The 72,089-nt window shown below is 35.9% G+C and overlaps 1 protein-coding gene and 1 long non-coding RNA gene across 2 annotated transcripts; both read left to right on the top strand.

The window, feature by feature from the left end:
* Positions 1 to 41,645: 41,645 nt before the first annotated feature.
* LOC133176837 (uncharacterized) lies at positions 41,646 to 42,168 on the top strand. The gene is made up of 3 exons (XR_009719561.1): positions 41,646 to 41,678; positions 41,855 to 41,908; positions 42,107 to 42,168. It is a non-coding gene; the product is annotated as an uncharacterized LOC133176837 (long non-coding RNA).
* Positions 42,169 to 46,206: 4,038 nt separating this feature from the next.
* On the top strand, positions 46,207 to 62,442 carry LOC133176836 (uncharacterized; the record flags this gene model as incomplete). Its single annotated transcript, XM_061311903.1, has 3 exons — positions 46,207 to 46,632; positions 62,224 to 62,289; positions 62,374 to 62,442. Coding segments are annotated over exons 1-3 (537 nt in total), but the record flags the coding sequence as incomplete, so codon positions are not given.
* Positions 62,443 to 72,089: the final 9,647 nt, after the last annotated feature.

Below are 72,089 nucleotides of genomic sequence, written 5' to 3'. Positions count from 1 at the left end.
ATAACTCAAACTTCAACTTTTTTTCATTTCGTAGATGACATAAATTTCTTGGGTCTCGACATGCAAAGAAAATAACGATAATTAAACCCCACGAAAATTAGTGATTTAACAGTACTGTTTCCTTTTTTTAAGTTAAGGTTGCATTTTATTTCATGACTGAATAATATAGATGAGAAAAACTGCCAAGTTTAAGAATGCGTTAATTACGCAAAAAACAACTGCTATTAAACAGAATTTTATTTAAATAAATTTTTATAATTGTAATTTGATAATTCTGTAAAACTTTAACCAATATGAGCAGGAATTTCTTGTTGTAAGCAAGTTATTTACTATAAAACATTGAAGGTTTATAAACTTTGGTTGTACATTTTTTTGGCGTCGGGAAAAAAATTGAGTAGCTATAATTGAAATGATGTATTAATTATTGTCCTTTACAACAATTGAATTTCTCTTTAACATTCGCAATTCAAAGAAATTTTCTGCTCATATTGGAAAAAATATTTCAAATTTAGTTATTATTGAATATGCGTGATGTGTGTATGTAAATAAAGATTGGGGGTGACGAAGGCGTCAATTAGCGCCTAAGTCCCGGAGAGCATGTAATAAATTAGGAGGTACCCCAGCAAATTGCGAGGTACCTCTCTGTGAGAATGAAAATGAGTGTAAAGCATGACGATAAACTTAAAATTGTTTTGCCTTATAAATGATTAGTGCAGTTTTTTTATGTTTACGGTATCATTTAGAAGATATTATCAAATAAAAATGATCTATCATAGACATTTACAAAGTTTGACTATTGTCTGATTAATTGTAATTTGACTTTACATTGAAGTCTATGGAGAGAGCAGGTTTAATTAACATATTGTAAAAAGTAATTTGAATTTTATACATATCTCTCGGTAAAATATTGTATAAGATCCCAATTTGAAATGCAAAGAAATCAGATACCGGAGATAATTTGAGAAAATTAGAATTCTCTCATTTTCATAAAGGGGCAGAGAATTTCTTCTAAATATCATAAATTTTTGCCCATATTTTGTTTCCTAATAATAAGTGATCGTATTGTTAGTACTTGCTAGCGTGAACATGAAGCAGCATAAGTCTCCACTGTCAATTTACTCTGTACTATAGTAGACGCTATCTAGGCCCCATCTCATCGGACATATAGAACTATATTTCCGAAAATTCAAGAAGGAATATAATTTCATTGACCAATTGACCTTTTTGCTTTGATTTCCTGAAGTACAGTAGCCAAGAGCTTGTTCTTTAAATATCTCTGAGAACGTACGGTCTAACAGACATTTAGGTACTCTTCTCAATGCCCTATGCCCGTAAGATAGGATTCAAATGAAATCAAGTCAACATTTCCGGCACAAGTTACCCAATCCCGCTTTTTTACCCAATCCCGCTATACCGTTACCAAATCCCGCTCTAAGTTACCAAATCACGCTTGCTCATATAATTCATACATATTTCATACTTAGGACCCTCGTTGGAACACTATTTTTAACTACCTTATTCAGATGAAGACCCTCCAGCTCCACGTAATTAACGAGTGCCCTTAAACCCAGTCAAACGGGAGATAGGTAAGGGTTAGTTACCAAATCCCGCTCTCTAAGTTACCATTTAACGCTTGCTCATATAATTCATACATAATTCATACTTAGGACCCTCGTTGGAACACTATTTTTAACTACCTGATACAGATGAAGACCCTCCAGCCCCACGTAGTTAACGAGTGCCCTTAAACCCAGTCAAACGGGAGATAGGTTAGGGTTAGTTACCAAATCCCGCTCTCTAAGATACCATTTAACGCTTGCTCATATTATTCATACATAATTCATACTAAGGACCCTCGTTGGAACACTATTTTTAACTACCTGATACAGATGAAGACCCTCCAGCCCCACGTAGTTAACGAGTGCCCTTAAACCCAGTCAAACGGGAGATAGGTTAGGGTTAGTTACCAAATCCCGCTCTCTAAGTTACCATTTAACGCTTGCTCATAAAATTCATACTTAGGACCATCGTTGGAACACCATTTTTAACTACCTTATACAGATGAAGACCCTCCAGCCCCACGTAGTTAACGATTGCCCTTAAACCCAGTTAAACGGGAGATGGGTAAGGGTTAGTTACCAAATCCCGCTCCCTAAGTTACCATTTAACGCTTGCTCATATAATTCATACATAATTCATACTAAGGGCCCTCGTTGGAACACCATTTCTATTAACTTATATAGATGAAGACCCTCCAGCCCCACGTAATTAACGATTTCCCTTAAACCCAGTCAAACGGGAGATAGGTTAGGGTTAGTTACCAAATCCCGCTCGAAGTTACCAAATAACGTTTTGTTACTAAATCCCGCTATACCGTTACCAAATCCCGCTCTAGGTTACCATTTCCCGCACAAGTTACCCAATCCCGCACACATTACCAATTATCGCTTTAGGTTACAAAATAACGCTCTAAGTTACCAAATCACTCATTTGCTTTGTTTTCAAAAACTATTGAAACCAAGGGTGTCATCTTCCTGCATTTGAAAGATTACGAACCCATTGACCAAATAATGCTCTTATTCATTTGTTATGCCCATTAGAAATGGTTTCAATGAGCTTAGGTTACCATTTCCCGCACTTCACGTTACCAATTACCGTTGGAAACTGTTTCAATAATGCAAAATACAAAATGACCAACATTTGACCCCTTTTTTTTGGATAGAAAATGACCCAAATCGTATAGAAAACACGACCCCAAAAAACATTTTTTTTCCTGTTAGACAGTCTTTTCTTTTCAGTGTTACCAAATAGCGGAAAGAAGTTTTCATTAAAACACATTTAATAAAACGCTAAAAGAAATTATAGTGCAGAAAGGATATGCTAAGGTGTATTGGGTAATGGGTGGAGGTATACTAGATCAGCTTAATGAGAAATGAGTCAGAGTATATTAGATCAGGGTTAGGGGTTATATTAACTTCTTGATATTATAAGTTCAAAATATAGACATATTAGAGTATGTAATATTGTCACTTTCTGTATGTAAACACTACGAATTATATCAAATCAATCACTGAGTTAGAACTTGATTGCTTTTATGGTCTTGTACTCCTTAAAGAAAAGAAAAAATATCAATATTCAGAAGAGTAAGCCTTTATCAGCTGTGTTTCAGACTTTTACTTTCTTCATCATTATATCGCCTGGTAGCTATCAACGTGCAGTGGTCACCCACCCAATAGTACAACACGCTAGACGTCGCTTAACTTGCGTCATGCAAAGCGTGATACATACCTCACAGCCAGAGAAGCTACCTTATTGTAAGTATTTCAAAATCCCTTATATATCTCAGCTATGTCTGTTAGGGGTAGGGTTAGGGTTACCAATTATGTCACTTTGGTTCATTTGACTTTTTACATTATTCAGCAATACATTTTAAATAATATAAAATGATTCAAAATTGTTCAATATCTTTTCTTTATGCTTCATTATACATTGGATACATTCTCTATTTAAGTTTTAAACAATGATTCAAAGAATAAAAGAAGACAGTTTAACGAAAATATTTAATGAACATCTAAAATAAAGTGAAGTTTGTTAGCAAAAATCCCTTAAACCGGAAATTTTTTCCGGAATGCAATATTCCGGAAAAAAAAATTCCGTTTTTAGTTGAACTCTTCTGTGTTTGGAACTCTTCTGTGTTTGGAACTTTTCTGAGTTTGGAGCTCTTTTGTGTTTGGAACTCTTCTGTGTTTGGAACTCTTCTGTGTTTGGAGCTCTTTTGTGTTTGGAACTCTTCTGCGCGTCCAAGATCACATCCGCTCTTTTGTGTTTGGAACTCTTCTATGTTTGGAGCTCTTTTGTGTTTGGAACTCTTCTGTGCGTCCAAGATCACACAGAGCGCGCTTTGACTTTGTGTATATGATGACGCCAGCTGCGGAGTTGTGTATCATCTTTAGGTCGTCACATAGAACAGTGTAAGCACACAGTGTCCCTAACGCTGCAGAGTGCGGACTGAAAAATTTACCAGGGAAGAGAACGCTAAAAGGTAGGCAATTTATTTTTTGGGAGAATATTTTAGAATTTATATTTTGAAACAGTTTCTTCGACGGAAAATTTCTTTTGATATGTATACTGCAAAATCACATACTTTTCGTGGTGTCAAATTGTATTTGTTCTTTGGGTTTTCATTTCATGGTTCAATGAGAAAGAATTACTCAAACTTCAACTTTTTTTTCATTTCGTAGATGACATAAATTTCTTGGGTCTCGACATGCAAAGAAAATAACGATAATTAAACCCCACGAAAATTAGTGATTTAACAGTACTGTTTCCTTTTTTTAAGTTAAGGTTGCATTTTATTTCATGACTGAATAATATAGATGAGAAAAACTGCCAAGTTTAAGAATACATTAATTACGCAAAAACAACTGCTATTAAACAGAATTTTATTTAATTAAATTTTTATTTTATTAACCAATATGAGCAGGAATTTCTTGTTGTAAGCAAGTTAGTCACTATAAAACATTGAAGATTTATAAATTTTGGTTGTTCATTTTTTTGGTGTTGGGAAAAAAATTGAGTAGCTATAATTGAAATGATGTATTAATTATTGTCCTGTACAACAATTGAATTTCTCTTTAACATTCGCAATTCAAAGAAATTTTCTGCTCATATTGGAAAAAATATTTCAAATTTAGTTATTATTGAATATGCGTGATGTGTGTATGTAAATAAAGATTGGGGGTGACGAAGGCGTCAATTAGCGCCTAAGTCCCGGAGAGCATGTAATAAATTAGGAGGTACCCCAGCAAATTGCGAGGTACCTCTCTGTGAGAATGAAAATGAGTGTAAAGCATGACGATAAACTTAAAATAGTTTTGCCTTATAAATGATTAGTGCAGTTTTTTTTATGTTTACAGTATCATTTAGAAGATATTATTAAATAAGAATGATCTATCATAGACATTTACAAAGTTTGATTATTGTCTGATAAATTGCAATTTGACTTTACATTGAAGTCTATGGAGAGAGCAGGTTTAATTAACATATTGTAAAAAGTAATTTGAATTTTATACATATCTCTCGGTAAAATATTGTATAAGATCCCAATTTGATATGCAAAGAAATCAGATACCGGAGATAATTTGAGAAAATTAGAATTCTCTCATTTTCATAAAGGGGCAGAGAATTTGAGAAACATATATAAAGCAAAATAGCCAGATTTAAAATGTTACCAATTATGTCACTTTGCTTCATTTGACTTTTTACGTTATTATCAAATCGCATATAAAGTTAATCAAGAAAGTGAAAGAGGATTAATTAAGATATCTAACATTTTGTTAGCAAAAATCCCTGAAACCGGAATTTTTTTCCGGAATGCAATATTCAGGGGAAAAAAATCCGTTTTTAGTGGAACTCTTCTGTGTTTGGAACTCTTCTGTGTTTGGAACTTTTCTGAGTTTGGAGCTCCTTTGTGTTTGGAACTCTTCTGTGTTTGGAGCTCTTTTGTGTTTAGAACTCTTCTGTGTTTGGAGCTCTTTTGTGTTTGGAACTCTTCTGTGTTTGGAGCTCTTTTGTGTTTGGAACTCTTCTGCGCGTCAAAAACCCCACTATAGGTTACCATTTCTCGCACAAGTTTTGTTACAAAATCCCGCTACACCAATTCTTAAGTCCGGTCAAGGTAAGTATTTCCCGCACAAGTTATCATTTATTCTTATTTGTTTTCTTTTTGTTCTTTATAAATGAATAGAGATAAAAAAATAGTTGTTTGCTTAATGTAGAGGAATGTGTTGCAAATTCTCCTCAATCAATAAAAGAATATCGCACTCAAACACAAATAAAACTAGATATTAAAATTTTTATTAGTAAAGAATAGTTTCTTTTTTTAAGGAATTGGTATGAGTGAGGAAAAAGGTATAGAGTCTCTCCATTCCGATGCAGGTATTACATGTAGTCATTTGAATTTTCGTACATCAAATCGCATATAAAGTTAATCAAGAAAGTGAAAGAGGGTTAATTAAGATATCTAACATTTTGTTAGCAAAAATCCCTGAAACCGGAAATTATTTTTTCCGGATTGCAATATTCCGGAAAAAAAAATCCGTTTTTAGTGGAACTCTTCTGTGTTTGGAGCTCTTTTGTGTTTGGAACTCTTCTACGCGTCCAAAACACCACTATAGGTTACCATTTCTCGCACAGGTTTTGTCTCCTTTTGATAATAGACACCAAATATATATTGATTTTTTTTAATTTTATGGTATTTAATATTTATATCATTTATTTCTCCTTCATATCATCTTATCGAGTTGCATTTTGTAAAAACTGGAGCATTTTGTGATTCCTTTTAGTAGAGATGGAAGCTGATGTGGCGGAGTCCCAGGGAAATAAAGATCCTTGTTTCTCTGGTAATGAATCTGACCTAGATATTCTATAATATCTAATAATATCGGAGATATTCTATAATTTGCAGTTGATACATCTAAGGGAAACAAGAATATAAGTTTGCTAACCGTGATCTTTTAAGGATAAAATCATGATGAAGAAAAAAATGAACTTATTTTTTAACAATGTTTTTTCCTAAATAACAGTTACAGGGCGTTACATTGTTTGCCAATTTATTTTGTGCAACAAGGCCATTGTGCGCTTTGGGGACCATCTGCGGAGGACGCACCACATCTCCAAAAGAGTGCGCATTGAGTACCTCCACTTCCAAAGTCCCAAAGTTGTGGACAACTTTACGACGTAGGTTGAATTTTGAAGCATTAATTCAATCGTATAGAAATATATTTCTTCAATTATCCATATATCTTCATTTTGTAGTGATGAATGTGTACCTTCTCTACACCTGGAGGACCTTACAGACCCAAGTGATGATAAAAGGTTTGTGAGCACAATCATACTTGTATGACTTTAAATTTGATTTTATTTGCACTACAGCTGAATAATCATTTGAACTGTTTGTAGGGAAAGTATCATGGACGCAGCTGAAAAAAGATGCATATCCTAACCCACTGCATCCTTGGAAAAATCAGCTTACTTCCATTGCATAGCTTTGATAAAAATACCGGAGATAATTTGAGAAAATTAAAAATTTAAACTTTTCCCATTAGTATTTTTTAATTCAGTGTGTATCATAAACCACATTGTAATTGTTTAAGTGTATGTCATTTGTCCAAATAAAAAATAATGAAACCCCAAAAAAATAGCTGAAATATAAAAGGAACTTATACTGATTTACAAGTAAGATAGCATTTCTGGCTATGCGACATGTCCCTCGTCTTGATGATGCAGGTTAAACAACGTCAAGCATGATCAGTACTTGGATGGGTGACAGCTGCACCTTGCAAGGTTTCACAAAGGGCTATCAAGTGATATAGTGATGATACAGCACCACCATTCTGAATCACATTTGATTAAGAATTAAGCATCTGAATATCACACAAACGTTTCTTTTGTTCTTAAAGATAAGGGTTAGACTAATTCAGTAACTGCAGGAATTCATTGATCACAGTAAAAATAAGCATTCCTTTCTTAAACATTATGGGTAAAAGTGAATAAAAGCAGGAATTCTTTGCTCATAAAATTTAGGCATTTCTCAAATAAGCAAGGATTTTGTACAGTTAAGTAAGGATTAGGGTTAAAATAATCCGTAGTTTTATTGTCATCTTAGTCACTCAGCTTCGGCAATTCCATTTAATAATCTAAGAGGCATCTGAACGAATACTGTTATTTTAGTAACCATTTAATGCACAAACTCTTGGTTACCATTTCCCACCCTTTTATCCAATCGCACAGAACATATAACAACCAAGTTGACATTCTAGTACTCTTTTTCTTTCCTTCCCCATAGAAAATATTGAAATTCAATCAGATTACCGTTTTCCGCACGTTTCCCAATACGGCTTTGTTACCAATTCCCGCTATATCGTTACCAAATCCCGCTCTAGGTTACCATTTCCCGCACAAGTTACTCAATCCCGCACAAGTTACCAATTATCGCTTTAGGTTACCAAATAACGCTCTGAGTTACCAAATCACTCATTTGCTTTGATTTGGTAAACTATTGAAGCAAAGGGTATCATCTCCCTGCATGTTAAATATAATGAACCCATTGACGCTATAATCCCTTGATCCATTTGGCATACCCATTAGAAATGCCTTCAATGAGTTTATGTTACCATTTCCCGCACTTGGAGTTACCAAATACCGTTGGAAACTATTTCAGGATTTTCGTTGATGTTTCAAATAAAATTCGTAAATTAATGCCAAATGGTAATAATCTTACTGTGAATTCTCGATGAAAAGGACCTTCTAACTGGTAGGACGAAAATCAATTGAATTTGAAAAAAAGAATAGTGAGTATGAGGAAGGGTTTAATGGGTAATGCGTAGAGGTATATTAGGTGAGACTAATGGGAAAATAGTTCGGATATATTTGGTCAGGATTAGGAGTAATGGGTGTACTATGTAAATTTAAAATTGTTCAGGGTATACTAGGAAAACAGTAGTGGTTAGGTGTCTTGGTATGCTTGGTCAGGGGTAATAGAGGATATAGTGATGATGAAAAGAACGGTCTGAAGCAGAATTGATTAAAGCTGAATATATTTTTTTAAATTTGCTGAAGTGTTTTGTGACATTTAGGTAGAGAAGATCAGGAAATCAGAAGAATGGAAACAGTTAGAGAAGCTTGTATTTATGGCTGAGTATATTCACATTTGCAATACTTTTCAGATCTTAACAATGAAAATGATTTTGACAAATGAATCACTTGTTTGTTGTTGATAGTAAATTTTTATGCTATTTATAGGAAGAGTGTGGAAACAGTGGAAGAGGTTCCTAGCAGTAGGTTGGTATCTTCATTTTTCTTGAATAAAGGGTTAGTCTAGTGACATTTTCAATGTTTTTCATGCAAGACCAATCAAATGGCAGTATTAAAGTTTCAATTTTTGTGAGATAATTAGCCAGTTCATCAAGGAAAGCTATGTATTTCCTCGTCCTGCACCTGTTCGAGTACAGAACATCCTCTCTACATTTACATTGCGTAAATTCTTCCAGCCAGAATGGTCTAGCTGGTGTATCCTTCCAGTTGAACAGCATGTACTTAACCTCTCGAAAGGAAACATAGCACATAAGACTCCTAAACGTGGCTAGAAATCCATCTTTTACTTGACCAATGTCAAATTTAAACTCAAATCTTTCAAGGCTTTCGAAGACGTTCTCTATGGAGTTTATAACGAGTTTGTTTTCGCCCACTTCTCAGTCGTCTTCCATCCATTAATCTGGTTTCACTGCAAGTAAAATACAAATATATGTATTTGTGTTAAATATATTCAAATTTTAAAGAAATTTTGTATAATGGAGTAGTAGTAGAATTCATTTCTTGGCTACAAACAGACTACAGACAGTGCAAAATGTGCAAGAGTATGGGTTCCTCAAAAAAAAAAAAAATTAAGTACATTGCACATATACTGTGTGCTCAATAACCAATCTATAAAAACTAGATTCTTTCATCCACTCCTGTAATGGCTACACAAGGATCTATTATGGGAGTGGATCAAAGGTTCCAATTTTAATTTGATAAGCTTACTTATTTAATAAACTCCAGCAAATAAAACCTTTAGTTGTTTGGAATATATTATGTTCATTTTCACAAGGAATACTATTTTTTAAAGCAAATCCCCTTTTCTCTTATCGGAATTTAAGAACTGTGCTTCAATTCTGATTTGAAAACACAATTCTTGGTCAGAATCAATGTACATTCCTGGCCTAGCAATATTGCATATGCAAATTCAGTGATGCGTTATGCAATGAAGACCTATTAGATGACACCTCCTTTCTCTCCAATACAAATCTGTTATTGGATTGACTTCGTAAATAACCTTCAAATGTCAAATATTTTTTTTAGCTCACCTGAGTTGAAAGCTCAAGTGAGCTTTTCTGATCACATGTTGTCCGGCGTCCGTCTGTCTGTCCGTCTGTCTGTCCGTCTGTTTGTCCATCTGTCTGTGTGTAAACTTTTCACATTTTCGACTTCTTCTCAATAACCACTGGGCTAATTTCAATCAAACTTACCACAAAGTATCCGAAGGGGATTCAAGTTTGTTCAAATGAAGGGCCATGCCCTCTTTCAAGGGGAGATAATTAGAAATTAGTGAAAAAATAAAAGCATCATTTAAAAATCTTCTTCTCAAGAACCAAAGGGCCAGGAAAGATGAAACTTATGTGGAAGCATCCTCAGATAGTGTACATTCAAATTTGTACAGTTAAGGATGCTCAAAAATCCTGTTTTCTTTTATTTAGGCAATAAGAACTATCAAACAGATTGCACAGACGAGCTCCATTCAAGAGATATATCTTAATGCACTTGTCTTTATTTCTTGGCATTTTCCTTCGGTGAAAATGTTTTATTTTCTTTTTAAAATGTCGGTGAAATATTTTCTTATATTCTAGATATCGCAGACAGGTACTGAGGAAGGTAGTTCAAACCCTAACCCTACCCCTGATTCTGACTCTCCAAAGGTAGATGTTATGATTGTAATTCTAAAAGCAAATGACTGTTGGAAGCAAAATTTCCGACACTTCTTCCATTATACGCTACTTCTTCCATTTTTTTAATTATATACATATCTATTATACCGAAAATCATAATTTAAAATAGATGTACTGAAGCATGTAGCTTATTCAAATAAAATCAAGTCAACATTTCCGGCAAAAGTGACACAATCCTGCTTTGTTACCAAATCCCGCTATACCGTTACCAAATCCCGCTCTAAGTTACCAAATCACGCTTCCTCATATAATTCATACATAATTCATACTTAGGACACTCGTTGGAACCCCATTTTTAACTACCTTATACAGATGAAGACCCTCCAGCCCCACGTAGTTAACGAGTGCCCTTAAACCCAGTCAAACGGGAGATAGGTTAGGGTTAGTTACCAAATCCCGCTCTCTAAGTTACCATTTAACGCTTGCTCATATAATTCGTACTTGGGACCCTCGTTGGAACACCATTTTTAACTACCTGATACAGATGAAGACCCTGCATCCCCACGTAGTTAACGATTGCCCTTAAACCCAGTCAAACGGGAGATAGGTTAGGGTTAGTTACCAAATCCCGCTCTCTAAGTTACCAAATCACGCTTTCTCATATAATTCATACATAAGTCATACTTAGGACCCTCGTTGGAACACCATTTTTAACTACCTGATACAGATGAAGACCCTCCAGCCCCACGTACTTAACGAGTGCCCTTAAACCCAGTCAAACGGGAGATAGGTTAGGGTTAGTTACCAAATCCCGCTCTAAGTTACCATTTAACGCTTGCTCATATAATTCATACATAATTCATACTTAGGACCCTCGTTCGAACACCATTTTTAAGTACCTTATACAGATGAAGACCCTCCAGCCCCACGCAGTTAACGAGTGCCCTTAAACCCAGTCAAACGGGAGATAGGTTAGGGTTAGTTACCAAATCCCGCTCTCTAAGTTACCATTTAACGCTTGCTCATATAATTCGTACTTGGGACCCTCGTTGGAACACCATTTTTAACTACCTGATACAGATGAAGACCCTGCAGCCCCACGTAGTTAACGATTGACCTTAAACCCAGTCAAACGGGAGATAGGTTAGGGTTAGTTACCAAATCCCGCTCTCTAAGTTACCAAATCACGCTTTCTCATATAATTCATACATAAGTCATACTTAGGACCCTCGTTGGAACACCATTTTTAACTACCTGATACAGATGAAGACCCTCCAGCCCCACGTACTTAACGAGTGCCCTTAAACCCAGTCAAACGGGAGATAGGTTAGGGTTAGTTACCAAATCCCGCTCTAAGTTACCATTTAACGCTTGCTCATATAATTCATACATAATTCATACTTAGGACCCTCGTTTGAACACCATTTTTAAGTACCTTATACAGATGAAGACCCTCCAGCCCCACGTAGTTAACGATTGCCCTTAAACCCAGTCAAAGGGGAGATAGGTTAGGGCAGTTACCAAATCCCGCGCAAGTTACCCAATCCCGCACAAGTTACCAATTATCGCTACACCGTTACCAAATCCCGCTCTAGGTTACCATTTCCCGCACAAGTTACCAAATCCCGCACAAGTTACCAATTATCGCTTTAGGTTACTAAATAACGCTCTAAGTTACCAAATCACTCATTTGCTTTGTTTTCAAAAACTATTGAAGCCAAGGGTGTCATCTTCCTGCATGTGAAAAATTACGAACCCATTGACCCAATAATGCTCTTATCCATTTGTTATGCCCATTAGAAATGGTTTCAATGAGCTTAGGTTACCATTTCCCGCACTTCACGTTACCAAATACCGTTGAAAACGTTCAGTAATAATACAAAATACAAAATGACCAAAATTTGACCCATTTTTTGGATAGGAAATGACCCAAATCGTATAGAAAACACGACCCCCAAAACGTTTTTTTTTCTGTTACACAGTCTTTTTTTCAGTGTTACCAAATAGCGGAAAGAACTCTTCATTAAAACACATTTAATAAAATGCTAACAGAAATTATAGTGCTATACTTTGGTTGAAACGATCAAAATACTTAAATAATATCTTGCATACTTTCCAAAACCCTTGAATGTCATGAAGACTTTGAATTCTTCATGAGAAGATCCTAATAGCTAGTAAGACGAAAAATCAAATGAATTTGAAAAAAAAAAATCAGGAATTATTAGAAAGGGTATGCTAAGTAAGGTGTATTGGGTAATGGGTGGAGGTATACTAGATCAGCTTAATGAGAAATGAGTCAGAGTATATTAGATCAGGGTTAGGGGTAATGGGTATACAAGGTAAATGAGTAATTGTTCAGGGTATACTAGGAAAGGGCAATGGGTAGGTGTACAGGTATATTAGGTTAGGTGTAATAGGTGATATAGTGATGATAAAAGGAACGGTCTGAAACACAATTGATGAAGGCTTATTCTTCTAAATATCATAAATTTTTGCCCATATTTTGTTTCCTAATAACAAGTGATCGTATTGTTAGTACTTGCTAGCGTGAACATGAAGCAGCATAAGTCTCCACTGTCAGTTTACTCTGTACTATAGTAGACGCTATCTAGGCCCCCATCTCATAGAACACATAGCACTTTATCTCCGAAAATTCAAGAAGGAATATAATTTAATTGACCAATTGACCTTTTGGCTTTGATTTCCTGAAGTACAGTAGCCAAGAGCTTCTTCTTTAAATATCTCTGAGAACGTACGGTCTAACAGACATTTAGGTACTCTTCTCAATGCCCTATGCCCGTAAAATAGGATTCAAATGAAATCAAGTCAATATTTCCGGCACAAGTTACCCAATCCCGCTTTGTTACCAAATCCGGCTATACCGTTACCAAATCCCGCTCTAAGTTTCCAAATCACGCTTGCTCATATAATTCATACATACTTCATACTTAGGACCCTCGTTGGAACACCATTTTTAACTACCTGATACAGATGAAGACCCTCCAGCCCCACGTACTTAACGAGTGCCCTTAAACCCAGTCAAACGGGAGATAGGTTAGGGTTAGTTACCAAATCCCGCTCTCTAAGTTACCATTTAACGCTTGCTCATATAATTCGTACTTGGGACCCTCGTTGGAACACCATTTTTAACTACCTGATACAGATGAAGACCCTGCAGCCCCACGTAGTTAACGATTGCCCTTAAACCCAGTCAAACGGGAGATAGGTTAGGGTTAGTTACCAAATCCCACTCTCTAAGTTACCAAATCACGCTTTCTCATATAATTCATACATAAGTCATACTTAGGACCCTCGTTGGAACACCATTTTTAACTACCTGATACAGATGAAGACCCTCCAGCCCCACGTACTTAACGAGTGCCCTTAAACCCAGTCAAACGGGAGATAGGTTAGGGTTAGTTACCAAATCCCGCTCTAAGTTACCATTTAACGCTTGCTCATATAATTCATACATAATTCATACTTAGGACCCTCGTTTGAACACCATTTTTAAGTACCTTATACAGATGAAGACCCTCCAGCCCCACGTAGTTAACGAGTGCCCTTAAACCCAGTCAAACGGGAGATAGGTTAGGGTTAGTTACCAAATCCCGCTCTCTAAGTTACCATTTAACGCTTGCTCATATAATTCGTACTTGGGACCCTCGTTGGAACACCATTTTTAACTACCTGATACAGATGAAGACCCTGCAGCCCCACGTAGTTAACGATTGCCCTTAAACCCAGTCAAAGGGGAGATAGGTTAGGGCAGTTACCAAATCCCGCGCAAGTTACCCAATCCCGCACAAGTTACCAATTATCGCTACACCGTTACCAAATCCCGCTCTAGGTTACCATTTCCCGCACAAGTTACCAAATCCCGCACAAGTTACCAATTATCGCTTTAGGTTACTAAATAACGCTCTAAGTTACCAAATCACTCATTTGCTTTGTTTTCAAAAACTATTGAAGCCAAGGGTGTCATCTTCCTGCATGTGAAAAATTACGAACCCATTGACCCAATAATGCTCTTATCCATTTGTTATGCCCATTAGAAATGGTTTCAATGAGCTTAGGTTACCATTTCCCGCACTTCACGTTACCAAATACCGTTGAAAACGTTCAGTAATAATACAAAATACAAAATGACCAAAATTTGACCCATTTTTTTGGATAGGAAATGACCCAAATCGTATAGAAAACACGACCCCCAAAACGTTTTTTTTTCTGTTACACTTAGTCTTTTTTTCAGTGTTACCAAATAGCGGAAAGAACTCTTCATTAAAACACATTTAATAAAATGCTAACAGAAATTATAGTGCTATACTTTGGTTGAAACGATCAAAATACTTAAATAATATCTTGCATACTTTCCAAAACTCTTGAATGTCATGAAGACTTTGAATTCTTCATGAGAAGATCCTAATAGCTAGTAAGACGAAAAATCAAATGAATTTGAAAAAAAAATCAGGAATTATTAGAAAGGGTATGCTAAGTAAGGTGTATTGGGTAATGGGTGGAGGTATACTAGATCAGCTTAATGAGAAATGAGTCAGAGTATATTAGATCAGGGTTAGGGGTAATGGGTATACAAGGTAAATGTGTAATTGTTCAGGGTATACTAGGAAAGGGCAATGGGTAGGTGTACAGGTATATTAGGTTAGGTGTAATAGGTGATATAGTGATGATAAAAGGAACGGTCTGAAACACAATTGATGAAGGCTTATTCTTCTAAATATCATAAATTTTTGCCCATATTTTGTTTCCTAATGATAAGTGATCGTATTGTTAGTACTTGCTAGCGTGAAACTGAAGCAGCATAAGTCTCCACTGTCAGTTTACTCTGTACTATAGTAGACGCTATCTAGGCCCCCATCTCATAGAACACATAGCACTTTATTTCCGAAAATTCAAGAAGGAATATAATTTCATTGACCAATTGACCTTTTGGCTTTGATTTCCTGAAGTACAGTAGCCAAGAGCTTCTTCTTTAAATATCTCTGAGAACGTACGGTCTAACAGACATTTAGGTACTCTTCTCAATGCCCTATGCCCGTAAAATAGGATTCAAATGAAATCAAGTCAATATATCCGGCACAAGTTACCCAATCCCGCTTTGTTACCAAATCCCGCTATACCGTTACCAAATCCCGCTCTAAGTTACCAAATCACGCTTGCTCATATAATTCATACATAAGTCATACTTAGGACCCCCGTTGGAACACCATTTTTAACTACCTGATACAGATGAAGACCCTCCAGCCCCACGTAGTTAACGAGTGCCTTTAAACCCAGTCAAACGGGAGATAGGTTAGGGTAGTTACCAAATCCCGCTCTAGGATACCATTTCCCGCACAAGATACCCAATCCCGCTTTGTTACCAAATCCCGATATACCGTTACCAAATCCCGCTCTAAGTTACCAAATCACGCTTGCTCATATAAATCGTACATAATTCATACTTAGGACCCTCGTTGGAACACCATTTTTAACTACCTGATACAGATGAAGAACCTCCAGTCCCACGTAGTTAACGATTCCCCTTAAACCCAGTCAAACGGGAGATAGGTTAGGGTTAGTTACCAAATCCCGCTCTAAGTTACCAAATCACGCTTGCTCATATAATTCATACATACTTCATACTTAGGACCCTCGTTGGAACACCATTTTTAACTACCTGATACAGATGAAGACCCTCCAGCCCCACGTACTTAACGAGTGCCCTTAAACCCAGTCAAACGGGAGATAGGTTAGGGTTAGTTACCAAATCCCGCTCTAAGTTACCAACATTTGACGTAATTTTTGGGATAGGAAATGACCCTTTAATATCATGAAGAATTTGAATTCTTCATGAAAAGACTCTAATAGCTAGTAAGGCGAAGAATCAAATGGGTTTGAAAAAAAAATCATGTGTAATGAGAAAGGGTTATTCTAAGTAAGGTGTAATGGGTAGAGGTATACTAGGTGAGGCTAGTGAGAAATGATTCAAGGTATATTAGAACAGGGTTAGGGGTAATAGGTATACAAGGTAAATGAGTAATTGTTCAGGGTATACTAGGAAAGGGGCACTGGGTAGGTTTCCCGGTATACTAGGTTAGGGGTAATTGGTGATATAGTGATGATAAAAAGGCTTATTCTGAATCTTCAATTGTACCCGTCCGTCATCAAGATTAATATACCACAAATGCAACGTAAACCTCCGTACCCAAATTGATTAAAAACTCGTAATTAAGCCAAGATATCTATCATTCTCTGTCTACAGCATAAACTGCATCCATCTCTCTGTAAACTTATTCCAAATGTATTCTCCACTACAACTATAATACGTTGACACCGAGTTGATAAGTTGATAAAAAAAACCGCAATAGTACTTTTTTTCACCTTAAAAAAAATCACAACATCCAACACTGTACCTGTCCCTATTGAAAACTGATAAATTGACTCTATGCACTACGACGCCCGTTCTATATATATACTCAAAGACAGTATCCTGCACTATACTTGTGCCGCCTCCACAGAAATCCTTATTTATTGTACCTGTCCTCCATCTGCTAAATGAGTTGTTTTTTTCTCCTGTTGATACATTGTACCTGTATTGATATACAATTTATACTTCATCTACCGTGGTAGTCATTTATCTACTAAGGAACTACAAACACCACCGTTCCTATTACATATCTTCTCTGATATAATGAGTACACCACAACCACCATTGTTTCTATACCGAAAATACATTGATATACCTTAGAAACCACATCCTTTATAATATCCCTTAATGATATACTTGATATCCCCGGTCCTTACTTCAAACACTACATTAACAATGATTGCAGTGTTCTGTACCTAAATTTGTATGCAGTCTTAAATCAACTGTATATACCATCCCACTACTCTTGTATTACCATTACATTGGTATACTACATAGACTTTATTCACAACACAAAACCTGTCCTTAATTTATCATTATCAGTAAACTCTCTTTGATCGGCGTTTCCCTGTGTCCACTGAAAATAATGCTTGTTAACAAACCAAGAAGACTTGGATGCCAGAAGATCTGATAAAAGTTCCTCCCCAAGCCTTTTAATACAAAACAGTGTGCTAATAAGGCACCCAAGCCTCCCTGACAGTCCTTAGGGCACAGATGTACAGAAGATATTCTAAAGGCACTTGACGGTATCAACAATATTAAGCATGGCTTCTACCCATGTTCAAACATTTGAAACCTATTACCGTGACCCACACTTCCCTTTGTCGACTTCAAATTATGGATGTTAACAGAGAGGCCAACAAGACTTTGATGCCAAAAGATCTGATAAAAGTACATAGCCTAGCCATTCCAAACAAAACAGAGTGTTACACAAGATGAAAAGGCCCTCCCAACAGTCTTTGTGGCACAGAAGGATAATAAATATTCATAAAATAGTCTCGCCAATCTCAAAAGCATTGTAAATGGCTTGAATATATGCTAGGGCTCTAAAAGATCCATAAACTACCATTTGTAGTCCCCAGCGGTAATTTTAAACTCCGGCGTTAATTGGTAACTTGTGGGTCTCCGGTCGGAGACAAAAACTCGATTTTTGGATTTTTGATAAATTTCAGCGGTCAAAGAGAGGTAACTCCAAGTTACCATTTCCCGCGTGTAAATACAATATCACCAAAATTTGACCCAATTTTCTGGATAGGAAATGACCCAAATAGTATAGAAAACACGACCCCAAAAAATGTTTTTTTTGTTGGACTTAGTTTTTTTTCGGGGTTACCAAATACCAGAGGGTGTTACCAAATACCGGAGAGAAGTCTTGCTTCAGAAAACACATTAAACAGAGCGCTAAACTAAATAATCGTCCAATACCTTGGTTAGAACGCTCAAAATACTTACATAATATCATGCATAATTTCCTAAACCCTTCAGAAAGAGATTTGTTACCAAATACCGCACAAGTTACCAAATGCCGCAGAAAGTTACCAAATACCCAGTTACCAATTCCCTAGTTACCAAATGCCGCGTTACAAAATACCGCTCCAAGTTACCAAATACCTCGCTCCAAAGTTACCATTTACCTACGAGTTACCAAATACCGATTTCGAATGTTACCAAATGCCGCAACCCCAACTGACAGGATGCTGTCAGGTTACCAAATAGACTGAAACCTATGGCCCTAACCCTAACCCTAACCCTAACCCTAACCCTAACCCTAACCCTAACCCTAACCCTAACCCTAACCATGGGTGTGAGTAGGTGGTCGCTATTTGGTAACTTCGATTTTTGAGGCTCGGGGGTTTGCTCAGAATTAAGGGTTTTTTTGGGCGTTTGTAGAGGGTTAGGCTTGAAAAATGGCTAAATATGGGCAATCCAGTTCCCAACTTTTGTTTCTGGCTTAAACAGGTCCCAAAATGCCTCAAACTTTGATCCCTTATATCTCCCTTAAAAGAAGGGGGTTTGGAGAGGTTTTTCGTGCTTTAAGGGTTTCTATTCTAACCCCGCTAACCCTCTGAGGAAAATTTCTAACCCTCTGAACTCTAAAAATGGTTAAAAATTGAAAACTAGAAAGTCCCCTAGTTGAGTTACCACTTCTGAGGTAATTTCATTTTTTGGTCAAAGTTGGACCTCAACCTAGGGTTACCCAAACTACTGGGTATTTCAAATCGGTTTCGGTTGGAACAGATAGAGGGCAGCCAAAAACCCTAACCCCCATCATCAGGGCACTTTAAAAAAAATTATGGAGACTTGTAGAGAACAAAATATTTTTGGGTTACAGTTTGGGTTAGAATTTGGGTTTTTATGTTTGACCTTTTATTTCAAAGAGAAGATCTGCATTTTTTGCGACTTTCAAGGGTGCAATTAAAAGACCTGGTCTTTTTCTTTAAGAATGTTGTTTGAAATTCAAAAAAAGAGCGACTTAAAGGTCCAATATCCGGTCCCAAAATAAGTTACCAATTGCCTAACAGGTTGCCAATTAACGCTACAAACTTTAAGGGCCAAGGTTAGGCCCTTAACGAAGAGAGTAGGGGCCCTTGATTTTTTTTTAAGCTTTCCAAAGACGTACCAACTACATATTACTTTCAATGATTTTTTATTCCAACTTAACATTTTTTTCTAACAACATGAAGTTGGTCATCTTTAGGGATCAGGTTGAGGACCTTCCTCAAATATTTCGATATCCCCCTTAATAGGGCTTCTAGAACCCTTCAAGAACCTTCAATATTCTGAGTTTCGAAGTCCAAAACCAAAAACTAATACCTTACCCTAGGTCAGGAAAATTGGGCACATTTAACATTTTTGCCTTATTCATTTCCCCCCAAAAATTAATAAGCCCCTAAAGGGGATGTTTTCCGCCCTAATTAAAAAATCTAATTTTTCTTTAAGGGCATATCTATTATGGGAATGCAGAAATTTTAAAATCGAACAATTGCAACATTTTTTTCAAAAATGCCAAACTTCAAGCGTTTTTTCTCGATTTACTTTATCTTTGAGAATTTTTTCCTTACCCTAAGAAGCTTTTTTCTTCAAATTCCGCAACATTTTCTGGAAGATCTTTCTAAGGACAATTTTTTAAAACAAACCCGCAGTCCGAGGAAGCATTTGTAAGGGTCAGGGTTAGGGTCTAAAGTGGGAGGGGTCAGCAAAACGGCTCCTTCGGGTTCAACTCAACGTTTGAGGTCATAGGACACTTTCTGTGCGCCGGTTTTGCCATGGGGTGATAGATTGAGACCCAAAAGGGTCCCCCAATCTGTTTCATGTTTTCTGCTGGGGGTGGGTGGGGGAATATTTTAAACTTCAAATTTTAGATTTTTGACTCTTTATGCCACTCAAAAGAGCACTTGTTGGCCTGCCAAGAAAACAAGACCCCATCTCATTTGCACGTCTGGGTCCGGAGATATCCCCTTAAAGGCATTGGCGGTAAAATGTAACTGAGCCAAAACTTAGTTACCGATTACCGCACGAGCGACTTTGATTCATTCAAGCTTGTTTCTGTTGAAGTTTTAGCTTGAAAATTTTTGTCACCATAGAGCTCAGTAGTCTCCAGCTCACTACCCTCTGGGGTTCTCCCGCAAGGCCCTTTATAAGAGATCAGGTTACCAAATAACGCTATCATTAATATTTCATATTTCTAAGACTATTTAGAACGTCATTTTTACATACCCTATAAAGATTGAGCCCCTCCAGCCCCTCACACCCCTATCATATCATTAGACCCACTAAAACCAACTCAAACAGGTGATAGTTTAGGGCAAGTTACCAAATACCGTTTGCTCATATAATTCATACATAATTCATACTTAGGACCCTCGTTGGAACACCATTTTTAACTACCTTATAGAAATGAAGACCCTCCAGCCCCACGTAGTTAACGATTGCCCTTAAACCCAGTCAAACGGGAGATAGGTTAGGGTAGTTACCAAATCCCGCTCTAGGTTACCATTTCACGCTTAAGTTACCAAATAACGTTTTGTTACAAAATACCGCTAAAACGTTACCAAATCCCGCTCTAGGTTACCATTTCACGCTTAAGTTACCAAATAACGTTTTGGTACAAAATACCGCTATAACGTTACCAAATCCCGCTCTAAGTTACCAAATCACGCTTGCTCATATAATTCATACATAATTCATACTTAGGACCCTCGTTGGAACACCATTTTTAACTACCTGATACAGATGAAGACCCTCCAGCCCCACGTAGTTAACGATTGCCCTTAAACCCAGTCAAACGGGAGATAGGTTAGGGTAGTTACCAAATCCCGCTCTCTAAGTTACCATTTAACGCTTGCTCATATAATTCATACATTATTCATACTTAGGAAACTCGTTGGAACACCATTTTTAACTACCTTATACAGATGAAGACCCTCCAGCCCCACGTAGTTAACGATTGCCCTTAAACCCAGTCAAACGGGAGATAGGTTAGGGTTAGTTACCAAATCCCGCTCTGAGTTACCATTTATCGTTTTGTTACCAAATAACGCATTTGTTACCAAATCCCGCTTTACGTTACCAAATCACTCTCTAAGTTACCAAATCACACTTTTGCTTTGATTTCAAGAATTAAGCACTCTTTGATGATCATCTTTAGCTGTGTACCTTTATATGACCCCCTTTCACCTTCCAGTGCTCAAAAAGTTCCTTTTAAGCCACGCGTAAGAGTTTGTTGGTTACCGTTTACCGCTTCATGTTACCAAATAACGCTCTCACGAAATTTATCATATTTCTACACTATATAAGAGGCCCCTTTTGATATATGTGAGCCCCTCCAGCTCCCTATTACCTCTCCAGGTCTTTATTAAGGGCCAGTTACCATTTACCGCTGGCACCTTATCTGATTTCTCTTCACAGACTCCAATCCCCTTCCCCATTTTCATGTCATATACGTAAAATAAACTCCTTCAGCCCCTCGTACTCTAATATATTTGCCTGGTCCTCTTTAAAAACAGGTTACCATTTGCCGCTAGATTGCGGTATTTGGTAACTTCAGCGGTCATTGGTACTAGCGGGAAATAGTAACTTGTGCGTTAATTGGTAACTTGAAGTTACCAAATCACGCAGGGGCAGACAATTTATAAGAGTGATTCCCCGTTCATTGCTAGTAGCGGGAAATAGTAACTTGTGCGTTAATTGGTAACATGAAGTTACCAAATCACGCAGGGGCAGACAATTTATAAGAGTTATTCCCCGTGTATTCGTCTAAAATGACTTTTCGACCCTTTTCAATGAGTTTTTTGGGTCCTCTTTCAGAAGTTAGATAGGGTTTGTCTGACTCTATCATCCCTTTAAGGGAGAGATTCAACGTATTACATATGTTGTCCTGACAAGAGTTTGAAAAAAAAAGTTACCAAATATCGCAAAATTATCTGCCCCTGAAATTCTTTTAAAATCATTTTTTCATATTTTTCTCCGGAATTGAAGGTTTCTTTTAACACACCTGATAGAAAATTCCTTCTTGTTACTATGCACACCACTAAAATGCATATAACTCTTCTCAGAAGCGAGATAGGTTAGGGTAGTTACCATATCCCGCTCAAAATTTGACCATAATTTGCCTAAAATTCTATGCGAGTTATCGCCCGCTTAGGTTACCAAATATCGCTCGGCGTTACCAAATCCCGCAGTTCATATTAATTAACATAATTGAAAGTAAACAGCTCAATTTGAAGAAATAAAGGAGATATTACGAAGAAATAAAAGACTTTCAGTTTCTTTTAATTTTTCCTGGTGGATTATTTATAGCAAGGGTATATACTTCGACGTCGCTCCAGAAATAATTTATTCTATGAGACATAATTCTGTGGATCGTTTCTACTTCGTCATAGTAACTATAATTGCTCTTTCGAATACTATTCCTCCTTTATTTCTGGTTTGATTTCAATTATAATTGATTTATATTCTGTTAATTTTATTCTGTTCTCGAGGATTCCAGTTGGCATGGTTACCGTAAAATCCCGTGTATTGGCCGCACTTTTTTTCGTCAGAAAATCGTTCAAAAGTAGGGGTGCACTCAATACATAGGAACAAAATTCAACCCTTTTCTTCCAGGTCGTTTTCACAGTGCCAAGGACCATTTTCTTCAATTGATTACTCTTCGTTACAAGTTACGTCTAAGTTTACTACTATTACTCTAATTTCAGACATTCATATACATCAGTCCTACCTGTTGTAGTCGTATACATCTACCCTATCTGTTGGAAGAAAGATATTTGTTTCATAATAATAAATCATAATGAAAAACGATCTTTGTTTTTCTTTTATTTCCATTGTGTATTCCGCCATTTTGAACTGCTGTCGCTTATATCATCTACAATTGTACACACAAATTGCATGTAGCTTAAAACATAAATAATACCAATAAACGATTAAACACCTATAATCTTTGTTATATATTCTGAATTATCTTTAATGTTGTATTTTATTTTTTTTTTTTATTATTTCAGAAATGCATTTATAGGTGCAATTCGTTAGGCATTGTATTGTCGCGTCATTGCTATATATAGCATAGACTACTAAATTGTCACGTAGGCTATGCCCTAACAAAAAAATACTATAGTAAACTATAGTTAACTATAGTTTACTATAGTTAACTATACTAAATCAAAGTTCCAAAGTTTTTACTATAGTAAATCAAGGTTCCAAAGTTTCCACTATAGTAAATCAAAGTTCCAAAGTTTTTACTATAGTAAATCAAAGCTCTAAAGTTTTCACTATAGTAAATCAAAGTTTCAAAGTTCTCACTATAGTAAACCAAACTTTCTTACAATAGTAAATTAAAGTTCCAAAGTTTTCACTACTGTAAATCAAAGTTCCAAAGTTTTTACTATAGTTAATCAAAGTTCCAAAGTAAATCAAAGTTCCAAAGTTTTTACTATAGTAAATCAAATTTCCGAAGTTTTCACTATAGTAAACAAAGTTTTTACTATAGTAAATCAAAGTTCCAAAGTTTTCACTACAGTAAATCAAAGTTCCAAAGTTTTCACTACTGTAAATCAAAGTTCCAAAGTTTTTACTATAGTTAATCAAAGTTCCAAAGTAAATCAAAGTTCCAAAGTTTTCACTATAGTAAATCAAAGTTCCAAAGTTCTCACTATAGTAAACCAAACTTTTTTACTATAGTAAATCAAAGTTCCAAAGTTTTCACTACTGTAAATCAAAGTTCCAAAGTTTTTACTATAGTTAATCAAAGTTCCAAAGTAAATCAAAGTTCCAAAGTTTTCACTATAGTAAATCAAAGTTCCAAAGTTCTCACTATAGTAAACCAAACTTTTTTACTATAGTAAATCAAAGTTCCAAAGTTTTCACTACTGTAAATCAAAGTTCCAAAGTTTTTACTATAGTTAATCAAAGTTCCAAAGTAAATCAAAGTTCCAAAGTTTTTACTATAGTAAATCAAATTTCCGAAGTTTTCACTATAGTAAACAAAGTTTTTACTATAGTAAATCAAAGTTCCAAAGTTTTCACTACAGTAAATCAAAGTTCCAAAGTTTTCACTATAGTAAACCAAAGTTTTTACTATAGTAAATCAAAGTTCCAAAGTTTTCACTACAGTAAATCAAAGTTCCAAAGTTTTTACTATAGTAAATCAAAGTTCCAAAGTTTTTACTATAGTTAATCAAAGTTCCATAGTAAATCAAAGTTCCAAAGTTTTTACTATAGTAAATCAAAGTTCCAAAGTTTTCATTATAGTAAATCAAAGTTCCAAAGTTTTTACTATAGTTAATCAAAGTTCTAAAGTAAATCAAAGTTCCAAAGTTTTTACTTATAGTAAATAAAATTTCCGAAGTTTTCACTATAGTAAACAAAGTTTTTACTATAGTAAATCAAAGTTCCAAAGTTTTCACTACAGTAAATCAAAGTTCCAAAGTTTTCACTATAGTAAACCAAAGTTTTCACTATAGTAAATCAAAGTTCCAAAGTTTTCACTACAGTAAATCAAAGTTCCAAAGTTTTCACTATAGTAAATCAAAGTTCCAAAGTTTTCCCTATAGTAAACCAAAGTTTTTACCACAGTAAGTCAAAGTTCCAAAGTTTTCACTACAGTAAATCAAAGTTCCAAAGTTTTTACTATAGTTAATCAAAGTTCCATAGTAAATCAAAGTTCCAAAGTTTTTACTATAGTAAATCAAAGTTCCAAATTTTTTACCTTGATACTATAGTTATCTATAGTACACTATAGTTAACTATAGTTTACTATAGTATTTTTTTGTTAGGGTGGCCATTGTTTTTTTAACAATTATCACCTGAACACATGTAATGAAAGCAACAATTTTTTTTAGAACTTGATTAACAATACTATAGTTAAATCACAAGCACATAGATACAATCAAGCACATTAACTAGCACATTCAACTTCAAAAATAAATATTAAATTGTCATTTAGCACGTCACAGCACTGATTGTTAAGTACATTGACACTAATTCACTGGCGACCATGAATGTTCCAGTTGACGTCTTCCTCCTCAAATCCTTGGAATTCCTCTTCCTCACTGTCACTTTGGAAGAGATTGGCGTATTCTTCCTCGGTCCAAGGGAAATCCGTGTCGGTGTAGTAGGGTTGATCATCACGCTTTCCTTTGTTCTCTTCAACTACAAAAACCTAGAGTGTCATCTTTCAGAATGTGATAAACCCGAAACTTTTCGACCACTTGCTGCTCTTCTTTAATTCTCCTACCCTTTAGAAAGGCTTCAATTGAAAAAGGTTACCATTTCCCGCACAAGTTACCCAATCCCGCTTTGTTACCAAATCCCGCTATACCGTTACCAAATCCCGCTCTAAGTTACCAGATCACGCTTTTGCTTTGTTTTCTTTAACTACAGAAGCCTAGAGTGTCATCTTTCAGAATGTGATAAACTTGCAACTTTTTGAACACTTGTTGCTCTTCTTTAATTCTCCTGCCCTTTAGAAAGGCTTCAATTGAAAAAAGGTTACCATTTCCCGCACAAGTTACCCAATCCCGCTTTGTTACTAAATCCCGATATACCGTTACCAAATCCCGCTCTAGGTTACCATTTCCCGCACAAGTTACCCAATCCCGCACAAGTTACCAATTATCGCTTAAGGTTACAAAATAACGCTCTAAGTTACCAAATCACTCATTTGCTTTGTTTTCAAAAACTATTGAAGCCAAGGGTGTTATCTTCCTGCATGTGAAAAATTACGAACCCATTGACCCAATAATGCTCTTATCCATTTGTTATGCCCATTAGAAATGGTTTCAATGAGCTTACGTTACCATTTCCCGCACTTCACGTTACCAAATACCGTTGGAAACTATTTCAGGATTTTCGTTGAAGCAATAAATAAAATTCGAGAATTCATCATAGACGTTAAGTATCTGGAGCCTTTAAATTTTCTTCTAAGAAGCCGTGAAGAGCAAGGTGACGGGGATCTGCAGTACGTCTTCTACTTCTAGCGCGCTACCTGTAAAAGAGATGAGGGGGTTAAATATCCTTGTAAACACAGAAGACGGAGGACTGCAACAAGACTAAAGCAAACAACAAAGTATTTTGCGAGTGGAACACACCAACCAGGCAAACTACACGTAGGAGGAAGGAGGAAATGGAGAGACCACCATTGCTTAAAAGATTGAAGAATGCAACTGGAAATGAAGATCTGGAAAGTGGTGGGGAAGACCCATGCATTCTTTGTCGGGGATCTTTTAGATGAAGAAAAAATCTTCGGGGATTGCTTCAACATGGCCATGGAGCAGTGGCAGGCTAGCACTGTGAAAGCTTATATGACAAGCTTGCGAGACTTTTTAGCATTTTGCGTGAAGGCAGACATCCCAACTGGAAGAAAGCAAGACCTAACCTCCATCGAATGATGCAGTTGCTAAAAGATGCAAGGAAGAGCTTGCGCAAAAAAATTGCACAGCGAAAACCAGAAGTGGAGGCAGATGCGTTAAGTTTGTGTTTTTTTATAAACACTAGCACCATCATAAAACCCTCACTATAACCTGCATTGCATGAATCAGATCAGAGTAAGAAGAGGGGACCATTACCCAGCTACAGCCAATCTTAAAATGAAAAAGAATTGGGAGGGAAATGCACACAGGGAGGAGAAGGAGGTACAAGAGGTGGATGGGAAGTGTATACGCAAGGAATGGAGAATTTTACCATATGTTATGACACACTAATGTCAGACAGATTCAATCCCCAAAGAAAACAGTCAGAGGGAAAGGGATATAGAGAAAACCGTAAATGCTGTGAATTGCAAGAGATATTTAACCCCTCACCTGTGTGAGCTGTGTGAGGATAACCTGGATAATCTGGTACAGAATCTCCCCAAGTTGGTCCTGCAGCTTCAGGTTTGCAATGTTGTGCCAGGTTGGACTGCTTAGCTGAGCTGCAAAATTTTTGCAATCATTTAAAAAGTATTCCGGAAAAAGAATAATAGTATTCTGGAAAAAACAATTCCATAGTTTTCCGGAAAAAAAAAATCCCTGAAACCGGAAATTTTTTTTTCCGGAATGCAATATTCCGGGGGAAAAATTCCGTTTTTAGTGGAACTCTTCTGTGTTTGGAACTTTTCTAAGTTTGGAGCTCTTTTGTGTTTGGAACTCTTCTGTGTTTGGAGCTTTTCTGTGTTTGGAACTCTTCTGTGTTTGGAGCTCTTTTGTGTTTGTAACTCTTCTGCGCGTCCAAATCAGAGAAGAGTTCCGATAAATAATAAATCTGATGCAATAACTTGTCTTAAGACAAAATGATATTTAAACTTTTTTTTAATGAATTAAGTTTTACAATTGTATAAACAGATAATAAATGCAGACTTACCTTAGTTTTCCTCGCCCAGTTGCTTTAGCAAGGCTATAATCTTTTGTAAGTCTACACACTCAAAACTCCCGATGACTGCACAACAACAAAAAAAATTAACGCTAACAACAGATCCCTCTTTAAAGTCAACGCAATCGAAAAAAATCTCAGCGTTCTGATCGCCTATAAACTGTAAATTACCTAGAAAATCTGTCTCGTCCATAAACACAACCTTACCGTTGAAAAATGGCGTTGTTTTGAATTGATTTCGTATTTGTGCTGGATATGACATCACAGGTTCACTGCAGATGTCTGCCGGGACTACTTTCGGAAGTATGACGTCGTGGGAATGTTGTAGAACAATATCTGGGGCTCACTACAGGTTATACATATAAAATAATTATTTCTAAGTGTTTTGAATTACTTCTTGTTATTTTATGAGTGGTAACTATTAAATACCATTGAAATAATTTTAAAAAGAAAAAAATTATAATTTTATTTATTTTCATAGAAAATAAGTAGTTATTAGTCTTTGACATCTCAAAGCGGGCTAAGCTCTGATTGGTCAGCAAATGAGGGCCTCTCCCGCCCAAAAAGTCTTCAGTCGTGTTCCCGAATTTTTCGGCGCTTAGCTTCGCCCGCACAAGTTACCCAATCCCGCTTTGTTACCAAATCCCGCTATACCGTTACCAAATCCCGCTCTAAGTTACCAAATCACGCTTTTGCTTTGTTCTCTTTAACTACAGAAGCCTAGAGTGTCATCTTTCAGAATGTGATAAACTTGCAACTTTTTGAACACTTGTTGCTCTTCTTTAATTCTCCTGCCCTTTAGAAAGGCTTCAATTGAAAAAAGGTTACCATTTCCCGCACAAGTTACCCAATCCCGCTTTGTTACTAAATCCCGATATACCGTTACCAAATCCCGCTCTAGGTTACCATTTCCCGCACAAGTTACCCAATCCCGCACAAGTTACCAATTATCGCTTAAGGTTACAAAATAACGCTCTAAGTTACCAAATCACTCATTTGCTTTGTTTTCAAAAACTATTGAAGCCAAGGGTGTTATCTTCCTGCATGTGAAAAATTACGAACCCATTGACCCAATAATGCTCTTATCCATTTGTTATGCCCATTAGAAATGGTTTCAATGAGCTTACGTTACCATTTCCCGCACTTCACGTTACCAAATACCGTTGGAAACTATTTCAGGATTTTCGTTGAAGCAATAAATAAAATTCGAGAATTCATCATAGACGTTAAGTATCTGGAGCCTTTAAATTTTCTTCTAAGAAGCCGTGAAGAGCAAGGTGACGGGGATCTGCAGTACGTCTTCTACTTCTAGCGCGCTACCTGTAAAAGAGATGAGGGGGTTAAATATCCTTGTAAACACAGAAGACGGAGGACTGCAACAAGACTAAAGCAAACAACAAAGTATTTTGCGAGTGGAACACACCAACCAGGCAAACTACACGTAGGAGGAAGGAGGAAATGGAGAGACCACCATTGCTTAAAAGATTGAAGAATGCAACTGGAGATGAAGATCTGGAAAGTGGTGGGGAAGACCCTTGCATTCTTTGTCGGGGATCTTTTAGATGAAGAAAAAATCTTCGGGGATTGCTTCAACATGGCCATGGAGCAGTGGCAGGCTAGCACTGTGAAAGCTTATATGACAAGCTTGCGAGACTTTTTAGCATTTTGCGTGAAGGCAGACCTCCCAACTGGAAGAAAGCAAGACCTAACCTCCATCGAATGATGCAGTTGCTAAAAGATGCAAGGAAGAGCTTGCGCAAAAAAATTGCACAGCGAAAACCAGAAGTGGAGGCAGATGCGTTAAGTTTGTGTTTTTTTTTATAAACACTAGCACCATCATAAAACCCTCACTATAACCTGCATTGCATGAATCAGATCAGAGTAAGAAGAGGGGACCATTACCCAGCTACAGCCAATCTTAAAATGAAAAAGAATTGGGAGGGAAATGCACACAGGGAGGAGAAGGAGGTACAAGAGGTGGATGGGAAGTGTATACGCAAGGAATGGAGAATTTTACCATATGTTATGACACACTAATGTCAGACAGATTCAATCCCCAAAGAAAACAGTCAGAGGGAAAGGGATATAGAGAAAACCGTAAATGCTGTGAATTGCAAGAGATATTTAACCCCTCACCTGTGTGAGCTGTGTGAGGATAACCTGGATAATCTGGTACAGAATCTCCCCAAGTTGGTCCTGCAGCTTCAGGTTTGCAATGTTGTGCCAGGTTGGACTGCTTAGCTGAGCTGCAAAATTTTTGCAATCATTTAAAAAGTATTCCGGAAAAAGAATAATAGTATTCTGGAAAAAACAATTCCATAGTTTTCCGGAAAAAAAAATCCCTGAAACCGGAAATTTTTTTTTCCGGAATGCAATATTCCGGGGAAAAAATTCCGTTTTTAGTGGAACTCTTCTGTGTTTGGAACTTTTCTAAGTTTGGAGCTCTTTTGTGTTTGGAACTCTTCTGTGTTTGGAGCTTTTCTGTGTTTGGAACTCTTCTGTGTTTGGAGCTCTTTTGTGTTTGTAACTCTTCTGCGCGTCCAAATCAGAGAAGAGTTCCGATAAATAATAAATCTGATGCAATAACTTGTCTTAAGACAAAATGATATTTAAACTTTTTTTTAATGAATTAAGTTTTACAATTGTATAAACAGATAATAAATGCAGACTTACCTTAGTTTTCCTCGCCCAGTTGCTTTAGCAAGGCTATAATCTTTTGTAAGTCTACACACTCAAAACTCCCGATGACTGCACAACAACAAAAAAAATTAACGCTAACAACAGTACCCTCTTTAAAGTCAACGCAATCGAAAAAAATCTCAGCGTTCTGATCGCCTATAAACTGTAAATTACCTAGAAAATCTGTCTCGTCCATAAACACAACCTTACCGTTGAAAAATGGCGTTGTTTTGAATTGATTTCGTATTTGTGCTGGATATGACATCACAGGTTCACTGCAGATGGCTGCCGGGACTACTTTCGGAAGTATGAAGTCGTGGGAATGTTGTAGAACAATATCTGGGGCTCACTACAGGTTATACATATAAAATAATTATTTCTAAGTGTTTTGAATTACTTCTTGTTATTTTATGAGTGGTAACTATTAAATACCATTGAAATAATTTTAAAAAGAAAAAATTATAATTTTATTTATTTTCATAGAAAATAAGTAGTTATTAGTCTTTGACATCTCAAAGCGGGCTAAGCTCTGATTGGTCAGCAAATGAGGGCCTCTCCCGCCCAAAAAGTCTTCAGTCGTGTTCCCGAATTTTTCGGCGCTTAGCTTCGCCCGCACAAGTTACCCAATCCCGCTTTGTTACCAAATCCCGCTATACCGTTACCAAATCCCGCTCTAAGTTACCAAATCACGCTTTTGCTTTGTTCTCTTTAACTACAGAAGCCTAGAGTGTCATCTTTCAGAATGTGATAAACTTGCAACTTTTTGAACACTTGTTGCTCTTCTTTAATTCTCCTGCCCTTTAGAAAGGCTTCAATTGAAAAAAGGTTACCATTTCCCGCACAAGTTACCCAATCCCGCTTTGTTACCAAATCCCGATATACCGTTACCAAATCCCGCTCTAGGTTACCATTTCCCGCACAAGTTACCCAATCCCGCACAAGTTACCAATTATCGCTTTAGGTTACAAAATAACGCTCTAAGTTACCAAATCACTCATTTGCTTTGTTTTCAAAAACTATTGAAGCCAAGGGTGTCATCTTCCTGCATGTGAAAAATTAAGAACCCATTGACCCAATAATGCTCTTATCCATTTGTTATGCCCATTAGAAATGGTTTCAATGAGCTTACGTTACCATTTCCCGCACTTCACGTTACCTAATACCGTTGGAAACTGTTTCAATAATACAAAACACAAAATGACCAAAATTTGACCCATCTTTTTGGATAGGAAATGACCCAGATCGTAAAGAAAACACGACCCCAAAAAATTTTTTTTTTTCTGTTAGAGTTAGTCTTTTTTTCAGTGTTACCAAATAGCGGAAAGAAGTCTTCATTAAAACACATTTAATAAAACGCTAAAAGAAATCATAGTGCTATACTTTGGTTGAAACGATCAAAATACTTAAATAATATCTTGCATACCTTCCAAAACCCTTGAATGTCATGAAGACTTTGAATTCTTCATGAGAAGATCCCAGTAGCTAGTAAGACGAAAAATCAAATGAATTTGAAAAAAAAAATCAGGAATAATTAGAAAGGGTGTGCTAAGTAAGGTGTATTGGGTAATGGGTGGAGATATACTAGATCAGCTTAATGAGAAATGAGTCAGAGTATATTAGATCAGGGTTTGGGGTTATATTAACTTCTTGATATTATAAGTTCAAAATATAGCCATATTGGAGGATGTAATATTGTCACTTCCTGTATGTAAACACTACAAATTATAACAAATCAATCACTGAGTAAGAACTTGATTGCTTTTTATGGTCATATACTCCTTAAGGAAAGAAGAAAAAATGTCAATATTCAGAAAAGTAAGCCTTCATCAGCTGTGTTTCAGACTTTTACTTTCTTCATCATTATATCGCCTGGTAGCTATCAACGAGCAGTGGTCACCCACCCAATAGTACTTCACGCTAGACGTCGCTTAACTTGCGTCATGCAAAGCGTGATACATACCTCACAGCCAGAGAAGCTACCTTGTTGTAAGTATTTCAAAATCTCTTATATATCTCAGCCATGTCTGTTAGGGTTGGGGTTAGGGTTACCAATTATGTCACTTTGGTTCATTTGACTTTTTACGTTATTCAGCAATACATTTTAACTAATTTAAAATGATTCAAAATTGTTCAATATCCTTTCTTTATGCATCATTATACATTGGATACATTCTCTATTCAAGCTTTAAACAGTGATTCAAAGAATAAAAGAAGACAGTTTAACGAAAATATTTAATGAACATCTAAAATCAATGAAGTTTGTTAGCAAAAATCCCTGAAACCGGAATTTTTTTTTTCCGGAATGCAATATTCCGGAAAAAAAAATTCCGGTTTTAGTGGAACTCTTCTGTGTTTGGATCTCTTCTGTGTTTGCAACTTTTCTGAGTTTGGAGCTCTTTTGTGTTTGGAACTCTTCTGTGTTTGGAGCTCTTTTGTATTTGGAACTCTTCTGTGTTTGGAGCTCTTTTGTGTTTGGAACTCTTCTGCGCGTCCAAAACCCCACTATAGGTTACCATTTCCCGCACAAGTTACCCAATCCCGCTATACCGTTACCAAATCCCGCTCTTTTGTGTTTGGAACTCTTCTGTGTTTGGAGCTCTTTTGTGTTTGGAACTCTTCTGCGCGTCCAAGATCACAGAGAGCGCGCGCTGACTTTGTGTATATGATAACGCCAGCTTCGGGGTTAGCGTGGGATCTTTAGGTCGTCACATAGAACAGTGTAAGCACACAGTGTCTCTAACGCTGCAGAGTGCGGACGGAAAAATTTGCCAGGGAAGAGAACGCTAAAAGGTAGACAATTTATTTTTTGGGAGAATATTTTAGAATTTATATTTTGAAACAGTTTCTTAGAGGGAAAATTTCTTTTAATATGCATACTGCAAAATCACGTATTTTCGTGGTGTCAAGTTGTATTTGTTCTTCGGGTTTTCATTTCATGGTTCAATGAGAAAGAATTACTTAAACTTCAACTTTTTTTCATCTCGTAGATGACATAAATTTCTTGGGTCTCGACATGCAAAGAAAATAACGATAATTAAACCCCACGAAAATTAGTGATTTAACAGTACGTTTCCTTTTTTTAAGTTAAGGTTGCATTTTATTTCATAACTGAATAATATAGACGAGAAAAACTGCCAAGTTAAGAATGCGTTAATTACGCAAAAAACAACTGCTATTAAACAGAATTTATTTAATCAAATTTTTATAATTGTAATTTGATAATTCTGTAAAACTTAAACCAATATGAGCAGGAATTCCTTGTTGTAAGCAAGTTAGTCATTATAAAACATTGAAGGTTTATAAATTTTGGTTGTGGAGTTTTTTGGCGTTGGGAAAAAAATTGAGTAGATATAACTGAAATGAGGTATTAATTGTCGTCCTGTACAACAATTGAATTTCTCTTTAACATTCGCAATTCAAAGAAATTTTCTGCTCAAACTGGAAAAAAATATTTCAAATTTAGTTATTATTGAATATGCGTGATGTGTGTATGTAAATAAAGACTGGTTGTAACGTAGGCGTCAATTAGCGCCTAAGTCCCGGAGAGCATGTAATAAATTAGGAGGTACCCCAGCAAATTGCGAGGTACCTCTCTGTGAGAATGAAAATGAGTGTAAAGCATGACGATAAACTTAAAATAGTTTTGCCTTATAAATGATTAGTGCAGTTTTTTTATGTTTACGGTATCATTTAGAAGATGTTATCAAATAAAAATGATCTATCATAGACATTTACAAAGTTTGATTATTGTCTGATAAATTGCAATTTGACTGTACGTTGAAGTCTATGGAGAGAGCAGATTTAATTAACATATTGTAAAAAGTAATTTGAATTTTATACATATCTCTCGGTAAAATATTGTATAAGATCCCAATTTGAAATGCAAAGAAATCAGATACCGGAGATAATTTGAGAAAATTAGAATTCTCTCATTGTCATAAAGGGGCAGAGAATTTGAGAAACATATATAATGCAAAATAGCCAGATTTAAAATGTTACCAATTATGTCACTTTGGTTCATTTGACTTTTTACGTTATTCAGCAATACATTTTAACTAATTTAAAATGATTCAAAATTGTTCAATATCCTTTCTTTATGCATCATTATACATTGGATACATTCTCTATTTAAGTTTCAAACAGTGATTCGAAGAATAAAAGAAGACAGTTTAACGAAAATATTTAATGAAAATCTAAAATCAAGTTAAGTTTGTTAGCAAAAATCCCTGAAACCGGAATTTTTTTTTCCGGAATGCAATATTCCGGAAAAAAAATTCCGGTTTTAGTGGAACTCTTCTGTGTTTGGAACTCTTCTGTGTTTGTAACTTTTCTGAGTTTGGAGCTCTTTTGTGTTTGGAACTCTTCTGTGTTTGGAGCTCTTTTGTATTTGGAACTCTTCTGTGTTTGGAGCTCTTTTGTGTTTGGAACTCTTCTGCGCGTCCAAAACCCCACTATAGGTTACCATTTCCCGCACAAGTTACCCAATCCCGCTATACCGTTACCAAATCCCGCTCTTTTGTGTTTGGAACTCTTCTGTGTTTGGAGCTCTTTTGTGTTTGGAACTCTTCTGCGCGTCCAAGATCACAGAGAGCGCGCGCTGACTTTGTGTATATGATAACGCCAGCTTCGGGGTTAGCGTGGGATCTTTAGGTCGTCACATAGAACAGTGTAAGCACACAGTGTCTCTAACGCTGCAGAGTGCGGACGGAAAAATTTGCCAGGGAAGAGAACGCTAAAAGGTAGACAATTTATTTTTTGGGAGAATATTTTAGAATTTATATTTTGAAACAGTTTCTTAGACGGAAAATTTCTTTTAATATGTATACTGCAAAATCACGTATTTTCGTGGTGTCAAGTTGTATTTGTTCTTCGGGTTTTCATTTCATGGTTCAATGAGAAAGAATTACTTAAACTTCAACTTTTTTTCATCTCGTAGATGACATAAATTTCTTGGGTCTCGACATGCAAAGAAAATAACGATAATTAAACCCCACGAAAATTAGTGATTAACAGTACGTTTCCTTTTTTTAAGTTAAGGTTGCATTTTATTTCATAACTGAATAATATAGACGAGAAAAACTGCCAAGTTAAGAATGCGTTAATTACGCAAAAAATCAACTGCTATTAAACAGAATTTTATTTAATTAATTTTTTATAATTGTAATTTGATAATTCTGTAAAACTTAAACCAATATGAGCAGGAATTTCATGTTGTAAGCAAGTTAGTCACTTTAAAACATTGAAGGTTTATAAATTTTGATTGTTCATTTTTATGGCGTTGGGAAAAAAATTGAGTAGATATAACTGAAATGAAATATTAATTGTCGTCCTGTACAACAATTGAATTTCTCTTTAACATTCGCAATTCAAAGAAATTTTCTGCTCATATTGGGAAAGAATATTTCAGATTTAGTTATTATTGAATATGCGTGATGTGTGTATGTAAATAAAGATTGGGGGTAACGTAGGCGTCAATTAGCGCCTAAGACCCGGAGAGCATGTAATAAATTAGGAGGTACCCCAGCAAATTGCGAGGTACCTCTCTGTGAGAATGAAAATGAGTGTAAAGCATGACGATAAACTTAAAATAGTTTTGCCTTATAAATGATTAGTGCAGTTTTTTATGTTTACGGTATCATTTAGAAGATGTTATCAAATAAAAATGATCTATCATAGACATTTACAAAGTTTGATTATTGTCTGATAAATTGCAATTTGACTGTACGTTGAAGTCTATGGAGAGAGCAGATTTAATTAACATATTGTAAAAAGTAATTTGAATTTTATACATATCTCTCGGTAAAATATTGTATAAGATCCCAATTTGAAATGCAAAGAAATCAGATACCGGAGATAATTTGAGAAAATTAGAATTCTCTCATTGTCATAAAGGGGCAGAGAATTTGAGAAACATATATAATGCAAAATAGCCAGATTTAAAATGTTACCAATTATGTCACTTTGGTTCATTTGACTTTTTACGTTATTCAGCAATACATTTTAACTAATTTAAAATGATTCAAAATTGTTCAATATCCTTTCTTTATGCATCATTATACATTGGATACATTCTCTATTTAAGTTTCAAACAGTGATTCGAAGAATAAAAGAAGACAGTTTAACGAAAATATTTAATGAAAATCTAAAATCAAGTTAAGTTTGTTAGCAAAAATCCCTGAAACCGGAATTTTTTTTCCGGAATGCAATATTCCGGAAAAAAAAATTCCGGTTTTAGTGGAACTCTTCTGTGTTTGGAACTCTTCTGTGTTTGTAACTTTTCTGAGTTTGGAGCTCTTTTGTGTTTGGAACTCTTCTGTGTTTGGAGCTCTTTTGTATTTGGAACTCTTCTGTGTTTGGAGCTCTTTTGTGTTTGGAACTCTTCTGCGCGTCCAAAACCCCACTATAGGTTACCATTTCCCGCACAAGTTACCCAATCCCGCTATACCGTTACCAAATCCCGCTCTTTTGTGTTTGGAACTCTTCTGTGTTTGGAGCTCTTTTGTGTTTGGAACTCTTCTGCGCGTCCAAGATCACAGAGAGCGCGCGCTGACTTTGTGTATATGATAACGCCAGTTTCGGGGTTAGCGTGGGATCTTTAGGTCGTCACATAGAACAGTGTAAGCACACAGTGTCTCTAACGCTGCAGAGTGCGGACGGAAAAATTTGCCAGGGAAGAGAACGCTAAAAGGTAGACAATTTATTTTTTGGGAGAATATTTTAGAATTTATATTTTGAAACAGTTTCTTAGAGGGAAAATTTCTTTTAATATGCATACTGCAAAATCACGTATTTTCGTGGTGTCAAGTTGTATTTGTTCTTCGGGTTTTCATTTCATGGTTCAATGAGAAAGAATTACTTAAACTTCAACTTTTTTTCATCTCGTAGATGACATAAATTTCTTGGGTCTCGACATGCAAAGAAAATAACGATAATTAAACCCCACGAAAATTAGTGATTAACAGTACGTTTCCTTTTTTTAAGTTAAGGTTGCATTTTATTTCATAACTGAATAATATAGACGAGAAAAACTGCCAAGTTAAGAATGCGTTAATTACGCAAAAAATCAACTGCTATTAAACAGAATTTTATTTAATTAATTTTTTATAATTGTAATTTGATAATTCTGTAAAACTTAAACCAATATGAGCAGGAATTTCATGTTGTAAGCAAGTTAGTCACTTTAAAACATTGAAGGTTTATAAATTTTGATTGTTCATTTTTATGGCGTTGGGAAAAAAATTGAGTAGATATAACTGAAATGAAATATTAATTGTCGTCCTGTACAACAATTGAATTTCTCTTTAACATTCGCAATTCAAAGAAATTTTCTGCTCATATTGGGAAAGAATATTTCAGATTTAGTTATTATTGAATATGCGTGATGTGTGTATGTAAATAAAGATTGGGGGTAACGTAGGCGTCAATTAGCGCCTAAGACCCGGAGAGCATGTAATAAATTAGGAGGTACCCCAGCAAATTGCGAGGTACCTCTCTGTGAGAATGAAAATGAGTGTAAAGCATGACGATAAACTTAAAATAGTTTTGCCTTATAAATGATTAGTGCAGTTTTTTATGTTTACGGTATCATTTAGAAGATGTTATCAAATAAAAATGATCTATCATAGACATTTACAAAGTTTGATTATTGTCTGATAAATTGCAATTTGACTGTACGTTGAAGTCTATGGAGAGAGCAGATTTAATTAACATATTGTAAAAAGTAATTTGAATTTTATACATATCTCTCGGTAAAATATTGTATAAGATCCCAATTTGAAATGCAAAGAAATCAGATACCGGAGATAATTTGAGAAAATTAGAATTCTCTCATTGTCATAAAGGGGCAGAGAATTTGAGAAACATATATAATGCAAAATAGCCAGATTTAAAATTTTACCAATTATGTCACTTTGGTTCATTTGACTTTTTACGTTATTCAGCAATACATTTTAACTAATTTAAAATGATTCAAAATTGTTCAATATCCTTTCTTTATGCATCATTATACATTGGATACATTCTCTATTTAAGTTTGAAACAGTGATTCAAAGAATAAAAGAAGACAGTTTAACGAAAATATTTAATGAACATCTAAAATCAAGTGAAGATTGTTAGCAAAAATCCCTGAAACCGGAATTTTTTTTTTCCGGAATGCAATATTCCGGAAAAAAAAATTCCGGTTTTAGTGGAACTCTTCTGTGTTTGGAACTCTTCTGTGTTTGTAACTTTTCTGAGTTTGGAGCTCTTTTGTGTTTGGAACTCTTCTGTGTTTGGAGCTCTTTTGTATTTGGAACTCTTCTGTGTTTGGAGCTCTTTTGTGTTTGGAACTCTTCTGCGCGTCCAAAACCCCACTATAGGTTACCATTTCCCGCACAAGTTACCCAATCCCGCTATACCGTTACCAAATCCCGCTCTTTTGTGTTTGGAACTCTTCTGTGTTTGGAGCTCTTTTGTGTTTGGAACTCTTCTGCGCGTCCAAGATCACAGAGAGCGCGCGCTGACTTTGTGTATATGACAACGCCAGCTTCGGGGTTAGCGTGGGATCTTTAGGTCGTCACATAGAACAGTGTAAGCACACAGTGTCTCTAACGCTGCAGAGTGCGGACGGAAAAATTTGCCAGGGAAGAGAACGCTAAAAGGTAGACAATTTATTTTTTGGGAGAATATTTTAGAATTTATATTTTGAAACAGTTTCTTAGACGGAAAATTTCTTTTAATATGCATACTGCAAAATCACGTATTTTCGTGGTGTCAAGTTGTATTTGTTCTTCGGGTTTTCATTTCATGGTTCAATGAGAAAGAATTACTTAAACTTCAACTTTTTTTCATCTCGTAGATGACATAAATTTCTTGGGTCTCGACATGCAAAGAAAATAACGATAATTAAACCCCACGAAAATTAGTGATTAACAGTACGTTTCCTTTTTTTAAGTTAAGGTTGCATTTTATTTCATAACTGAATAATATAGACGAGAAAAACTGCCAAGTTAAGAATGCGTTAATTACGCAAAAAATCAACTGCTATTAAACAGAATTTTATTTAATTAATTTTTTATAATTGTAATTTGATAATTCTGTAAAACTTAAACCAATATGAGCAGGAATTTCATGTTGTAAGCAAGTTAGTCACTTTAAAACATTGAAGGTGTATAAATTTTGATTGTTCATTTTTATGGCGTTGGGAAAAAAATTGAGTAGATATAATTGAAATGAGGTATTAATTGTCGTCCTGTACAACAATTGAATTTCTCTTTAACATTCGCAATTCAAAGAAATTTTCTGCTCAAACTGGAAAAAAATATTTCAAATTTAGTTATTATTGAATATGCGTGATGTGTGTATGTAAATAAAGATTGGGGGTAACGTAGGCGTCAATTAGCGCCTAAGTCCCGGAGAGCATGTAATAAATTAGGAGGTACCCCAGCAAATTGCGAGGTACCTCTCTGTGAGAATGAAAATGAGTGTAAAGCATGACGATAAACTTAAAATAGTTTTGCCTTATAAATGATTAGTGCAGTTTTTTATGTTTACGGTATCATTTAGAAGATGTTATCAAATAAAAATGATCTATCATAGACATTTACAAAGTTTGATTATTGTCTGATAAATTGCAATTTGACTGTACGTTGAAGTCTATGGAGAGAGCAGATTTAATTAACATATTGTAAAAAGTAATTTGAATTTTATACATATCTCTCGGTAAAATATTGTATAAGATCCCAATTTGAAATGCAAAGAAATCAGATACCGGAGATAATTTGAGAAAATTAGAATTCTCTCATTGTCATAAAGGGGCAGAGAATTTGAGAAACATATATAATGCAAAATAGCCAGATTTAAAATGTTACCAATTATGTCACTTTGGTTCATTTGACTTTTTACGTTATTCAGCAATACATTTTAACTAATTTAAAATGATTCAAAATTGTTCAATATCCTTTCTTTATGCATCATTATACATTGGATACATTCTCTATTTAAGTTTTAAACAGTGATTCGAAGAATAAAAGAAGACAGTTTAACGAAAATATTTAATGAAAATCTAAAATCAAGTTAAGTTTGTTAGCAAAAATCCCTTAAACCGGAATTTTTTTTCCGGAATGCAAAATTCCGGAAAAAAAATCCCGGTTTTAGTGGAACTCTTCTGTGTTTGGAACTCTTCTGTGTTTGCAACTTTTCTGAGTTTGGAGCTCTTTTGTGTTTGGAACTCTTCTGTGTTTGGAGCTCTTTTGTGTTTGGAACTCTTCTGCGCGTCCAAAACCCCACTATAGGTTACCATTTCTCGCACAAGTTTTGTTACAAAATCCCGCTACACTAATTCCCAAGTCCGGTCAAGGTAAGTATTTCCCGCACAAGTTAATATTTATTCTTATTTGTTTTCTTTTTGTTCTTTATAAATGAATAGAGATAAAAAATAGTTGTTTGTTTAATGTAGAGGAATGTGTTGCAAAATCTCCTAGAATAGTTTCTTTTTTAAGGAATTGGTATGAGTGAGGAAAAAGGTATAGAGTCTCTCCCTTCCGATGCAGGTATTACATGTAGTCATTTGTATTTTCTTACATCAAATCGCATATAAAGTTAATCAAGAAAGTGAAAGAGGATTAATTAAGATATCTAACATTTTGATAGCAAACATTAAAAGTGTAAATGTGTTTGCGGATTCAATAACAAAAAGCAGATGGCACGAAATATTTGAAATCTTAAATCTACATAATTCTGTTCTTTTCCAGTAATTGGCCCAGGTCAGCTGGTTGCCATTCCTGTCGGCTTGGCCATCCCCCCCGTTGACATCAGTAAGACACACAAGAGCACTCACAAATATATCAACTAATTTGTTATGCCTACTCTATGCATAATGCGTTTTTGAAGTACATAAAAATCATTTTACTGTAAGCGTGATTGATTACAAGCTGTATTTGTGCTATACTGTATAATACCTTTCATTTCAGAAATTTGGGATAGCTCTCATGAAATGACATCGGAGCAAGGTAATAAACAATCCACCTTTCGTTTGCTTGAAAATAAAGCATGTGCTTTCATCTTAACGTGCACATAAAGAGTGTTTTTAACTTTCATAGAAACAAAGATATATATAATATATTAATATACTATCCCTCCCTCCCCCACTCTCTCTCTCTCTCTCTCTCTCTGTAAGGGTGTGTGTGTAGAAGAGATAGAGATCTAATCAATTTTGTTATATATCTTTTGTTCTAAAGGATCTGGAGGGTTTATTCCAAAAGTGCCAGGTAGGAGTTAATTCAGCTTCTTCTCCTATCGATAATAGACACCAAATATATATTAATTTTTTTTTTTAAATTTTACGATATTTAATATTTATAATATATCATTTATTTCTCCTTCATATCATCTTATCGAGTTGCATTTTGTAATTACTGGAGCATTTTGTGATTCCTTTTAGTAGAGATGGAAGATGATGTGGCGGAGTCCCAGGGAAATAAAGATCCTTGTTTCTCTGGTAATGAATCTGACCTAGATATTCTATAATATCTAATAATATCGGAGATATTCTATAATTTGCAGTTGATATATCTAAGGGAAACAAGAATATAAGTTTGCTAAGGATAAAATCATGCTGAAGAAAAAATGAACTTATTTTTTAACAATGTTTTTCCTAAATAACAGTTACAGTCATATTTTTTGGATATTTTCCCAGATGATACCAACGAAGAATCGTCTGTGAAACAGTGGAAGGAGGATAGCCTACAGAAATGGTTGGAGCATCAGTCCCAAATGGCGCGTGGGTCACACAAGTTGGACAGAGTTTCAACGTCTGTGTCGCTCCCCAAAGATAGAAGATTTGAGACTAAAGGCTCTCAGATTTCCTCCAGGGAAGGAGAGCTTAGGAGAATGTTGAACGAAGCAATCACAGAAAAGGATTCAGAGAGTTTATTTTCCCTGGAGGAAATTTCAAAGTTCAGAAAAGGTAAAAAGAAAAAACCATCAACCCGAAAGACTGTTAAGGAAAAGAAAACTGTAAAAAGACTCCGACAAAAACATGCTTGTTTACAGTGTGGGAAGAGAGTTGTCCATATGCGGCGGCATATGAGGCAGGTCCATAAGCAGGAGGTGTTTGAAAAACCGGTGAGGCAAGGGCGTTACATTGTTCGCCAATGTATTTTGTGCAACAAGGCCATTGCGCGCTTTGGGGACCATCTGCGGAGGACGCACCACATCTCCAAAAGAGAACGCATTGAGGACCTCCGCTTCCGAAGTCCCAAAGTTGTGGACAACTTTACGACGTAGGTTGAATTTTGAAGCATTAATTCAATCGTATAGAAATATATTTCTTCAATTATCCATATATCTTCATTTTGTAGTGATGAATGTGTACCTTCTCTACACCTGGAGAACCTTACAGACCCAAGTGATGATGAAAGGTTTGTGAGCACAAGCATACTTGTATGACTTTAAATTTGATTTTATTTGCACTACAGCTGAATAATCATTTGAACTGTTTGTAGGGAAAGTACCATGGACGCAGCTGAAAAAAGATGCATATCCTCACCCACTGCATCCTTGGAAAAATTGGAAGAAACAACTGAGATGGACCGGTTCGTATCAGCTTGCTTCGAGAAAATTAAAATTTAAACTTTTCCCATAATATTTTTTAATTCAGTGTGTATCATAAACCACATTGTAATTGTTTAAGTGTATGTCATTTGACCAAAAATAAAATAATGAAACCAAAAAAAATAACTGAAATATAAAAGGAAATTATACTGATTTACAAGTAAGATAGCATTTCTTGCTATGCGACATGTCCCTCGTCTTGATGATGCAGGTTAAGCAACGTCAAGCATGATCAGTACTTGGATGGGTGACAGCTGCACGTTGCAAGGTTTCACAAGGGGTTATCAAGTGATATAGTGATGATACAGCAACTTTCTGAATCACATTTGATTAAGAATTAAGCATCTGAATATCACACAAAAGTTTCTTTTGTTCTTAAAGATAAGGGTTAGACTAATTCAGTAACTGCAGGAATTCATTGATCACAGTAAAAATAAGCATTCCTTTCTTAAACATTAAGGGTAAAATTGAATAAAAGCAGGAATTCTTTGCTCATAAAAATTAAGCATTTTTCAAATAAGCAAGGATTTTGTACAGTTAAGTAAGGATTAGGGTTAAAATAATCCATAGTTTTATTGTCATCTTAGTCACTCAGCTTCGGCAATTCCATTTAATAATCTAAGAGGCATCCGAACGAACCGTTATTTTAGTAACCATTTAATGCACAAACTCTTGGTTACTATTTCCGACCCTTTTCTCAAATCCCACAGAACAGATAACAACCAAGTTGACATTGTAATACTCTTTTTCTTTCCTTTGCCCCATAGAAAATATTGAAATGCAATCAGATTACCGTTTCCCGCACGTTACCCAATACGGCTTTGTTACCAATTCCCGCTATATCGTTACCAAATCCCGCTCTAGGTTACCATTTCCCGCACAAGTTACTCAATCCCGCACAAGTTGCCAATTATCGCTTTAGGTTACCAAATAACGCTCTAAGTTAGCAAATCACTCATTTGCTTTGATTTGGTAAACTATTGAAGCAAAGGGTATCATCTCCCTGTATGTTAAATATAATGAAACCATTGACGCTGTAATCCCTTGATCCATTTGGCATACCCATTAGATATGCCTTCAATGAGTGTATGTTACCATTTCCCGCACTTGGAGTTACCAAATACCGTTGGAAACTATTTCAGGATTTTCGTTGAAGTTTCAAATAAAATTCGTAAATTAATGCCAAATGGTAATAATCTTACTATGAATTCTTGATGAGAAGGACCTTCTAACTGGTAGGACGGAAATCAATTGAATTTGAAAAAAAGAATAGTGAGTATGAGGAAGGGTTTAATGGGTAATGCGTAGAGGTATATTAGGTGAGACTAATGGGAAAAGAGTTCGGATATATTTAGTGAGGATTAGGAGTAATGGGTGTACTATGTAAATTTAAAATTGTTCAGGGTATACTAGGAAAACAGTAGTGGTAAGGTGTCTTGGTATGCTTGGTCAGGGGTAATAGGGGATATAGTGATGATGAAAAGAACGGTCTGAAGCAGAATTGATTAAAGCTTGTTCTGAATATATTTTTTTTAAATTTGCTGAAGTGTTTTGTGACATTTTGGTAGGGAAGATCAGGAAATCAGAAGAATGGAAACAGTTAGAGAAGCTTGTATTTATGGGTGAGTATATTCACATTTGCAATACTTTTCAGATCTTAACAATGAAGATGATTTTGACAAATGAATCACTTGTTTGTTGTTGATAGTAAATTTTTATGCTATTTATAGGAAGAGTGTGGAAAGAGTGGAAGAAGTTCCTAGCAGTAGGTTGGTATCTTCATTTTTCTTGAATAAAGGAATGTGATAGAATTTGATTGTTACATCAGATAAATATTTAGAAATATTCTCAAACCATCAGGGTAAAAATATCTTTCATTTCAGTTTTGATTCACTTCCTACATTGCCTTTCTTTTTTCTTTCGTAATGTCACATAATGTTACAGAGACTTTTCATTTCTTTTAGGTCCTCTGACGACACGATCCTCTACTGGCCTCGCCCAAGCCCAGGAGAGAAATACCAATCATGTACCGACGGTAAGCCAATGCTCTAGAATTTTGAAATCATTTCTATTTATCTTTATTTGGTCTTTCCATCTCATTAAATTTAATACTTTCTTTTTTATGCTTCCGGTATGTAGTAAGTTGCTAAAATGGAATGATGTATTCAATATTTTTTTTGCTATCAGAGATATAAATTAACTTTTTTTTAATTCAAGTTCCAATCCTGGCCCGATTTAAAGCGACCCTGAAGGGCCCATTGTCGCTTCAAGATGAAAAAACGGCGCACCAAATCGTTACCCATATTTTTAATATCTGGAAGGTGGTGCGGAAGACCCCTACATTCTTTGTAGGGGATCTTGTAGATGAGGAACAAATCTTCGATGTTTGGTTCAACACAGCCATGGAGCAGTGGCAGGCGAGCACTGTTAAAGCTTACATGCAAAGCTTGGGGGACTTCTTAGCATTCTGTATTAAGGCAGACTTCCCAACTGGAAAGAAGCAGGGCCACCTGCATCGAATGATACAGATGTTGAAAGATGCCAGGAAGAGCTTGCGGAAAAAAATTGCGAAGCGAAGAACAGAAGTGGAGGCAGATGCGTTAGGTTTGTGTTTCTTGGAAAATCATTGAAAAGCATACATAAGAAAGTAGGTTTATAAGTGACATATACATGTATATTTAATCAAGTTTCTTTTAACAGGCAATTTGATAAGTCCGGAAGAAATCAATCAGTTTTTAAAATCTGACTTGGTGGCGTCTATAGAGGACGAGATTCGCCAAGCCTCACATATCAAATGTACAATGGAGTTATTTATCAAGGTTCGGGACTACGTGATTTTCCGGATCCTTATAGCAAATGGCCAGAGGGCAGGAGCCGTGCTTTCGATAACGCACGACGTTATTAAAAAACGACAGCTAAGAGAGGAGGGATATGTCACGCTGACTGTGAGTTATCCACACACACGCTTGCATCCAAAGTTGCACTCATACACATAATCAAACATACTCTTAAGCACATTCACGCATACACACTCTCAATCAAAGAAATGAGTTCTTGTAAAAAAAAAAAAAGATAGTCTTGTGAAGAAATGCTGACATAAGTAACAATGTAAATTCCTATTTGGTGAAAATTCTGCCAAGGACAATTTTTAAAGGAACCTTTAAATTACAGGTAACGAAGCATAAGACGGATTTCAAAGGCCCGGCGATGATCAGCTTATCACCCGAGCTCTGGTTCTTTGTGCAAAAATATATCCACCTGGCAAGAAGATTGCCGAACTTCGTCTTCAAGATGTCGGATTCCATTTTCATTAAATGGCCCACGGGGGGAAAACCTCCACAGCCACTCGACAATTCAGGCTTAAACAAAGGTCTCGGCAGATTGTGGAATACAATGTTCGGTTCAAACAAACCGATTTCTACAACTAGGCTCAGAAAATCCGTTGTCACCGAAGTCAGAAGGGCTGTACCCACTTCAAGGGATGTGCTAGCTAGGCACATGTCCCATGAGCCTTCCACGGCCGACAGATATTATCACATGTCAGACAAATCAAAGATGGCGGTGCCCGTGTCCAGGCTCATAACGGCTGTCATGGAAGGGGAAAGTGAAGTACGTTTCTATATTGATTTCAACGTTCAAAGCTTCAAATTTGTACAGTTAAGGATGCTCAAAAATCCTGTTTTCTTTTATTTAGGCCTCAAGAACTACCAAACAGATTGCACAGACAAGCTCCATTCAAGAGGTATATCTTAATGCACTTGTCTTTCTTTCTTGGCATTTTCCTTCGCTGAAAATGTTTTATTTTCTTTTTAAAATGTCGGTGAAATATTTTCTTATATTCTAGATATCGCAGACAGGTACTGAGGAAGGTAGTTCAAACTCTAACCCTACCCCTGATTCTGACTCTAAAAAGGTAAATGTTATGATTGTAATTTTAAAAGCAAATGACTGTTGGAAGCAAAATTTCCGACACTTCTTCCATTATACGCTACTTCTTTCATTTTGTTTATTATTACATATCTATTATACCGAAAAACATAATTTAAAATAGATGTACTGAAGCACGTAACTTATAAAAAAAAATTCTATGATCATCAAATACTGAAGTCCATTCAAGAGGTATATCTTAATGCAGTTCTCTTTATTTCTTGGCATTTTCCTTCGATGAAAATGTTTTATTTTCTTTTTAAAATGTCGGTGAAATATTTTCTTATATTCTAAGATATCGCAGACAGGTACTGAGGAAGGTAGTTCAAACCCTAACCCTACCCCTGATTCTGACTCTAAAAAGGTAAATGTTATGATTGTAATTTTAAAAGCAAATGACTGTTGGAAGCAAAATTTCTGCCACTTCTTCCATTATACCCTGCTTCTTCCATTTTGTTTATTATATACATATCTATTATACCGAAAATCATAATTTAAAATAGATGTACTGAAGCACGTAGCTTATAAAAAAAATTCTATGATCATCAAATACTTAAGTCTCTTCATCATAAAACTTTTAAAATTATGAAATTGTATTTCAAAAAATGAATCGGACGATATTTAAACATAGTGTGTTTTAAATAGAAAAAGACACAAACACCTGAAGGTTTTCCACAGTTGCCGTCAGGGGTAAGTTATCTGGTACTTCTAATATTTCATTTGCTTAATTATTCATTATCTTAGTTTTTATAAACATACCTTACATGATTTTAAATGTATTGTAGCCACATAGAAGGAGATCATTTAGTGAGATAGAGGTGAGAACTCTAGTAGTCCTGCTGAGCGGATTGGACGTAACAAAAGGCATTACAAAACTGGCAGTGATTAGCCATCTCCAAGAATCACAGGAGGGAAGGCTGTTCTTGCTAAATATGCAAAATAAATTAGGATCAGAGTACCAAAAGAAAATAATTGACAGAGTAAGGACATTGTTTAGAAAGTGAATTTCTTGAAGTTGAAGTCACGGTTAGCCTTAGAAATGTTGACTATATTTAGCAATAAGTTACTATAGCAAACTATAATAGTTAACTATATAGTTCATAAGTAGTTTGTACGTGATTACGTTTACTATGGTACTATCGTACACCGGTTAAGACTTTATTTGAAACTTAGTCTATCTTACTCAGATTTTAGTCTTGTGAGATTATTCAAAGCCTTGATTATTTGTAGTTATATGCTTCTTGTATTTATTCACATTATATGATTGTCCATTAACGTTAAATCATCATTTCATTATCGAAATTGTTTTATCAAGTTTGATTTTACTTTTAACAAGCAAACACTTAGTTTTTCTGTACCGTTGACTTTTCATGTATAAATAGGTAAAATTTGATAATCAAACTTCAGAGAAAGTTTGACAGTAAAGGAATGATTTTAGATGTGTTTTCTTTCACAAATGATCTTTGATAGGGAAAAAATGGAATCTGGATTTCTTTTTACATTTGTTGATAGAAATAGGGATTCTTCATATGAATAACCCTAATTCTTCCTTAACGTCAACTCCTTCCTCTATTATTCCGCTTTTGGAAAGGCTTCAATTGAAAATAAAAGTTACCATCTCCAGGAAGCTACATAATCTCGCTTTGTTACCAAATCCCGTTATACCGATACCAAATCCCTCTGTAGATCGCCATTCCCCGTACAAGTTACTCAATCCCGCACAAGTTACCAATTATCGCTTTAGGTTACAAAATAACGCTCTAAGTTACCAAATCACTCATTTGCTTTGTTTTCAAAAACTATTGAAGCCAAGGGTGTCATCTTCCTGCATGTGAAAAATTGCGAACCCATTGACCAAATAATGCTCTTATCCATTTGTTATGCCCTTTAGAAATGGTTTCAATGAGCTTACGTTACCATTTCCCGCACTTCACGTTACCAAATACCGTTGGAAACTGTTTCAATAATACAAAATACAAAATGACCAAAATTTGACCCATTTTTTGGGATAGAAAATGACCCAAATCGTATAGAAAACACGAACCCAAAAATCGTTTTATTTTTCTGTTAGACTCTTTTTTTCAGCGTTACCAAATAGCGGAAAGAGGTCTTCATTAAAACACATTTAATAAAACGCTAAGAGAAATTATAGTGCTATACTTTGGTTGAAACGATCAAAATAATTAAATTATGTCTTGCATACCTTCCAAAACCCTTGAATGTTATGAAGACTTTGAATTCTTCATGAGAAAATCCTAATAGCTAGTAAGACAAAAAATTCAATGAATTTGAAAAAAAAAATCGGGAATAATTAGGAAGGGTATGCTAAGTAAGGTGTATTGGGTAATGGGTGGAGGTATACTAGATCAGCATAATGAGAAATGAGTCAAAGTATATTGGATCATGGTTAGGGGTAATGGGTATACAAGGTAAATGAGTAATTGTTCAGGGTATACTAGGAAAGGGCAATGGGTAGGTGTACAGGTATATTAGGTTAGGTGTAATAGGTGATATAGTGATGATAAAAGGAACAGTCTGAAACACAATTGATGAAGGCTTATTCTTCTAAATATCATAAATTTTTGCCCATATTTTGTTTCCTAATAATAAGTGATCGTATGGTTAGTTCTTGCTAGCGTGAACATGAAGCAGCATAAGTCTCCACTGTCAATTTACTCTGTACTATAGCAGACGCTATCTAGGCCCCCATCTCATCAGACACATAGCACTTTATTTCCGAAAATTCAAGAAGGAATATAATTTCATTGACCAATTGACCTTTTGGCTTTGATTTCCTGAAGTACAGTAGCCAAGAGCTTCTTCTTTAAATATCTCTGAGAACGTACTCTTCTCAATGCCCTATGCCCGTAAAATAGGATTCAAATGAAATCAAGTCAATATATCCGGCACAAGTTACCCAATCCCGCTTTGTTACCAAATCCCGCTATACCGTTACCAAATCCCGCTCTAAGTTACCAAATCACGCTTTTGCTTTGTTCTCTTTAACTACAGAAGCCTAGAGTGTCATCTTTCAGAATGTGATAAACTTGCAACTTTTTGAACACTTGTTGCTCTTCTTTACTTCTCCTGCCCTTTAGAAAGGCTTCAATTGAAAAAAGGTTACCATTTCCCGCACAAGTTACCCAATCTCGCACAAGTTACCAATTATCGCTATACCGTTACCAAATTCCGCTCTAGGTTACCATTTCCCGCACAAGTTAACCAATCCCGCACAAGCTACCAATTATCGCTTTAGGTTACAAAATAACGCTCTAAGTTACCAAATCACTCATTTGCTTTGATTTCAAAACCTATTGAAGCCAAGGGTGTCATCTTCCTGCATGTGAAAAATTACGAACCCATTAACCAAATAATGCTCTTATTTATTTGTTATGCACATTAGAAATGGTTTCAATGAGCTTAGGTTACCATTTCCCGCACTTCACGTTACCAAATACCGTTGGAAACTGTTTCAATAATACAAAATACAAAATGACCAAAACTTGACCCATCTTTTTGGATAGGAAATGACCCAAATCGTATAGAAAACACGACCCCAAAAAACGTTGTTTTTTTTTAGACTTAGTCTTTTCTTCAGTGTTACCAAATAGCGGACAAAAGTCTTCATTAAAACACATTTAATAAAACGCTGAAAGAAATTATAGTGCTTTACTTTGGTTGAAACGATCAAAATACTTAAATAATATCTTGCATACCTTCCAAAACCCTTGAATGTCATGAAGACTTTGAATTCTTCATGAGAAGATCCTAATAGCTAGTAAGCCGAAAAATCAAATGAATTTGAAAAAAAATCAGAAATAATTAGAAAGGGTATGCTAAATAAGGTGTATTGGGTAATGGGTGGAGGTATACTAGATCAGCCTAATGAGAAATGAATCAGAGTATATTAGATCAGGATTAGGGGTTATATTAACTTTTTAATATTATAAGTTCAAAATATAGACATATTAGAGTATGTAATATTGTCACTTCCTGTATGTAAACACTACGAATTATATCAAATCAATCACTGAGTTAGAACTTGATTGCTTTTTATGGTCATATACTCCTTAAGGAAAGAAAAAAAAAATGTCAATATTCAGAAGAGTAAGCCTTCATCAGCCGTGTTTCAGACCGCTACTTTCTTCATCATTATATCGCCTGGTAGCTATCAACGTGCAGTGGTCACCCACCCAATAGTATAACACGCTAGACGTCGCTTAACTTGCGTCATGCAAACCGTGATACATACCTCACAGCCAGAGAAGCTACCTTATTGTAAGTATTTCAAAATCTCTTATATATCTCAGCCACGTCTGTTAGGGTTAGGGTTAGGGTAAAGGGTTTTTTACGACGATTGCTCCGGAGCAGTTTAGAAAGGCTTCAATTGAAGTTTACCATTTCCCGCACAAGTTACCCAATCCCGCTATACCGTTACCAAATCCCGCTCTTTTGTGTTTGGAACTCTTCTGTGTTTGGAGCTCTTTTGTGTTTGGAACTCTTCTGCGCGTCCAAGATCACACCCGTTCTTTTGTGTTTGGAACTCTTCTGTGTTTGGAGCTCTTTTGTGTTTGGAACTCTTCTGCGCGTCCAAGATCACACCTGCTCTTTTGTGTTTGGAGCTCTTTTGTGTTTGGAACTCTTCTGCGCGTCCAAGATCACACAGAGCGCGCTTTGACTTTGTGTATATGATGACGCCAGCTGCGGGGTTGTGTATCACCTTTAGGTCCTCACATAGAACAGTGTAAGCACACAGTGTCCCTAACGCTGCAGAGTGCGGACGGAAAAATTTACCAGGGAAGAGAACGCTAAAAGGTAGACAATTTATTTTTTGGGAGAATATTTTAGAATTTATATTTTGAAACAGTTTCTTCGACGGAAAATTTCTTTTGATATGTATACTGCAAAATCACATATTTTCGTGGTGTCAAATTGTATTTGTTCTTCGGGTTTTCATTTCATGGTTCAATGAGAAAGAATAACTCAAACTTCAACTTTTTTTCATTTCGTAGATGACATAAATTTCTTGGGTCTCGACATGCAAAGAAAATAACGATAATTAAACCCCACGAAAATTAGTGATTTAACAGTACTGTTTCCTTTTTTTAAGTTAAGGTTGCATTTTATTTCATGACTGAATAATATAGATGAGAAAAACTGCCAAGTTTAAGAATGCGTTAATTACGCAAAAAACAACTGCTATTAAACAGAATTTTATTTAAATAAATTTTTATAATTGTAATTTGATAATTCTGTAAAACTTTAACCAATATGAGCAGGAATTTCTTGTTGTAAGCAAGTTATTTACTATAAAACATTGAAGGTTTATAAACTTTGGTTGTACATTTTTTTGGCGTCGGGAAAAAAATTGAGTAGCTATAATTGAAATGATGTATTAATTATTGTCCTTTACAACAATTGAATTTCTCTTTAACATTCGCAATTCAAAGAAATTTTCTGCTCATATTGGAAAAAATATTTCAAATTTAGTTATTATTGAATATGCGTGATGTGTGTATGTAAATAAAGATTGGGGGTGACGAAGGCGTCAATTAGCGCCTAAGTCCCGGAGAGCATGTAATAAATTAGGAGGTACCCCAGCAAATTGCGAGGTACCTCTCTGTGAGAATGAAAATGAGTGTAAAGCATGACGATAAACTTAAAATTGTTTTGCCTTATAAATGATTAGTGCAGTTTTTTTATGTTTACGGTATCATTTAGAAGATATTATCAAATAAAAATGATCTATCATAGACATTTACAAAGTTTGACTATTGTCTGATTAATTGTAATTTGACTTTACATTGAAGTCTATGGAGAGAGCAGGTTTAATTAACATATTGTAAAAAGTAATTTGAATTTTATACATATCTCTCGGTAAAATATTGTATAAGATCCCAATTTGAAATGCAAAGAAATCAGATACCGGAGATAATTTGAGAAAATTAGAATTCTCTCATTTTCATAAAGGGGCAGAGAATTTCTTCTAAATATCATAAATTTTTGCCCATATTTTGTTTCCTAATAATAAGTGATCGTATTGTTAGTACTTGCTAGCGTGAACATGAAGCAGCATAAGTCTCCACTGTCAATTTACTCTGTACTATAGTAGACGCTATCTAGGCCCCATCTCATCGGACATATAGAACTATATTTCCGAAAATTCAAGAAGGAATATAATTTCATTGACCAATTGACCTTTTTGCTTTGATTTCCTGAAGTACAGTAGCCAAGAGCTTGTTCTTTAAATATCTCTGAGAACGTACGGTCTAACAGACATTTAGGTACTCTTCTCAATGCCCTATGCCCGTAAGATAGGATTCAAATGAAATCAAGTCAACATTTCCGGCACAAGTTACCCAATCCCGCTTTTTTACCCAATCCCGCTATACCGTTACCAAATCCCGCTCTAAGTTACCAAATCACGCTTGCTCATATAATTCATACATATTTCATACTTAGGACCCTCGTTGGAACACTATTTTTAACTACCTTATTCAGATGAAGACCCTCCAGCTCCACGTAATTAACGAGTGCCCTTAAACCCAGTCAAACGGGAGATAGGTAAGGGTTAGTTACCAAATCCCGCTCTCTAAGTTACCATTTAACGCTTGCTCATATAATTCATACATAATTCATACTTAGGACCCTCGTTGGAACACTATTTTTAACTACCTGATACAGATGAAGACCCTCCAGCCCCACGTAGTTAACGAGTGCCCTTAAACCCAGTCAAACGGGAGATAGGTTAGGGTTAGTTACCAAATCCCGCTCTCTAAGATACCATTTAACGCTTGCTCATATTATTCATACATAATTCATACTAAGGACCCTCGTTGGAACACTATTTTTAACTACCTGATACAGATGAAGACCCTCCAGCCCCACGTAGTTAACGAGTGCCCTTAAACCCAGTCAAACGGGAGATAGGTTAGGGTTAGTTACCAAATCCCGCTCTCTAAGTTACCATTTAACGCTTGCTCATAAAATTCATACTTAGGACCATCGTTGGAACACCATTTTTAACTACCTTATACAGATGAAGACCCTCCAGCCCCACGTAGTTAACGATTGCCCTTAAACCCAGTTAAACGGGAGATGGGTAAGGGTTAGTTACCAAATCCCGCTCCCTAAGTTACCATTTAACGCTTGCTCATATAATTCATACATAATTCATACTAAGGGCCCTCGTTGGAACACCATTTCTATTAACTTATATAGATGAAGACCCTCCAGCCCCACGTAATTAACGATTTCCCTTAAACCCAGTCAAACGGGAGATAGGTTAGGGTTAGTTACCAAATCCCGCTCGAAGTTACCAAATAACGTTTTGTTACTAAATCCCGCTATACCGTTACCAAATCCCGCTCTAGGTTACCATTTCCCGCACAAGTTACCCAATCCCGCACACATTACCAATTATCGCTTTAGGTTACAAAATAACGCTCTAAGTTACCAAATCACTCATTTGCTTTGTTTTCAAAAACTATTGAAACCAAGGGTGTCATCTTCCTGCATTTGAAAGATTACGAACCCATTGACCAAATAATGCTCTTATTCATTTGTTATGCCCATTAGAAATGGTTTCAATGAGCTTAGGTTACCATTTCCCGCACTTCACGTTACCAATTACCGTTGGAAACTGTTTCAATAATGCAAAATACAAAATGACCAACATTTGACCCCTTTTTTTTGGATAGAAAATGACCCAAATCGTATAGAAAACACGACCCCAAAAAACATTTTTTTTCCTGTTAGACAGTCTTTTCTTTTCAGTGTTACCAAATAGCGGAAAGAAGTTTTCATTAAAACACATTTAATAAAACGCTAAAAGAAATTATAGTGCAGAAAGGATATGCTAAGGTGTATTGGGTAATGGGTGGAGGTATACTAGATCAGCTTAATGAGAAATGAGTCAGAGTATATTAGATCAGGGTTAGGGGTTATATTAACTTCTTGATATTATAAGTTCAAAATATAGACATATTAGAGTATGTAATATTGTCACTTTCTGTATGTAAACACTACGAATTATATCAAATCAATCACTGAGTTAGAACTTGATTGCTTTTATGGTCTTGTACTCCTTAAAGAAAAGAAAAAATATCAATATTCAGAAGAGTAAGCCTTTATCAGCTGTGTTTCAGACTTTTACTTTCTTCATCATTATATCGCCTGGTAGCTATCAACGTGCAGTGGTCACCCACCCAATAGTACAACACGCTAGACGTCGCTTAACTTGCGTCATGCAAAGCGTGATACATACCTCACAGCCAGAGAAGCTACCTTATTGTAAGTATTTCAAAATCCCTTATATATCTCAGCTATGTCTGTTAGGGGTAGGGTTAGGGTTACCAATTATGTCACTTTGGTTCATTTGACTTTTTACATTATTCAGCAATACATTTTAAATAATATAAAATGATTCAAAATTGTTCAATATCTTTTCTTTATGCTTCATTATACATTGGATACATTCTCTATTTAAGTTTTAAACAATGATTCAAAGAATAAAAGAAGACAGTTTAACGAAAATATTTAATGAACATCTAAAATAAAGTGAAGTTTGTTAGCAAAAATCCCTTAAACCGGAAATTTTTTCCGGAATGCAATATTCCGGAAAAAAAAATTCCGTTTTTAGTTGAACTCTTCTGTGTTTGGAACTCTTCTGTGTTTGGAACTTTTCTGAGTTTGGAGCTCTTTTGTGTTTGGAACTCTTCTGTGTTTGGAACTCTTCTGTGTTTGGAGCTCTTTTGTGTTTGGAACTCTTCTGCGCGTCCAAGATCACATCCGCTCTTTTGTGTTTGGAACTCTTCTATGTTTGGAGCTCTTTTGTGTTTGGAACTCTTCTGTGCGTCCAAGATCACACAGAGCGCGCTTTGACTTTGTGTATATGATGACGCCAGCTGCGGAGTTGTGTATCATCTTTAGGTCGTCACATAGAACAGTGTAAGCACACAGTGTCCCTAACGCTGCAGAGTGCGGACTGAAAAATTTACCAGGGAAGAGAACGCTAAAAGGTAGGCAATTTATTTTTTGGGAGAATATTTTAGAATTTATATTTTGAAACAGTTTCTTCGACGGAAAATTTCTTTTGATATGTATACTGCAAAATCACATACTTTTCGTGGTGTCAAATTGTATTTGTTCTTTGGGTTTTCATTTCATGGTTCAATGAGAAAGAATTACTCAAACTTCAACTTTTTTTTCATTTCGTAGATGACATAAATTTCTTGGGTCTCGACATGCAAAGAAAATAACGATAATTAAACCCCACGAAAATTAGTGATTTAACAGTACTGTTTCCTTTTTTTAAGTTAAGGTTGCATTTTATTTCATGACTGAATAATATAGATGAGAAAAACTGCCAAGTTTAAGAATACATTAATTACGCAAAAACAACTGCTATTAAACAGAATTTTATTTAATTAAATTTTTATTTTATTAACCAATATGAGCAGGAATTTCTTGTTGTAAGCAAGTTAGTCACTATAAAACATTGAAGATTTATAAATTTTGGTTGTTCATTTTTTTGGTGTTGGGAAAAAAATTGAGTAGCTATAATTGAAATGATGTATTAATTATTGTCCTGTACAACAATTGAATTTCTCTTTAACATTCGCAATTCAAAGAAATTTTCTGCTCATATTGGAAAAAATATTTCAAATTTAGTTATTATTGAATATGCGTGATGTGTGTATGTAAATAAAGATTGGGGGTGACGAAGGCGTCAATTAGCGCCTAAGTCCCGGAGAGCATGTAATAAATTAGGAGGTACCCCAGCAAATTGCGAGGTACCTCTCTGTGAGAATGAAAATGAGTGTAAAGCATGACGATAAACTTAAAATAGTTTTGCCTTATAAATGATTAGTGCAGTTTTTTTTATGTTTACAGTATCATTTAGAAGATATTATTAAATAAGAATGATCTATCATAGACATTTACAAAGTTTGATTATTGTCTGATAAATTGCAATTTGACTTTACATTGAAGTCTATGGAGAGAGCAGGTTTAATTAACATATTGTAAAAAGTAATTTGAATTTTATACATATCTCTCGGTAAAATATTGTATAAGATCCCAATTTGATATGCAAAGAAATCAGATACCGGAGATAATTTGAGAAAATTAGAATTCTCTCATTTTCATAAAGGGGCAGAGAATTTGAGAAACATATATAAAGCAAAATAGCCAGATTTAAAATGTTACCAATTATGTCACTTTGCTTCATTTGACTTTTTACGTTATTATCAAATCGCATATAAAGTTAATCAAGAAAGTGAAAGAGGATTAATTAAGATATCTAACATTTTGTTAGCAAAAATCCCTGAAACCGGAATTTTTTTCCGGAATGCAATATTCAGGGGAAAAAAATCCGTTTTTAGTGGAACTCTTCTGTGTTTGGAACTCTTCTGTGTTTGGAACTTTTCTGAGTTTGGAGCTCCTTTGTGTTTGGAACTCTTCTGTGTTTGGAGCTCTTTTGTGTTTAGAACTCTTCTGTGTTTGGAGCTCTTTTGTGTTTGGAACTCTTCTGTGTTTGGAGCTCTTTTGTGTTTGGAACTCTTCTGCGCGTCAAAAACCCCACTATAGGTTACCATTTCTCGCACAAGTTTTGTTACAAAATCCCGCTACACCAATTCTTAAGTCCGGTCAAGGTAAGTATTTCCCGCACAAGTTATCATTTATTCTTATTTGTTTTCTTTTTGTTCTTTATAAATGAATAGAGATAAAAAAATAGTTGTTTGCTTAATGTAGAGGAATGTGTTGCAAATTCTCCTCAATCAATAAAAGAATATCGCACTCAAACACAAATAAAACTAGATATTAAAATTTTTATTAGTAAAGAATAGTTTCTTTTTTTAAGGAATTGGTATGAGTGAGGAAAAAGGTATAGAGTCTCTCCATTCCGATGCAGGTATTACATGTAGTCATTTGAATTTTCGTACATCAAATCGCATATAAAGTTAATCAAGAAAGTGAAAGAGGGTTAATTAAGATATCTAACATTTTGTTAGCAAAAATCCCTGAAACCGGAAATTATTTTTTCCGGATTGCAATATTCCGGAAAAAAAAATCCGTTTTTAGTGGAACTCTTCTGTGTTTGGAGCTCTTTTGTGTTTGGAACTCTTCTACGCGTCCAAAACACCACTATAGGTTACCATTTCTCGCACAGGTTTTGTCTCCTTTTGATAATAGACACCAAATATATATTGATTTTTTTTAATTTTATGGTATTTAATATTTATATCATTTATTTCTCCTTCATATCATCTTATCGAGTTGCATTTTGTAAAAACTGGAGCATTTTGTGATTCCTTTTAGTAGAGATGGAAGCTGATGTGGCGGAGTCCCAGGGAAATAAAGATCCTTGTTTCTCTGGTAATGAATCTGACCTAGATATTCTATAATATCTAATAATATCGGAGATATTCTATAATTTGCAGTTGATACATCTAAGGGAAACAAGAATATAAGTTTGCTAACCGTGATCTTTTAAGGATAAAATCATGATGAAGAAAAAAATGAACTTATTTTTTAACAATGTTTTTTCCTAAATAACAGTTACAGGGCGTTACATTGTTTGCCAATTTATTTTGTGCAACAAGGCCATTGTGCGCTTTGGGGACCATCTGCGGAGGACGCACCACATCTCCAAAAGAGTGCGCATTGAGTACCTCCACTTCCAAAGTCCCAAAGTTGTGGACAACTTTACGACGTAGGTTGAATTTTGAAGCATTAATTCAATCGTATAGAAATATATTTCTTCAATTATCCATATATCTTCATTTTGTAGTGATGAATGTGTACCTTCTCTACACCTGGAGGACCTTACAGACCCAAGTGATGATAAAAGGTTTGTGAGCACAATCATACTTGTATGACTTTAAATTTGATTTTATTTGCACTACAGCTGAATAATCATTTGAACTGTTTGTAGGGAAAGTATCATGGACGCAGCTGAAAAAAGATGCATATCCTAACCCACTGCATCCTTGGAAAAATCAGCTTACTTCCATTGCATAGCTTTGATAAAAATACCGGAGATAATTTGAGAAAATTAAAAATTTAAACTTTTCCCATTAGTATTTTTTAATTCAGTGTGTATCATAAACCACATTGTAATTGTTTAAGTGTATGTCATTTGTCCAAATAAAAAATAATGAAACCCCAAAAAAATAGCTGAAATATAAAAGGAACTTATACTGATTTACAAGTAAGATAGCATTTCTGGCTATGCGACATGTCCCTCGTCTTGATGATGCAGGTTAAACAACGTCAAGCATGATCAGTACTTGGATGGGTGACAGCTGCACCTTGCAAGGTTTCACAAAGGGCTATCAAGTGATATAGTGATGATACAGCACCACCATTCTGAATCACATTTGATTAAGAATTAAGCATCTGAATATCACACAAACGTTTCTTTTGTTCTTAAAGATAAGGGTTAGACTAATTCAGTAACTGCAGGAATTCATTGATCACAGTAAAAATAAGCATTCCTTTCTTAAACATTATGGGTAAAAGTGAATAAAAGCAGGAATTCTTTGCTCATAAAATTTAGGCATTTCTCAAATAAGCAAGGATTTTGTACAGTTAAGTAAGGATTAGGGTTAAAATAATCCGTAGTTTTATTGTCATCTTAGTCACTCAGCTTCGGCAATTCCATTTAATAATCTAAGAGGCATCTGAACGAATACTGTTATTTTAGTAACCATTTAATGCACAAACTCTTGGTTACCATTTCCCACCCTTTTATCCAATCGCACAGAACATATAACAACCAAGTTGACATTCTAGTACTCTTTTTCTTTCCTTCCCCATAGAAAATATTGAAATTCAATCAGATTACCGTTTTCCGCACGTTTCCCAATACGGCTTTGTTACCAATTCCCGCTATATCGTTACCAAATCCCGCTCTAGGTTACCATTTCCCGCACAAGTTACTCAATCCCGCACAAGTTACCAATTATCGCTTTAGGTTACCAAATAACGCTCTGAGTTACCAAATCACTCATTTGCTTTGATTTGGTAAACTATTGAAGCAAAGGGTATCATCTCCCTGCATGTTAAATATAATGAACCCATTGACGCTATAATCCCTTGATCCATTTGGCATACCCATTAGAAATGCCTTCAATGAGTTTATGTTACCATTTCCCGCACTTGGAGTTACCAAATACCGTTGGAAACTATTTCAGGATTTTCGTTGATGTTTCAAATAAAATTCGTAAATTAATGCCAAATGGTAATAATCTTACTGTGAATTCTCGATGAAAAGGACCTTCTAACTGGTAGGACGAAAATCAATTGAATTTGAAAAAAAGAATAGTGAGTATGAGGAAGGGTTTAATGGGTAATGCGTAGAGGTATATTAGGTGAGACTAATGGGAAAATAGTTCGGATATATTTGGTCAGGATTAGGAGTAATGGGTGTACTATGTAAATTTAAAATTGTTCAGGGTATACTAGGAAAACAGTAGTGGTTAGGTGTCTTGGTATGCTTGGTCAGGGGTAATAGAGGATATAGTGATGATGAAAAGAACGGTCTGAAGCAGAATTGATTAAAGCTGAATATATTTTTTTAAATTTGCTGAAGTGTTTTGTGACATTTAGGTAGAGAAGATCAGGAAATCAGAAGAATGGAAACAGTTAGAGAAGCTTGTATTTATGGCTGAGTATATTCACATTTGCAATACTTTTCAGATCTTAACAATGAAAATGATTTTGACAAATGAATCACTTGTTTGTTGTTGATAGTAAATTTTTATGCTATTTATAGGAAGAGTGTGGAAACAGTGGAAGAGGTTCCTAGCAGTAGGTTGGTATCTTCATTTTTCTTGAATAAAGGGTTAGTCTAGTGACATTTTCAATGTTTTTCATGCAAGACCAATCAAATGGCAGTATTAAAGTTTCAATTTTTGTGAGATAATTAGCCAGTTCATCAAGGAAAGCTATGTATTTCCTCGTCCTGCACCTGTTCGAGTACAGAACATCCTCTCTACATTTACATTGCGTAAATTCTTCCAGCCAGAATGGTCTAGCTGGTGTATCCTTCCAGTTGAACAGCATGTACTTAACCTCTCGAAAGGAAACATAGCACATAAGACTCCTAAACGTGGCTAGAAATCCATCTTTTACTTGACCAATGTCAAATTTAAACTCAAATCTTTCAAGGCTTTCGAAGACGTTCTCTATGGAGTTTATAACGAGTTTGTTTTCGCCCACTTCTCAGTCGTCTTCCATCCATTAATCTGGTTTCACTGCAAGTAAAATACAAATATATGTATTTGTGTTAAATATATTCAAATTTTAAAGAAATTTTGTATAATGGAGTAGTAGTAGAATTCATTTCTTGGCTACAAACAGACTACAGACAGTGCAAAATGTGCAAGAGTATGGGTTCCTCAAAAAAAAAAAAAATTAAGTACATTGCACATATACTGTGTGCTCAATAACCAATCTATAAAAACTAGATTCTTTCATCCACTCCTGTAATGGCTACACAAGGATCTATTATGGGAGTGGATCAAAGGTTCCAATTTTAATTTGATAAGCTTACTTATTTAATAAACTCCAGCAAATAAAACCTTTAGTTGTTTGGAATATATTATGTTCATTTTCACAAGGAATACTATTTTTTAAAGCAAATCCCCTTTTCTCTTATCGGAATTTAAGAACTGTGCTTCAATTCTGATTTGAAAACACAATTCTTGGTCAGAATCAATGTACATTCCTGGCCTAGCAATATTGCATATGCAAATTCAGTGATGCGTTATGCAATGAAGACCTATTAGATGACACCTCCTTTCTCTCCAATACAAATCTGTTATTGGATTGACTTCGTAAATAACCTTCAAATGTCAAATATTTTTTTTAGCTCACCTGAGTTGAAAGCTCAAGTGAGCTTTTCTGATCACATGTTGTCCGGCGTCCGTCTGTCTGTCCGTCTGTCTGTCCGTCTGTTTGTCCATCTGTCTGTGTGTAAACTTTTCACATTTTCGACTTCTTCTCAATAACCACTGGGCTAATTTCAATCAAACTTACCACAAAGTATCCGAAGGGGATTCAAGTTTGTTCAAATGAAGGGCCATGCCCTCTTTCAAGGGGAGATAATTAGAAATTAGTGAAAAAATAAAAGCATCATTTAAAAATCTTCTTCTCAAGAACCAAAGGGCCAGGAAAGATGAAACTTATGTGGAAGCATCCTCAGATAGTGTACATTCAAATTTGTACAGTTAAGGATGCTCAAAAATCCTGTTTTCTTTTATTTAGGCAATAAGAACTATCAAACAGATTGCACAGACGAGCTCCATTCAAGAGATATATCTTAATGCACTTGTCTTTATTTCTTGGCATTTTCCTTCGGTGAAAATGTTTTATTTTCTTTTTAAAATGTCGGTGAAATATTTTCTTATATTCTAGATATCGCAGACAGGTACTGAGGAAGGTAGTTCAAACCCTAACCCTACCCCTGATTCTGACTCTCCAAAGGTAGATGTTATGATTGTAATTCTAAAAGCAAATGACTGTTGGAAGCAAAATTTCCGACACTTCTTCCATTATACGCTACTTCTTCCATTTTTTTAATTATATACATATCTATTATACCGAAAATCATAATTTAAAATAGATGTACTGAAGCATGTAGCTTATTCAAATAAAATCAAGTCAACATTTCCGGCAAAAGTGACACAATCCTGCTTTGTTACCAAATCCCGCTATACCGTTACCAAATCCCGCTCTAAGTTACCAAATCACGCTTCCTCATATAATTCATACATAATTCATACTTAGGACACTCGTTGGAACCCCATTTTTAACTACCTTATACAGATGAAGACCCTCCAGCCCCACGTAGTTAACGAGTGCCCTTAAACCCAGTCAAACGGGAGATAGGTTAGGGTTAGTTACCAAATCCCGCTCTCTAAGTTACCATTTAACGCTTGCTCATATAATTCGTACTTGGGACCCTCGTTGGAACACCATTTTTAACTACCTGATACAGATGAAGACCCTGCATCCCCACGTAGTTAACGATTGCCCTTAAACCCAGTCAAACGGGAGATAGGTTAGGGTTAGTTACCAAATCCCGCTCTCTAAGTTACCAAATCACGCTTTCTCATATAATTCATACATAAGTCATACTTAGGACCCTCGTTGGAACACCATTTTTAACTACCTGATACAGATGAAGACCCTCCAGCCCCACGTACTTAACGAGTGCCCTTAAACCCAGTCAAACGGGAGATAGGTTAGGGTTAGTTACCAAATCCCGCTCTAAGTTACCATTTAACGCTTGCTCATATAATTCATACATAATTCATACTTAGGACCCTCGTTCGAACACCATTTTTAAGTACCTTATACAGATGAAGACCCTCCAGCCCCACGCAGTTAACGAGTGCCCTTAAACCCAGTCAAACGGGAGATAGGTTAGGGTTAGTTACCAAATCCCGCTCTCTAAGTTACCATTTAACGCTTGCTCATATAATTCGTACTTGGGACCCTCGTTGGAACACCATTTTTAACTACCTGATACAGATGAAGACCCTGCAGCCCCACGTAGTTAACGATTGACCTTAAACCCAGTCAAACGGGAGATAGGTTAGGGTTAGTTACCAAATCCCGCTCTCTAAGTTACCAAATCACGCTTTCTCATATAATTCATACATAAGTCATACTTAGGACCCTCGTTGGAACACCATTTTTAACTACCTGATACAGATGAAGACCCTCCAGCCCCACGTACTTAACGAGTGCCCTTAAACCCAGTCAAACGGGAGATAGGTTAGGGTTAGTTACCAAATCCCGCTCTAAGTTACCATTTAACGCTTGCTCATATAATTCATACATAATTCATACTTAGGACCCTCGTTTGAACACCATTTTTAAGTACCTTATACAGATGAAGACCCTCCAGCCCCACGTAGTTAACGATTGCCCTTAAACCCAGTCAAAGGGGAGATAGGTTAGGGCAGTTACCAAATCCCGCGCAAGTTACCCAATCCCGCACAAGTTACCAATTATCGCTACACCGTTACCAAATCCCGCTCTAGGTTACCATTTCCCGCACAAGTTACCAAATCCCGCACAAGTTACCAATTATCGCTTTAGGTTACTAAATAACGCTCTAAGTTACCAAATCACTCATTTGCTTTGTTTTCAAAAACTATTGAAGCCAAGGGTGTCATCTTCCTGCATGTGAAAAATTACGAACCCATTGACCCAATAATGCTCTTATCCATTTGTTATGCCCATTAGAAATGGTTTCAATGAGCTTAGGTTACCATTTCCCGCACTTCACGTTACCAAATACCGTTGAAAACGTTCAGTAATAATACAAAATACAAAATGACCAAAATTTGACCCATTTTTTGGATAGGAAATGACCCAAATCGTATAGAAAACACGACCCCCAAAACGTTTTTTTTTCTGTTACACAGTCTTTTTTTCAGTGTTACCAAATAGCGGAAAGAACTCTTCATTAAAACACATTTAATAAAATGCTAACAGAAATTATAGTGCTATACTTTGGTTGAAACGATCAAAATACTTAAATAATATCTTGCATACTTTCCAAAACCCTTGAATGTCATGAAGACTTTGAATTCTTCATGAGAAGATCCTAATAGCTAGTAAGACGAAAAATCAAATGAATTTGAAAAAAAAAAATCAGGAATTATTAGAAAGGGTATGCTAAGTAAGGTGTATTGGGTAATGGGTGGAGGTATACTAGATCAGCTTAATGAGAAATGAGTCAGAGTATATTAGATCAGGGTTAGGGGTAATGGGTATACAAGGTAAATGAGTAATTGTTCAGGGTATACTAGGAAAGGGCAATGGGTAGGTGTACAGGTATATTAGGTTAGGTGTAATAGGTGATATAGTGATGATAAAAGGAACGGTCTGAAACACAATTGATGAAGGCTTATTCTTCTAAATATCATAAATTTTTGCCCATATTTTGTTTCCTAATAACAAGTGATCGTATTGTTAGTACTTGCTAGCGTGAACATGAAGCAGCATAAGTCTCCACTGTCAGTTTACTCTGTACTATAGTAGACGCTATCTAGGCCCCCATCTCATAGAACACATAGCACTTTATCTCCGAAAATTCAAGAAGGAATATAATTTAATTGACCAATTGACCTTTTGGCTTTGATTTCCTGAAGTACAGTAGCCAAGAGCTTCTTCTTTAAATATCTCTGAGAACGTACGGTCTAACAGACATTTAGGTACTCTTCTCAATGCCCTATGCCCGTAAAATAGGATTCAAATGAAATCAAGTCAATATTTCCGGCACAAGTTACCCAATCCCGCTTTGTTACCAAATCCGGCTATACCGTTACCAAATCCCGCTCTAAGTTTCCAAATCACGCTTGCTCATATAATTCATACATACTTCATACTTAGGACCCTCGTTGGAACACCATTTTTAACTACCTGATACAGATGAAGACTCTCCAGCCCCACGTACTTAACGAGTGCCCTTAAACCCAGTCAAACGGGAGATAGGTTAGGGTTAGTTACCAAATCCCGCTCTCTAAGTTACCATTTAACGCTTGCTCATATAATTCGTACTTGGGACCCTCGTTGGAACACCATTTTTAACTACCTGATACAGATGAAGACCCTGCAGCCCCACGTAGTTAACGATTGCCCTTAAACCCAGTCAAACGGGAGATAGGTTAGGGTTAGTTACCAAATCCCACTCTCTAAGTTACCAAATCACGCTTTCTCATATAATTCATACATAAGTCATACTTAGGACCCTCGTTGGAACACCATTTTTAACTACCTGATACAGATGAAGACCCTCCAGCCCCACGTACTTAACGAGTGCCCTTAAACCCAGTCAAACGGGAGATAGGTTAGGGTTAGTTACCAAATCCCGCTCTAAGTTACCATTTAACGCTTGCTCATATAATTCATACATAATTCATACTTAGGACCCTCGTTTGAACACCATTTTTAAGTACCTTATACAGATGAAGACCCTCCAGCCCCACGTAGTTAACGAGTGCCCTTAAACCCAGTCAAACGGGAGATAGGTTAGGGTTAGTTACCAAATCCCGCTCTCTAAGTTACCATTTAACGCTTGCTCATATAATTCGTACTTGGGACCCTCGTTGGAACACCATTTTTAACTACCTGATACAGATGAAGACCCTGCAGCCCCACGTAGTTAACGATTGCCCTTAAACCCAGTCAAAGGGGAGATAGGTTAGGGCAGTTACCAAATCCCGCGCAAGTTACCCAATCCCGCACAAGTTACCAATTATCGCTACACCGTTACCAAATCCCGCTCTAGGTTACCATTTCCCGCACAAGTTACCAAATCCCGCACAAGTTACCAATTATCGCTTTAGGTTACTAAATAACGCTCTAAGTTACCAAATCACTCATTTGCTTTGTTTTCAAAAACTATTGAAGCCAAGGGTGTCATCTTCCTGCATGTGAAAAATTACGAACCCATTGACCCAATAATGCTCTTATCCATTTGTTATGCCCATTAGAAATGGTTTCAATGAGCTTAGGTTACCATTTCCCGCACTTCACGTTACCAAATACCGTTGAAAACGTTCAGTAATAATACAAAATACAAAATGACCAAAATTTGACCCATTTTTTTGGATAGGAAATGACCCAAATCGTATAGAAAACACGACCCCCAAAACGTTTTTTTTTCTGTTACACTTAGTCTTTTTTTCAGTGTTACCAAATAGCGGAAAGAACTCTTCATTAAAACACATTTAATAAAATGCTAACAGAAATTATAGTGCTATACTTTGGTTGAAACGATCAAAATACTTAAATAATATCTTGCATACTTTCCAAAACTCTTGAATGTCATGAAGACTTTGAATTCTTCATGAGAAGATCCTAATAGCTAGTAAGACGAAAAATCAAATGAATTTGAAAAAAAAATCAGGAATTATTAGAAAGGGTATGCTAAGTAAGGTGTATTGGGTAATGGGTGGAGGTATACTAGATCAGCTTAATGAGAAATGAGTCAGAGTATATTAGATCAGGGTTAGGGGTAATGGGTATACAAGGTAAATGTGTAATTGTTCAGGGTATACTAGGAAAGGGCAATGGGTAGGTGTACAGGTATATTAGGTTAGGTGTAATAGGTGATATAGTGATGATAAAAGGAACGGTCTGAAACACAATTGATGAAGGCTTATTCTTCTAAATATCATAAATTTTTGCCCATATTTTGTTTCCTAATGATAAGTGATCGTATTGTTAGTACTTGCTAGCGTGAAACTGAAGCAGCATAAGTCTCCACTGTCAGTTTACTCTGTACTATAGTAGACGCTATCTAGGCCCCCATCTCATAGAACACATAGCACTTTATTTCCGAAAATTCAAGAAGGAATATAATTTCATTGACCAATTGACCTTTTGGCTTTGATTTCCTGAAGTACAGTAGCCAAGAGCTTCTTCTTTAAATATCTCTGAGAACGTACGGTCTAACAGACATTTAGGTACTCTTCTCAATGCCCTATGCCCGTAAAATAGGATTCAAATGAAATCAAGTCAATATATCCGGCACAAGTTACCCAATCCCGCTTTGTTACCAAATCCCGCTATACCGTTACCAAATCCCGCTCTAAGTTACCAAATCACGCTTGCTCATATAATTCATACATAAGTCATACTTAGGACCCCCGTTGGAACACCATTTTTAACTACCTGATACAGATGAAGACCCTCCAGCCCCACGTAGTTAACGAGTGCCTTTAAACCCAGTCAAACGGGAGATAGGTTAGGGTAGTTACCAAATCCCGCTCTAGGATACCATTTCCCGCACAAGATACCCAATCCCGCTTTGTTACCAAATCCCGATATACCGTTACCAAATCCCGCTCTAAGTTACCAAATCACGCTTGCTCATATAAATCGTACATAATTCATACTTAGGACCCTCGTTGGAACACCATTTTTAACTACCTGATACAGATGAAGAACCTCCAGTCCCACGTAGTTAACGATTCCCCTTAAACCCAGTCAAACGGGAGATAGGTTAGGGTTAGTTACCAAATCCCGCTCTAAGTTACCAAATCACGCTTGCTCATATAATTCATACATACTTCATACTTAGGACCCTCGTTGGAACACCATTTTTAACTACCTGATACAGATGAAGACCCTCCAGCCCCACGTACTTAACGAGTGCCCTTAAACCCAGTCAAACGGGAGATAGGTTAGGGTTAGTTACCAAATCCCGCTCTAAGTTACCAACATTTGACGTAATTTTTGGGATAGGAAATGACCCTTTAATATCATGAAGAATTTGAATTCTTCATGAAAAGACTCTAATAGCTAGTAAGGCGAAGAATCAAATGGGTTTGAAAAAAAAATCATGTGTAATGAGAAAGGGTTATTCTAAGTAAGGTGTAATGGGTAGAGGTATACTAGGTGAGGCTAGTGAGAAATGATTCAAGGTATATTAGAACAGGGTTAGGGGTAATAGGTATACAAGGTAAATGAGTAATTGTTCAGGGTATACTAGGAAAGGGGCACTGGGTAGGTTTCCCGGTATACTAGGTTAGGGGTAATTGGTGATATAGTGATGATAAAAAGGCTTATTCTGAATCTTCAATTGTACCCGTCCGTCATCAAGATTAATATACCACAAATGCAACGTAAACCTCCGTACCCAAATTGATTAAAAACTCGTAATTAAGCCAAGATATCTATCATTCTCTGTCTACAGCATAAACTGCATCCATCTCTCTGTAAACTTATTCCAAATGTATTCTCCACTACAACTATAATACGTTGACACCGAGTTGATAAGTTGATAAAAAAAACCGCAATAGTACTTTTTTTCACCTTAAAAAAAATCACAACATCCAACACTGTACCTGTCCCTATTGAAAACTGATAAATTGACTCTATGCACTACGACGCCCGTTCTATATATATACTCAAAGACAGTATCCTGCACTATACTTGTGCCGCCTCCACAGAAATCCTTATTTATTGTACCTGTCCTCCATCTGCTAAATGAGTTGTTTTTTTCTCCTGTTGATACATTGTACCTGTATTGATATACAATTTATACTTCATCTACCGTGGTAGTCATTTATCTACTAAGGAACTACAAACACCACCGTTCCTATTACATATCTTCTCTGATATAATGAGTACACCACAACCACCATTGTTTCTATACCGAAAATACATTGATATACCTTAGAAACCACATCCTTTATAATATCCCTTAATGATATACTTGATATCCCCGGTCCTTACTTCAAACACTACATTAACAATGATTGCAGTGTTCTGTACCTAAATTTGTATGCAGTCTTAAATCAACTGTATATACCATCCCACTACTCTTGTATTACCATTACATTGGTATACTACATAGACTTTATTCACAACACAAAACCTGTCCTTAATTTATCATTATCAGTAAACTCTCTTTGATCGGCGTTTCCCTGTGTCCACTGAAAATAATGCTTGTTAACAAACCAAGAAGACTTGGATGCCAGAAGATCTGATAAAAGTTCCTCCCCAAGCCTTTTAATACAAAACAGTGTGCTAATAAGGCACCCAAGCCTCCCTGACAGTCCTTAGGGCACAGATGTACAGAAGATATTCTAAAGGCACTTGACGGTATCAACAATATTAAGCATGGCTTCTACCCATGTTCAAACATTTGAAACCTATTACCGTGACCCACACTTCCCTTTGTCGACTTCAAATTATGGATGTTAACAGAGAGGCCAACAAGACTTTGATGCCAAAAGATCTGATAAAAGTACATAGCCTAGCCATTCCAAACAAAACAGAGTGTTACACAAGATGAAAAGGCCCTCCCAACAGTCTTTGTGGCACAGAAGGATAATAAATATTCATAAAATAGTCTCGCCAATCTCAAAAGCATTGTAAATGGCTTGAATATATGCTAGGGCTCTAAAAGATCCATAAACTACCATTTGTAGTCCCCAGCGGTAATTTTAAACTCCGGCGTTAATTGGTAACTTGTGGGTCTCCGGTCGGAGACAAAAACTCGATTTTTGGATTTTTGATAAATTTCAGCGGTCAAAGAGAGGTAACTCCAAGTTACCATTTCCCGCGTGTAAATACAATATCACCAAAATTTGACCCAATTTTCTGGATAGGAAATGACCCAAATAGTATAGAAAACACGACCCCAAAAAATGTTTTTTTTGTTGGACTTAGTTTTTTTTCGGGGTTACCAAATACCAGAGGGTGTTACCAAATACCGGAGAGAAGTCTTGCTTCAGAAAACACATTAAACAGAGCGCTAAACTAAATAATCGTCCAATACCTTGGTTAGAACGCTCAAAATACTTACATAATATCATGCATAATTTCCTAAACCCTTCAGAAAGAGATTTGTTACCAAATACCGCACAAGTTACCAAATGCCGCAGAAAGTTACCAAATACCCAGTTACCAATTCCCTAGTTACCAAATGCCGCGTTACAAAATACCGCTCCAAGTTACCAAATACCTCGCTCCAAAGTTACCATTTACCTACGAGTTACCAAATACCGATTTCGAATGTTACCAAATGCCGCAACCCCAACTGACAGGATGCTGTCAGGTTACCAAATAGACTGAAACCTATGGCCCTAACCCTAACCCTAACCCTAACCCTAACCCTAACCCTAACCCTAACCCTAACCCTAACCCTAACCCTAACCCTGACCCTAACCCTAACCCTAACCCTAACCCTAACCCTAACCCTAACCCTAACCCTAACCCTAACCCTAACCCTGACCCTAACCCTAACCCTAACCCTAACCCTAACCCTAACCCTAACCCTAACCCTAACCCTAACCCTAACCCTAACCCTGACCCTAACCCTAACCCTAACCCTGACCCTAACCCTAACCCTAACCCTAACCCTAACCCTAACCCTAACCCTAACCCTAACCCTAATTAGCGTCGCAGGACAACTTTTGTAACTTATAGTTTGGCCCTCGGGGGTTAGGTCTTATTTTCCTTTGGGGGTCTTGTGTGTACGTTTCTGCACCTATTGTAACGTTATTTGACGTTGTTCACGTGATTTTTCTTTCTAGGAATAGTGTTCTGGACGATCCTTTCAAAAAGGACAAAAATGTAACTTAAACTTTTGGTCCACCTTTTTAAAGGGGGTTAGAAAAAAAACCTATGGGTTTAGAGTGGTAGCCAAACCCCCTGGGGGTTCACACCAAAACGCCCTCTAACCCCCAGCAAGAAAAAACGGTGAAAAATACCGAGTGAAAAAAAAAGTCAGGTTGGGTACACCTTTCACCCCACATGCTGCCCAAAGTTAGGGTTATTTAGTTTAAGCTCAATAACTTGGTTATTTCTGCACGGATTGAATTCAAATTTGGCACAAATGTGTAAAAGTGACCTCTGCCTGCCCTCCTGGTTTTATTTTTGAAATATTTATGGAATTTTTTGAAGAAAATGAGATTTTCTAAATTTTGGGATTAAGTTACAAAAGGACAGAAATCGCCTAACCACGGGGTCTGTATTCGGCTTATATTAAGTGATATCAACAATATCTTGATATCAGCAGGTAGATATCAACGAGATCTACAATGGTAGCCTGATAAATCGTATCAATAAGCCGGAGTTAAAGAACTGTGTAGGTTTTAAGTTTGTCCTTTTGTAACTTAATCAAATTAATCATATAAAGAGGAAACGGTCCACCCCTGGTTTTGTGTTAAGATCACGTTTTTAAGAAAAAATATGCATGGTAGATTGTTAAACTCATTCAATTAGTAAATGGTAGCATAATTAATTCCAAAAATCTGGCCTATTTTTTGGTAAATGCTGTCTGAAATGTTTGTCCTTTTGTAACTTAATTCTGACAATTTTCTTTTCAGGTCTCCTGCAAGTTTATTTATACGACCTGGAAGGCCATAATTTGAAAATGACTTGTAAAGAACATAACAATCAATAGTAGTTACAAAGAAAACCTCCACCAGGCACTGATTCTGCTCTGCTCTCTTGTAGTCTGTTTCTGCAAAATATGTCTAAGTTCCGCTTGTCCTTTTGTAACTTATTCTATCCTAACCCTACAAAGAGCAAATGGTCTATCTCGAAGATTAGGTGGAAAACAACGGGGTTACTTTGTATTTGCTTCTTAGATAAAAAAG

Source organism: Saccostrea echinata, unplaced genomic scaffold (genome assembly GCF_033153115.1).
Source record: "Saccostrea echinata isolate AGI-Se365-2 ecotype Australia unplaced genomic scaffold, CSIRO_AGI_Sech_v1 ptg000082l, whole genome shotgun sequence".
NCBI classification, from domain to species: domain Eukaryota; kingdom Metazoa; phylum Mollusca; class Bivalvia; order Ostreida; family Ostreidae; genus Saccostrea; species Saccostrea echinata.
Note: the sequence above shows the minus strand (reverse complement) of the source record. Positions and strands in the feature narration are given on the sequence as shown.